The 64,837-nt window shown below is 44.5% G+C and overlaps 1 protein-coding gene across 1 annotated transcript; it reads right to left on the bottom strand.

The window, feature by feature from the left end:
• Positions 1-31,360: 31,360 nt before the first annotated feature.
• Cdk1 (cyclin dependent kinase 1) lies at positions 31,361-46,096 on the bottom strand. Its single transcript, XM_004657861.2, has 8 exons — positions 45,987-46,096; positions 44,123-44,187; positions 38,923-39,079; positions 37,548-37,671; positions 35,069-35,239; positions 34,193-34,356; positions 33,958-34,099; positions 31,361-31,705 (listed from the first exon to the last, which is right to left on the bottom strand). Exons 2-8 carry the CDS (start codon positions 44,157-44,159, stop codon positions 31,607-31,609), a joined length of 894 nt encoding a protein of 297 aa, XP_004657918.1. The 5' UTR covers positions 44,160-44,187; positions 45,987-46,096; the 3' UTR covers positions 31,361-31,606.
• Positions 46,097-64,837: the final 18,741 nt, after the last annotated feature.

The raw sequence follows: 64,837 nt of genomic DNA, 5'->3' as shown, positions 1-64,837 counted from the left end.
TACTAGGGCATCGAACCTGGAACTGAAGCCTTCGCAGGCAAGTGCCTCAACTGTTGAGCCCTATTTCTAACCCTTATTTGTTTGTGTGAGACAGGATGCCAAGCTATAACTCAGACTGGCTGGGGAGCTCACGGTCATCTTACTGCCTCAGCCTCCTTAGTGCTACAGTGACAGATGTAAGCCACCATGCCAAGCTAACTTTATTTATTTATTTATTTATCTTAGGGTCTTGAAATAGGTTCTCCCTCTAGCCCAGGCTTACCTGGATCTCACTATGGAGTCTCAGGGTGGCCTCAAAGTCATGGCGCTCCTCCTATGCTTCTGCCTCGCACAGGCTGAGATTAAAGGTGTATGCCGCCACACCTAGCTGCCAGCTTTTTTTGCTACATTGGGAAACTCACATCTATTGCTTTTGCCTCATTGCTTCGACAGTCAGCCCATCTCCACATTTCCTGAGAGGACTTTGTGACATGCTTGAAAACTAGACAGCAGATGGACAACAGATGTCTTAACACGTAGCCCAGGCTGGCTCACAATGGACTATGTAGCTCAGCTAGGACAGCCTCCAACTCAGTATGTACTATAGGCTGGCTTCAAACTCACAAGACCCAGAAAAGACAAGACCACAGTTAGCCAAAGCCATTCAGTGGGAGTCACCAGCTCAAGCTCTAACTATTGCCCCACTGTGCCCCGGGGCCTCCTGGTCCTCGCTCTGACTGGGTATCCACCACGTAGCCTTGCAGGAGTCCAGAGCTGCATGAGAGCACCCCAGGGGGAGTGGGGCGGGTGGCTCTGTCACTAGGAGGAACTAAGAAGTAAGTGGAAAATAAGCAAGCGTTAGCTCCCAAATCCTGGTTCCAGAACCCATATTTCTGAGCCCAATTCCAAGGATTTGGAATCAGAATGTCCATGGGTGGGCCTGGGGTCAGCATGAGTGCACACACACACACACACACACACACACACACACACACACACACTTCCCCAGTGATTCTGTCTCAACTCATGCAATAGCATTTAGGAACCCTGTTATCCAATTCTGTACAATTCCAGACATCTGTTGTCCATCTGCTCTTCTTGTTTTCAAGCATGTCACGAAGTCCTCTCAGGAAATGTGGAGATGTCCTGACTGTCAAAGCAACGAGGCAGAAGCAACAAATGTGAGTTTCCCAGGGCAGCAAAACCTGAAGAACTTTTTGCTAGAAACCTAGTGGTGGCTTGGGCATCGGTCAGAAATATGCTGCTTCCTGAGGACCAGACCCCATCTCCAGGAATGTCTCCCACAAGAACAGGGCACCATGGCCAGGCGGTGCTCGGTCATTTGGTATAATGTGGGCATCACCAAACAGATATGGTTCCACACTAATGCATAGTGCCACCTGACAAACCGCACTCTTCATCTATCGAGATTGAAAGAAAGGAGAGAAAGAGAAGAAAAGGGAAAGAGAAGGGAAAGGGGAGGAAAGGAAGAAAGAGGGAGAGGAAGAAGGAGAGGTGGAAGAGGAGAGAGAAGGAGAAAGAAAGGACAGAGAAAGGGAAGGGAAAGGTGAAAGAGGGGAAGGAAGAGAGGAACAAAGGGGAGAAGGAGACGGGGAGGGAAAGGTGAAAGAGGAGGAAGAGAGGGAAAGGGAGGAAGAAAGGAAGGAGAAAGAGAGAAAGAAGAGGAAGGAGAGGGAGGGGAAGAGAAAGAGAAGGAGGGAGAGGTGAGAGAAAGGAGGAGAGGGAGAGAGAGGAGCTCAATTCTGCTCTGATACACTATAACATTTTATTTCATTAAAACAAAACTTTTGTAATGAAATTTAAAAACATATATCCAGAGCCAAAGAACTGTCTTTTTAACCCATTACTTAGACTGCTTAGGAATAATTCAAAACCTGGAGCCAGGAGAAGGCGTGCTTTCCACTAGAATGCATTTTTTTTTTATTTTTAATGGCAAAAAAATGGAAAACAATCTAAATATTTTATCCTAGAAATTTCCAGTAAGTAAACTTTGGCATGTTTCCTTAAAAGGAAGGAACACCATGCAACCATTACAATTTTAAATTCAAATGTGGAGACATGTAACAACATAGAAAAATATGTATTTCATAATGGGGGAAAAAGAAGCATAATACAAAATTGCATAACAATATGAAAACCATATGTCCACAGAGGATTATAAGAAGAACTCTTATTTATAGTTGGCTGGTAAAATTATAAATGGTGTTTTTCTACTTTCTTAGACTTTGTGATGTTATATTACATTTAGCTCTTTAAAATACTTTGCTACTTTTTATCAACAATTTTATACATGTACATAATGTATTTTGATCATAATTCCTCTTGACCTCCTCTTGACTCCTTTTGCTTCCCAACTAGACCTTCAATCTATTGAGGTAGAGTCTGACTGTAGTCCGGGCTGACCTGGAACTCACTCTATAGTCGTAGGCTGGCCTCAAACTCATGACCATCCCCCAACCTCGGTCTCTCAAGTGCTAGGAATAAAGGCATATACCACCATGCCTGGTTTCTCTAAAGATATTTTTAAGATCATAAAAGCAGTTTTCTGGGGTGGAGAGATGACTCGGTAGTTAAAGGCGCTTTCTTGCACAGCCTGACACCCTGGGTTCAACTTTCCAGTACCGACGTAAAGCCGAGGGCGCCAAGTGGCCCACGCATCCGGAGCTCATTCACAGTAGCGGGAGGCCTCAGCACACTCACTCTCATTCCCTCTCCCTCTTGTTTTTTAAATATGTTATTTTATTTTTTTAATATTTTATTTTTATTTTTTATGAGAGAGAGTGGGCATGCCAAGGCCTCTAGCCACTGCAAATGAATTCCAGACTCATGCACCACAATGTGCATCTGGCTTACGTGGGTTCTGGGGAATCAAACCTGGGTCCTTAGGCTTCACAAGCAAGCACCTTAACTACTAAGCCATCTCTCCAACCCTCTCTCTTATTCTTTCTCTGTCTCTTTCTCTCCGTCTTTCTCTCTCTCAAATAAATAAAAATAGAAACAAAAACAAAAGAGCAGTTTGCTATCAATCTGCCAATACCATGAAAGAAATAGCCGTTGGCACTTTGAATTGCAGATGAATTCCTGATTGGTTACAGAACACATTTATGCAGCATTGCCTACACTCATCTACGGATTATTAAAATTCTACTGAAATTTCAAGGATACAAACTAACTCAACTTGAAAGGTGTGCTAAGGCCCCCTTAGATAAGTATAACCATTTCTGCTTCCCAGACACGATTATTTTAAGTAATTTTACAAAATCCATTCTGCTCTTTCTGCACCTGGTAATTAAGATCAAACACCCTGAATAAGACCACTCCCCGAGGTCCAGGGAGAGCTCCAATCGCCATTTAAAGCTCCCAATTAGTTCACAACCTAAAAATTACAATTTACTTTTGATAATTTTTTCCTCTGGGCCTAATTTTTTCAACCACTCTTCTAACCCATATTGTAATTATGCCTGCACAGTTGTATGCAAAACATTCTCTTTCTTATGCTAATCTCACTAAAATACAAACTGCCTAGTTTTAAGTCCTGGCATATTTAACAATGAATGTTTGGTCATGTAAGCAAGTGTCTTCAGGATTCTGGGGGGGTGGAATTTTCATGGTCTCATCTTCACATTCGTTTCCAATTCCCTAACCTGATTTGCAATGGCCCCACTGTATGTAATTCAGGGCCCCAAAGGCAACAGTTAAAACGCCTCTTTCCACCGCCCTTGCGAAGCCAGCCGCCATGCGCTGTGGCCAGAGGCTGTGCTCAGATTGTGTTTCCATGTCTCTTTCTTGAATTCTTTCCTGTTTTAAGCACAGAGCCGATCCTGGCAATGCCTCCATTCAAGGATTTCTTCCTTGTACCTGGAGTAGAAATCTGAAGCTAGTAGAAGTCAAGGACAGTAAATAAGTCACAAAACAGGTTAGATAATTAGTGAGAGAAATAAAAGAAATAGCCTAGCAAGCAGTGGGAGTGGAGGGAAAGATGACCTCCTCATCTTCCTCTCGCTGCCTGTCCCCGGAAGTCACCCAGAGAGTAACAGAACAGCGGTTCTGTAGGAATTCCTTCTCTCTGGGGCTATAGTTCTTTGCTTGTTCCAAGAAGTCTTCTGAACGCCCCCCTAGAATAAAACAAAGATGTCTTATATGTAAATATATGTGTATGTATGTATATGTATAAATACCCCATTAAAGGATAGCCTAAACATTCATTCATGAATAACGACCTTCAAGCACCAGAGAAATAGTTCTCCCCATCTCTTGTCCTACATCCTCAAATTAATTTCATTGCAAGCCCAAGGAAATTTTTTGGGTTGCCTCACTAACAATGTCAGACAGTGCTTGGAAATATGCGAAGAATTTGAGAGAGTGTGTGAGAAGAGACAAATTAATTCATATGTCAAATTCTTTCTCTCTCTCAATTAATATGTATGCAATAGAAGCTGGCAAGCAGAATATTAATTCCCAGTAGTAAGTTCCAGACATCGTGTGTGTGTGTGTGTGTGTGTGTGTGTGTGTATGTGTATCCATGTGTGTCCATATGTCTGTGTGTGTGTTTTATGTTCCCATGTATAGCTATAGGGCAAGCCAATAACGAAGGAAGTATGTGCAATGTTGCACATTTTAGCTAAGAAACCCTGTATAACAGTGCACTAGAGAATTCACACTACTCTTCAGCCTTTTATAAATGTCTGCGTTGTTATATGCACAAAATATGACCCTGACTTAAGACATTGACAAACTAGACATAGAACTGTCGGTTTAGTTACAATTTAATTAGATAAATTTTACTCAGTTACAGCCTAAATTACAAATAGGGAGTTTTTGTAATTTAATAAAAGTAAGGTTAAATTTTATTTTTATATTTTACAGTTCCAAGGACTGAATCTAGGGCCTCAGCTATATTTACAACCCTCTTTATTACTTTTTATTTGTTTATTTATTTATTTTTTGGTTTTTTGAGGTAGGGTCTCACTCTACCTCAGGCTGGCCAGGAATTTACTGTGTAGTCTCAGTGTGGCCTTGAACTCACAGCAATGCTCCTATCTCAGCCTCCCGTGTGCTGGGATGAAAGGCTGTGCCACCGTGCCCGGCCACCATGCGCACTTTGCTCTGAGCATGCTGTCACACCACGCGACGCGGTCCTAACTTACTATGCCCGTGAACACTGGCTGAAACACCCTGGCTCAGATTCAGGCCTTTGGCGTGTTATGAATGGGACATTTTTACCATGCATACACAGCATCATGGTGTTGTTATGGAAAACAAAGGCTTTTAATACCTTCCCCCATCATTCCTCAGCAAACATCAGAGTCATGTGTTGTCTTTGATTCCTATTGTGCTAGACAAATGAACTTATCCATCTCAGTATCCAAACTGACTTTCATCTTTAATAAATGATAAAAATCATCCAGGTGTGGTGGCACACACATTTTATCCCAGCACTCGGGAGGCAGAGGTAGGAGGATTGCCATGAATTCGAGGCCACCCTGAGACTACATAGTGAATTCTAGGTCAGCCTGGGCTAGAGTGAGATCCTACTTTGAAAATAAAAAAAAAGAAAGATAAAATCAGCCAAGCACAATGGAGCGTGACTTTAATCCCAGCACTTGGGAGGCAGAAGGATCGCCATGAGTTCAAGGCCAGCCAGAGACTACATAGTGAATTCCAGGTCAGCCTGGGTTAGAATGAGACCCTACCTTGAAAATAAAATAATACATGATAAGATCATGCGTATACCACTGAACTGGTTTAGTATACATTTCCTTGTGACTTAGTGGCAGTCGGAGTTCTCTGGGGAACGCCCATACACCTGGGCTGGCGGAGCCGTTCCTTCAGCACTCCGGCTGTGCCCGGCTGGACCCGCTCCTTCTCCCGGCTAACGCATCTCGCCCGTACAAATGATGGACAGCTGCGCTGAGGAGTGACAAGGCCACTCAAACCCCGCCTTGTGTAAGGAAAATAAAATACAAGACTTGAACCCAGACACCCTTAGCTGCTGAACCATACCATCCATTTAACTGTGTTTAAGTCAAGGTTTCTTCACATAGTCCATCGTAGACTGACTCACTGACATCCCTAATCAACTCGACCAGAGGTTCAGAAGGAGCCCGGTCACCCCTACGCCCCTGTGTGCAGTGGCCGTGACCGCCTGGGTCCTGTTCTGCTCGGTCTCACAGGCTGCAAGCCCGCTCTGGAGGCCTTCATCCTGCTCACGTATCCCCAAGGCTCCCATCACGTCAGGCCCACAGCAGACACACAGTCCTTACCCGGTGGCCACTTTAAACTTTCCTAACTATATTTTATTTCTGAAGGAAGGAGTCCAATCCAATCAATTAAATGCTGGAAAATGAAAACTAGTACTTTCTAGAACTTTTCACACCTTTTCATAGTGTGCCCCTTCTGCTACTTACTGAGTAGGTGAGGATGTTCAAAAGCAGCAATAAGCTTAGGTTTTTGTTATTGTTGTTGTTGTTGTTTGCTTGCTTGCTTCTTTTTCTTTACTTTCCCTTTTTTCTTTTATTTTTTGAGGTAGATGTCGCTGTAGCCCGCGCTGACCTAGAATCACTGTATAGTCTCAGATTGGCATCAAATGCACAGCAATCCTCCTACCTCTGCCTCCCAAGTGTTGGGATTAAAGGCGTGCACCACCACGGTTTACAAGCTGGTTTAATAGATTTCAATTTCATTTGGAATCAGCACAGAAAAATGTTTCCAAAGGTGCATGATGGGAGAGATTCGAAGGGACAGTACACTCCAAGAACAGCAGCCGGGGGTTTGCAGGAGAGTGAGAGAGGGAGCACTGGTAACTGGTGCCACATAGAGACCCCAAACTGCTCTTGCTGGGCAGCAGTGTCTTGTGCCAGCTCCTGTTCTCAGCCTTGAAGAACAGGAGCACACTTGAGAAGCGCTGCAGACGTCGCCGGTGCCCACAGACTCCCAACCTCGGGACAAGCAAGTTCACACGTTACTCACCTTCATCTCAACTAACATACTGCTGTGCTTTTCACGCCTTAAAATGAGCATTTCTGCACTCAGGAGCCATAGATCGTTGTTAGAAAATTTTCAGTGCCAGGGATGGGATACCTCCAGTGAGTTGTTGGCCTGGGAGGTCCCTAATGTCCCAAAACATTATAGGCCATTGCTGAGGCCCTTGGTTTCCCATCAGGAATAGATGGTAAGACCCTATTGCTGAAGACTCCACATACGTGGGCTGCAAGGCCACTGAGAAATCCTGCTGGAACTGAGCTGATAACCTCCTCCATGTAGACCAGCTGACAGAAAGCTGGAAGAAGCCATTCTGCATGCAGTTCAATGGGAGAAAGAGATACCACCAGTGAAGATACTCAACAGTGGACACTGCAAGCCTTATAATTGGCCAGCCAGGCCATATGAGCCAACAGGTGCAATAGTGGCAGGTCTGTCATGGTGGAAACCAACCACCCTCCAATTGGACTGGAGGCCTGTTCCATGGGGGGGGAACATATCCCTGATACTGAAAACTTAAAACAGGGGTAGTCATGAGCCCTAGAGGTATAACATCTACTGATGTTGGGAAAAATGTATATACTATGCTTATCAAACTGCCCAGTAAGCACTTTTCTTAATATTTATACCCTTATATTAACGCTACTCTCACTTTGGGTAGAGAATCTTCTCTTTTCAGATGGCAGTGACCTTGGGATGACTCAGAAGGTATCATAGTGCTGGAAAGAAATGACTGGAGTACTGAGTAACATCTCGATCACACCTTCCAACGCTCAGGGTCTAATGCAGAAGAGGTGGCGGAAAGAATGTAAGAGCCAAAGGAAGGGTAGGACTCCTTACAATGTGCTCCCTCCAGACATAAATGGCCTGGATATCCATGACCTCAGAGTGCCTGACACTATCTACACAAGACCATCATAAGAGGAGGAAAAGATCGTGACATCAAAATAAAAGAGAGACTGATTGAGATGGGGAGGGGATATGGTGGAGAATGGAATTTCAAAGGGGAAAGTGGGGGGGGAAGGGGGGGTATTACCATGGAATATTTTGTTTAATCATGGAAAATGTTAATAAAAATTGAGAAAAAAATAAAAATAAAAGACATCCCACCAAAAAATAAAATAAAATGAGGATTTCTGAGCTGGAGACATGGCTCAGTGGTTAAGGCACTTGTCTGTGAAGCCTAAGGACCCTGGTTCAATTCCCCAGGTCCCATGTAAAGCCAGATGCACAAGGTGGTACATGTGTTGGGAGTTTGTTTGCAGTGGCTGGAGGCCCTGGCACGCCTATTCTCTAAACAAATTAGCATATTCACCTTCTAAATTTTATCTTTTAAACGTTTGTACTTATTTGCATAAGAGATAGAGAATATGGGTGTACAAGGGCCTCTTACCAAAAGTTTCAGACACATGTGCAATTTTTTGCATCTAGCTTTATGCAGCTACTAAAGGAATTAAGCCCAGGCCATCAGGCTTTGCAAACCAAGTGCCTTTAAATGCTGAGCCATCTCTCCAGCTCCAAAATTTTAACCTGAATATATTTTCATACAAACATAAATGATATAAACAAGCCCTTGCTCACTCTTGCAGTGTTTTTAATGGGAAAAAAGGTTTATCTTAAAACCCTCTTTACTATGGGATCATAAATTCATATCGTTTTGATTTCAAGAAGCCCATCTGAATATTTCACATGGAGAGTACTGAAGAGGAAATCTCTACAGGGCCTGAGATGTTCCCCAGACTTGCAGGCCAGGTCCGATGTGAGCACTCTCACCGTCGCAAAGAGCCGCACCCGCCGGGAAGCCATTCACGTCCTTCTCGTGCTTACAGAGCGACGATGGGCCAACTCTGCTCCGTGGCCTCAACTTTTCTTCCTTAGCTCTATTTCTTACCACGTTCCCCAGACAGAACAACTTAGGGCTTCCCACATCTGACTTACTGTACATGTCCTTGGTTTTGCTCAAAATGTGAAATGAACTGCACTTAGGCACTTGCCTACAAATAATGACCCGGCTTCAATTCCCCCGGCTTCAATTCCCCAAAAGCCAGATACACAAAGCGGGACATGCACGTGGACTGTGTGTGCAGCAGCTGGAGGCCCAGGCGTGCTCTCTTTTTCCTCTCTCCGCTCTCTCTCTTTCCTTTTGCTTGCAAATAAATAAAAATAATGTGAAATGTCCCAATTCTCACCCGTCTGTTGTCTCTCTGATTGTGTCTGTCTGTGCTGCTTAGAAGCGTGTATTGATCACTCAAACCGAGGCTTATCCCACAGTTCCACTCCGAGCACCCGCACCGGAGGAGCGGAAGCATGTCCCGCAGAGGCTGCTGCACGTGCGAGAGGCTAGTCCCGCCCACCCGTGTGACAGGCTTCCAGAAGTCTCTACTGAACCAGCTCACCAGCAGCAGAAACGGCAAAGTTGTCGGGAAGGCTCACAGGGCTTTGGGCTGCCAGACTGGCAAGTGCCCCTCCTGCCTGGCAGCTTGGAGGTAACCTGCTTCCTGTCTGTGCTTGAAATCCACAGGCATTTCCTGGAATTCAACCACCTTCCTCTCTCTCCAGGGGAATAGGACAGTTTAGAAATGCGGCTTCCAGCGAAGCCCCGCGGTTGGCACTGACGCCGTGTCAACACTGACCCCTGAGCGTGATTACCAAGTTCCTCTTTGTGTTTTGGCATTGGACTTCCAGCCAGACATTTGACTCAGGGTCAAGTTTCTGACCTTTTCTTGCATAACATGGTTTCCTTGGCTTCCCCTTTAGCTGATCATGAAGAGATTGAATGAATGTCCAGAGGGTTAGTGAGGGAGCCCCAAAACAGGGCTCAAAGCTGCTGCAGCAGTGACATGGCCACAACAGGTAGTTGGTGCTGGTTGGTCACAGTTGAAGATTTTCTCGATGCTGGTTTTTAAAATATTGAGGACTTGACACTGGGGGCTTGGGGTGGTCATTTGATCATTTTTATTCAATGCTTGGGATCAAACTCAGGGCTTCAAGAATGCTAAGCATATATTCTACCACTGAGTCACACCCCGAGCCCAACACATGTTTTTATAACTCACAACTCAAGTTGGAAGGGAAGTGAGAGGTCCAGGTCTGACCTCCAGTTGAAGTCCCTTCTCCTCCCTCCACGATGGCCTGGATACTGCTGCAGTCAGCTCCACCCGCTGGGCTGTCTCCAAACCAGACACAGTTTATGGGAGGAGGGGACTTATTTGAAGCTGACAGATCCAGGGGAAGTTCTACTGATGGCTGAATAAGAAGCCGGCCCCTTTCATAGATCCAAGCACAGAAAGAGAGACAACCACACAGCCAGCTCCATAAGCAACAGCAAAACCAGCAGCCAAAGAGCTCAAGCATGCTGCAAACCATAAGGCCGGGTCCACCTGCAGTGACACCTCCTCCAGCCAGGCAGCCGGAGACAAGCTTAATAAAAGCACCTGAGTCTAATGGGGGACATTCAGACTACGGAAGATGCTGTTCTCTCCATAGAAGAGAAAGCCATGGGGCCAGAAGCCCACAGCCCGACGCGGCCCTCAATGTTCTGACTTCTGCTCAAGTGGGTCCTAGCTGTAAACTCGACATGTAGTCATCGCAGAATGATGCCCAGGGTCATTCCTATGTCTTCGTGGACATCCTCCTTGTATTGTCCCTCTTGCTGAGAGCCAAGTGCAGCTCCATGCATCATGAAATCAACTCTTGACTGCCTGCAAGGAAATGCTGGAACTTTTCTTCACGTGAACAGAAAGTCCCCATGCATGTCTGTAAAACCAAATGGGGATTGCCAAGTGTTGCGGTCAGGTCAGCATTGCTGGCAGAAATCACCCAACCAAGAGCAGCTTGTGGGAAAAAAAGAGGTTCATTTTGGCTTACAGGCTCGTAGGGGAACCTCCATGATGGCAGGAAAAATGATGACATGAGCAGAGGGTGGACATCACCCCTGGCCAACATAAGGTGGACAATAGCAACAGGAGAGTGTGCCAAACACTGGCAAGGGGACACTGGCTATAACACCCATAAGCCCGCCCCCAACAATACACTCCCTCCGAGAGGAATTAATTCCCAAATATCCATCAGCTGGGAACTAGCATTTAGAACACCTGTTTATGGGAGACACCTGAATCAAACCACCGCACCAAGTATAAAATTATGAACCTGAGATGAATCCCAGGGTTTTAAATATCTAGCTTTAAATTCAAGGTCCTTTTGAGAAATTTGGGGAAGTAAAGGAAACCTTCCCTTCCATATGTGAGCTCCTTAGGGAGAACAGAACTCAATGCAAGTGGCAGAGTTAAAATGGGCTCTCTGCATCCTGAGTCCTTCGAGCCAGCATGGAGCAAGTCCCAGGCTCTTAAAATCCTGTTCCTTTCCCGGGTGCTTCTCCCCTGCCTGCTTGCACCTCCTTCACTGGAAGAAGTTCTCATTTCAAGGGCTGGGGAGGAGCTCAGCCCTTAGAAGCACTTGCTCGCAAAGCCTGCCAGCCTGGGTTCCATTTCCCAAAGCCCACGTAGATGCAAGTGGCCCATGCATCTGGAGCTTGTGGGCAGCAGCCCTCTCTTAGGTGCAAAAGAGACATCCTTTTCTCTGGGAAGTCTCCTACAATCTCCCTGAGACTGGGTGGGCCACTTGACCCTTCTCAGCTCCCTTAAGAACCTGAGTCATTATCAGATGGTCTGAGTCACTTTTGTTGCACAATGTGGATAAAGTCCTTTGCTCCTGGCCTCAGGTGCACCAATATTAAGACCACCACATCACGTGGGTGCTGCTATCCCCAACACATAAATACTTTTATAGTAATATTAAGTCCTTGTTTTTTTTCACTAGGTTGAGAATTTAACAAATTATAAGATGTGTAAGATGGCTATGATCTCGATACAGATCAAGGTGGTGTTACCAAGCCAAATTAGTTGTTTATTTTGCAAGATTCGGTGTTTCCATTGTCATCTACCCCAGTGCTGCAGTCTTTCCCAGACGCTGGAACCCAGCTTCGGCGGCCTTCTAATGGGACTGCTGAGATAGCCAGCCTCGTGGGCCGAGCGGCTGCTGGGCCCTCCTACCCTCCAGCCTGCAGACAGCCACGGTTGAAGTGCCCGTCCTGCATAAGCCAGCACATGCAGGCTGGTGAAGCCCCTTTGTTTTCCAGATTCATTCTTTCAGTTCTGTCCCTCTAGCAAACCCTCCATATGGATTCTGTGCATCTTAGGTTTAAAAAAATGAAGCGTCACTATTAAAAATCTTTCATGAGACAGGGAAATGTATCGATTCTATTAAATGTTGACCCTTGATAGTTGGCTTTTTAACAATTTCTGTGACAAATGGAGAGATCTGTGGGATAAATTATTAAGTAGAGTGTTGGGACCCAAAGTGAAATGCTTCGGTTTGCACACCTGTTTGAGCTGCGAGCTAAACTGACCCTCTTCATGAAACACCATCTTCCTTGAGAAACAACTAGAAAGCTACCGCTCTGGGGCGAACACGTCCTCCAAAGAAGATGACGCTGCTGGGAAGAAAGCAGCTGCTGACAGTGCTGGAAATTTAGCACGCAAGTAAGCGCGTGCTACCTTTCTCATCACTGGACAAGATACCTGACAAAAACCAGTCCATAGGAGGGTTTATTTCAGCTTAGTTTCAGGTCCCAGTCAGTCAGGGTAGGGAAGGGCACGCCAGAAGCTAGGCGCATTCAACACAGTGAGGAAGAAGAGGGACGAGTACTGCCATCCAGAGAGCTCTTTTCTATATATAGATATAGACATAGATATATAATTTATTTATTTGGGAGAAAGAATTGGTGATTCAGGGCCTCCAGCCACAGGAATAAGCTCCAGACATGGGTACCACCATGTGCATCTGGCTTTGCATGGGCACTGAGGAATTGAACTTGGATCTTTTGGCTTTGCAGGCAAGCACCATAACCACTAAGCCATCTCTCCAGCCCTCTCTCCTTTTTTTTTTTTTTTTTTTTTTTTTTAATTTACTAGGGGAGGGGAGTGAGGCAAGGAGAGAGAATGGGCATGCCAGGGCCTCTAGCCACTGAAAACAAACTCCAGACACATGAGGCACAATGTGCATCTGGCTTACATGGGTTCTGAGGAGTCAAACCTGGGTCCTTAGATTTCGCAGGCAAGTGCCCTAACTGCTAAGGCGTCTCTCCTTTATATATAGTCCAGGACCCTAGCCCAAGGAATGGTGCAGCCCACAGTTAAAGTGGGTCTTCCCTCCTCAATTAACCTAATCAAGATAATTCTGCAAGCATGCCCAGATGTTCGCTGAATCTAGGTGATCCCTCATGGGTAATTCTAGTCAAAGTCCTGAGGATTGGGCACACAGAATACTGATCACACCAAGCAGAGCTGATGCACCCTGGATGTTCATACCCAGCCGGGAAGCCAGGCCCGCCACCAATCAGGCTGTGCTCAAGCTCAGAGATTTCCCACATGCACGGCATCGCTTTTAAAATATTTATTTGCTTTAAAAAATCTTTTATTTATTTAGTTGGTTAGTTGAGAGAGAATGAGAGTGCTAAGTAAAGCCTCTTGCCACTGCAAATAAACTTCAGACACATGAACTGCTCTATGCATCTGGCTTTACATGGGTAGTGGGGAGTCAAACCCTGGTCATCAAGCTTTGCAAGCAAGCACATTTAACTGCTGAGCCATCTCCCCCGTCCCCATTTCTCTGCTTTCTATGTAAACAGAGGCATGACTTTTGGCGCTCCTCGGGTGGTGATCTGGGGCAGGGCTCTCCTGTCCTGTGGACGCTGTAGAGCGCAGGAATGGCTGTGTGCGTGCGCCTCTGCAAGCCATCTCTCCCAAGGATCAAGAGACGCCGCTACTGGGGGGCAGGGAATCTTCCTTTCCCCTCAAAACTGAGTCACTGAGGGGAAATTTGGCTAACATGTTTATTTTGGGAAGCTGGTCCGTGAAGCTACACCGTCCTAGAGTGAGACTCTATCTCAAAAAAGAAAAAGAAAATGGACTGGGACTAGAGGGATGGCTTAGCGGTTAAGGCACTTGCCTGCAAAGCCAAAGGACCCAGGTTCGATTCCCCATGACCCACGTGAGCCAGATGTACAAAGGGACACACGTGTCTAGAGTTCATTTGCAGAGGCTAAAGTTCCTGAGGCACCCATTCTTTCTCCCTCCGCTTCTCTCTTTCATTCTTTCTCTCAAATAAATAAATAAAAATAAAAAAGATGGGCTGGGCGTGGTGGTTCACGCCTTTAATCCCAACACTCAGGAGGCAGAGGTAGGAGGACTGCTGCAAGTTCAAGGCCACCCTGAGCGTACATAGTTAATTCCAGGTCAGCCTGGGCCACAGTGAGACCCTACCTCAAAAAAAAAAAAAAAATAAGTAAATAAATATTTTTAAAAAAGAAAACGAGGGGCTGGAGAGATGGCTTAGCAGTTAAGGTGCTTGCCTGCAAAGCCAAAGGACCCAAGTTCAATTGCCCGGGGCCGGATACACAAGGTGGCGCATATGTCTGGAGATTTTTTGCAGCGGCTGAAGGCCCTGGTGTGCCCATTGTCTCTCCCTCTATCTGCCTCTCTCTCTCTCTCTCTCTCGCTATAAAATAAAGTTCCTTAAAAACATTTAGAAAAAAAAAAAGAAAATGGACTGACTTTAGAAGTATTTTTCTCCTTCTTTGGAAATTTTACAGATTGGGTCCAAATGGGGTTTTATTTTCTATTTTAATTTACAAAGTATAAATACAAGGTTGGACTTCTTTGGAGTTAACAGTTTCCCTGTGCAGATTTTTCTTGAAAGCCTTTTCAATTCATACTGTTGGTTTAAAAAAATTTTATTAGCCTGGCTGCCTGCCCAAAAAAAAAAATACTATTCAGTTTGCATACAACTATGAAGATTTTCTTGCCCTGCCCCCAGCCGGCGCCAGGACTGTTAGGATTAAAGGTGCCATAGTGCCATCTTGTGGTCACCAACTAGAGACAGGAAAAGGAAAACCATCTCCCTGGTGACCCAGCGCCTTCTCCCACAGGTGTTTCTTGAGTTACTTCATTTACTGGTTATTCACCATTAACTCAAATCACCTGAGCTCTCCAGGTTGTTTTGCTTTACGGAAAATATTCCACTTTGTTCCCATCGGAAAAGATAAACACGCTGTGTTCTGGGAAGGGAAGGAAAGGAGGTCAGGCTCTCGCTTTTGGCCTTGAACTCCTTCTAAAAAGTGTTGTACTGAGCCGGGCGCACGCCTTAAATCCCAGCACTCGGGAGACAGAGGTAGGAGGATCGCAGGGAGTTTGAGGCCACCCTGAGACTACATAGTGAATTCCAGGTCAGCCTGAACTAGAGCAAGACCCTACCTCGAAAAACCAAAAAAAAAAAAAAAAAGTGTTGTGCTAAACCGGACGGGGTGGGGCACACGTTTAATCCCAGCACTCGGGAGGCAGAGGTAGTAGGATCACTCTGAGTTCAAGGCCAGCCTGAGACAACATAGTGAACTCCAGGCCAGCCTGGGCTAGAGCGAGACCCTACCTGGAAAAAAAAAAGTGGGGAGGGTTGTGCAAGTAAATAAATAAGACCCTGAAAAATATTCAAAATCCTCTTCCTAAAAAAGTGACGGAAGGGCTATAGAGATGGCTTAGTGGTTAAGGAGCTTGCTGACAAAGCCAAAGGACCCAGGTTCAGTTCCCTAGGACCCACATAAGCCAGATGCACAAGGTGGCACATGCGTCTGAAGTTCATTTGCAGTGGCTGGAGGCCCTGGTGCACCCATTTTCTCCTCTCTCTGTCTCTCTACCTATATTTATCTCACTCTCTTGTAAATAAATAAAATATTTTTTAAAAGACTTAAAGTGACAGGAAGTATGGATGCCAAGTGAGCCCTCCTTCATTAGTCTACGCTCTCAGTATTTAGTTGCTGGTCTGCTGACTTGATCAGTTATTATTGATCAGTTATTATAATATTATTATATAATATTATATATATATATAATATATTATATAATAATATTATTATAATATTTCAGTGAAGATAAAAAGCTGCCATGTCATTCTTGACTTTGCAAAACACTACGCCGCACTCAAGGATCATGCTTCCCGTAAATGTCACATGACGTAGACGAACGCTGCGATGTGGAGGTAACAGAATATACAGGCCAGCGATGGCCAGCCTAGCCAAAGGCAGTGCTGAGGAGGCCATCGGCCCTGAATGGGCATTTTGTGCCAGTCAACCTGCCTCCCAAGGATTCCCGTTTATGCCGCAGGTCGCCGCTGCTGTCAGCTTGGCTCCGAGAAGCTCCTGCGTGCAGTGGGCGGTGGTCGGCGCCGCGCCGCGCGACGGTGGGCGCAGTGGGCGACTGCGGAGCGCTCCCCACTCAGCGGGCACCTGTCGGCTCCGCGGGCCTCGGCGCGAAGAGGGAGCAGGTGTGAGCGGCGGAGGCGGCGTGCAGCTGTCGTGACCTGCGCAAGGCTGGGCCCGCGGTGACTCCCGACGCCTCTGCAGAGTTGCCCTGGGTGAGAGGAAAGGCTGGGGGTTCCTGCCGACTTCTCTGTGGGGCTGAGGAGCTCTCGGGGGTTGGGGGGCACGGCAGCCTCTGCCACCCAGGTTGGCCAAAGCCTTTGTCTCTAGTGGGGAAATTTGCATGGGGTTAGAAACACCAATCCACCAGCTGCTGCGTGCCTGCCGGGAGCTGGGCTGCATTCTCCGCAGCTTCATTCTAAGTCTGACAGTTCTACAAGAAAATTAGCAAGGAGGCGCTAGGGAAATGGCTCAGTGGGTAGAATTGCTTGCCAAGCAAGCATGAAGGCCTGAGAGGGCCTGAGTTTAATCCTCAGCATTCGCATAAGGAAAAAAGTTGAGGCTGGAGAGATGGCTTAATGATTAAGGCACTTGCCTGTGATGCATAAGGACCTGAGTTCGAGTCCCCAGTACCCATGGAAAATAGATGCACAAGGTTGCACATGGATCTGGAGTTTCTTTGCAATGGCTGGAGGCCCTGGCACACCCATTCTTTCTTTCTATCTGCCTCTTTCTTTTCCTCCCTCCCCTCTCTCTTTCAAATAAATAAATAATGCATTCTTTTTTTTTTTTTTTTTTTTTTTTTGGTTTTTCGAGGTAGGGTCTCCCTCTATCCCAGGCTGACCTAGAATTCACTATGGAGTCTCAGAGTGGCCTAGAACTCACGGCAATCCTCCTACCTCTGCCTCCCGAGTGCTGGGATTAAAGGCGTGCGCCACCACGCCCGGCTTAAATAATATATTCTTGAAAGTGTGGGGCATGGCCATGCTCACCTATGACCCTAGTCCAGAGTGGGGCTAGGGCGGAGACCGGAGAATCACTGGGGCTTCTGGTTCAGAGAAACTCCATCTCAAGGAGAAAACACCGAAGAGTGACAGAGGAGGAACCCCGATAGGACCCTCTGGCCTCCGCACGGGTACAAGAGGCCTGCACATCTGCACACACAGATGCATAAGCTATCCCCACACACACGTGTCAAAAGAAAGACAAAGAAAATGAGCAAAGAAGAAGCTGAAGTGAAGTGCCCCAGCCACACAGCTGGTAGAGCAGGCCAGGGCCACACTCCTTCACTGCAGACCCATCAGACTTTAAGGTTCCCTTAAAGCTGGCACACAGGTACTCAGGGGACCTCTCTGTGCACATGTTCTATTTATTTGTTGTTTTTTGTTTACTTATTTTGCAGTACTGGGGATTGAACCCAGAGCCTCATATATACTAAGCAAATACTCTTACCACTGAGCTACACCCACAACTTCTTTAAATCACTTAAAATATTTTACTTATGGCCAGGCGTGGTGACAAACACCTTGAATCCCAGCACTCAGGAGGCAGAAGGAGGAGGATTGCTATGAGTTTGAGGCCAGCCTGAGACTACAGAGTAAGTTCCAAGTCGCCTTGACTAGATTGAGGCCCTACTCAAATCACAAACACACAAAAGAAACAAAATACTTTTATTTGAGAGAGATACAGAACGAAGCAGAGAGAGAGAGAGAGAGAGAGAGAGACCATGGGCACACCAGGGCCTCTTGCCACTACAAATAAATTCCAGATATGTGGGTACTGGGGAATCAAACACAAGCCATCAGGCTTTACAAGCAAGTGCCATTAACTGCTGAGCCATCTCTTCAGCACTCTTTAGTTGTTGTTTTTGGTTTTTCGAGGTAGGGTCTCACTCTAGCCCAGGCTGACCTGGAATTCACTATGGAGTCTCAGGGTGAGTTATTATTTTTATTGAGACAGTCTTGCTAAGCTGCTGTGACTGGTCTTGATCATGATACTATGGCCTACACTGACACCAAACTTGAAGTCCACCTGCCTTTGCCCCGTCCTGAAACCACCTGTGAGAGATTATGTAGATCAAGATGCCCTCTGGGCATGCCTGTGAGGGATTATCTTGATTGGTTTCACTGAGGTGGGAAAACCCACCGTAACTGTGAGCGGCGCCATTGCGTGGGCTGTGGTCTTGGACTGGATGAAAACCAGAGGGCTCCTTACGATGGTGGTGTGATTCAGGTGTCACCCATAAACCCAGGTGTTCTGAATGCTAGGTTCCCAGCTGATGGAGATTTGGGAATTAACGTCTCCTGGAGGCAGTGTATTGTTGGGGGTGGGCCTACAGGTGTTACAGCCAGTGTTCATTTGCCAGTGTTTGGCACACTCTCCTGTTGCTATTATCCACCTGATGTTGGCCAGGAGGTGACATCCACCCTCTGCTCATATCATTTTCCTCTGCCATCGTGGAGCTTCCTTTTTTCCCACAAGCTGCACGTGAACCCCGCCTCAAGCTCCTGCCGCAGGACGGGCTGTAACCTGGTGCAGCAGACACTTCCTCCCGACACTGGTTTTTCTCATTTATTTTGTCTCAGCAATGGGAAAGTAGCTAATGCACAGGCTATGGCTAGAACGCATCCCCTTCCTCAGATGCCCTCTACTACCTGATGTGGGGTGGGGTCAGGGATACATATTTTCCATCCCCCCACTTTCACTCCAGGTGTGCTGGACTCAACGTTGTTTCCTCAGTGTCCAGCGAGCATTCCTGATCACTTGTTAAGTGGTGGGTGTCATGGCCAGTGAATGAATAGATGATGCAGAGGCAGGTGGGAGCGAGAGTGAAAAGCTGAATGAACAAATAAACTGTAGAGTAAGGTAGAGGCCAAAACTTAGTTTGGACAATAAATGCAATTTGGAAGACCTGAACTAGTATGTTGTAGATTGGCAGCCTGCTGAAAAGGCAGAATTACTTTGATCTCCTCCTAGGACGAAGAAAAGGAAGTTGCATCTGTGACCCAGGCCGAGGCCCCAAGATGGAAAGCTAAAAAGAACAGCCCAGTCACGCGAGGGCTGGGTAACACGGGCTTCTCCCGACACAGCTGTCCTTATCTCTGAGGTTTAAGTTGCACCAAAATGGAAGTTCAACCGATGCCCTATATGTTCCGCTTCCCAAGAGATGGATGTCTCCTTGAATGGGTGGGACGTGGACCATCTTTTGGCCCCTGTTTGAAGCAGGGTTACCAGGGCTCTTTCTGCTAAGGAATCCCTGCTGTCTTCCCAACCAGCAAATAGTCAATTTCAACAACAACAACAAAAACAAAAAACTCGAGGGTTTTTTTTTTTTTTTTTTTTGAGGTAGGGTTTCACTCTAGTCGAGGCTGACCTGGAATTCACTATGTAGTCTCAGGCTGGCCTCAAACTCACGGTGATTCTCCTACCTCTGCCTCCTGAGTGCTGGGATTAAAGGCGTACGCCACCATGCCCGGCTCAACAAAATTTTTTTTAATATTTTTGTTCATTTTTATTTATTTGAGAGTGACAGAGAGAGAGAGAGGGAGAGAGAGACAGAGAATGGGCACACCAGGGCCTCCAGTCACTGCAAACGAACTCTAGACGCGTGCGCCCCCTTGTGCATCTGGCTAACGTGGGTCCTGGGGAATCAAGCCTCAAACCGGGGTCCTTCGGCTTCACAGGCAAGCGCTTAACCACTAAGCCATCTCTCCAGCCCAACAAAATTATTTTTATTTTTAGCGATAACCCCAGGATTTCCTCCAGTCAATTTGTTAAGGTCTGTCTTTGTCACCTTCATGTTGTTGGACTAAATCACCTGGCCAAAAGCACCTGGTGGGACAGAAAGGGTTTATTTTGGCATTTTGGCTTACACTCTCAAGAGGAAGCTCCATGATGGCAGGGTACAGTGTGGCATGAGCAGGTGGACTTTACGTTTGCCACAGCAGGTGGAGAAAAGCCACAGGAGAGTGAGCCGCACTGACGCTAGCGAGCTGGGGCTAAGAAACCTCAAGATCCACCCCCCGTCTCCCCCACACACCACCATGGGCTGTACTCTGAAACCAAACTGTCCTTAAGTTGCCTCTCCTCAGGTATTTGGTCAACACTATAAGAAAAGTAACTAATACATCCAGAATGCTGGCCGGCTGCTCTCAGGAACTGATCCACGCGCACTCCGCTAGGCCTCTACTGAATCCCAGCACACAGACTCAGGTATCTCCAACAGCAGCTAGAAGATGGTCAGGGAAGGGTGAGAGGAAGCACGAAACTCACATGGGAAAGAGCAGAGAGGAAGGTAGGGAGGTTTGCATCAACAAAATCAATACAAGGAGATTACCCAAACGTACAAATGGGGGGCTGTGGAGATGGTTCAGAAGTTGCTTGCAAAACCTTATGGCCCAGATTCAATTCCCCAGCCACCCATGTAAAGCCAGATGGGCATTTGTTTGCAGTGGTGCCCCCCCCCCCCACATATATAAATAAATAAAACTTTTTCAGATGTGTGAGACATAATAAAAGCCAGTTCATAGGCCTCTGGATTCTGATGGCAGGGGCATATTCAGACAAGATTTCATCTCTTCTGTCAACACGAGACAAATCTGGCAGTCGACACACCATACTAAAACCTCATAAAATTCTCTTCCCAGCCATCAGGCCAAATCTGACGTCAGTAACTTTGGAAAGCTACCCCACCAAGCCTGTCTGCAGGTTTACACATTGCGCAGAAGTCACGTGGTACAAGTGTGCTTGAAAAACAAGCCTCTGGCTCTCAATGCATCCGTAAAGCAACGGGCACGCAGCCTAATATGCAGTTGTATTCGTAACATAGATATGTTTACACTATTCTGCTAACATTTTCTATGACTTAAATATATTTACAATAGGAAAAAAGATTTAGGGTCTCAGGAGATGGCTTTGTGGTTAAAGGTGCTTGCTTGCAAAGCCTACCAGCCTAGAGTTGATTCCCCAGTACCCACGTAAAGCTAGATGCATGAAGTGGTGGGGACATGTGTCTGGAGTTCATTTGCAGTGGCAAGGGCAACTGTGTACTCTCTCCCTGTCTCACACACACACACACACACACACACATATGCGCACGCACAAAGCCAGATACACAAAGTGGCACATGCATCTGAGACTTATTTGCAGTGGCAAGAGGCCTTGTTATGTCCATTCTCTCTCTTCTCTAACATACAAACACACATTTTAAAAGGTTAAAAGCTTATATAAAATTAAAATACTACCTAAAAGTACATTATTCTCTTCCTGCGCCTGCTTGGATTGTCTTTGGCACCCTGAAAGTGTGTCATGTGTGTTATCTAATAATGCTGTACTTGAAGTCTGCTGCCTAGGTAACCAGAATAAAAATGTAGAATGGAACTCCCTAAAAGAATGAAATACAGACAGGCGTGGTGGTGCACACTTTTAATTTCAGCACTCAGGAGGCTGAGGCAGGAGGAGCACTGTGAGTTTGAGACCAGCCTGAGACTACATAGTGAATTCCAGGTCAGCCTGGACTAGAGTGAGACCCTAACTCGAAAAACACAACAAAATGAAAAAGACTGAAACATGTTTCCATCATCGTGATTGTCTTGTCTTCTGTTACAAACAGCAGGGTACCACACAGGGCATGCTGGTTCCTCAGGGATGACGATTTAACTTAAACATGAATGAATGATTGAAAATGTGAAAAAAGGACTTCCGGTTAAGATGGCGGCATAGGTACCACGCCAAAGCAGCCTAGGGGGGGAAAAAGACCAAAAAAACTCAGCAAAATACACACTTTTACTAAAAAGTGAGGTGTATAGGAAATTAAAGCAGCAGCGGAGAAGTAGAAGAGTTATAGAGCATCCAGAGCCCGCACAGGCGGGAAAAGCGGCTCCGGCAGCTCGGCCAACCGCCGCAGCCACGGCGCAGCAGAAAACCGCCAGACTCGGCTCGAGCCGCAGGAAAAGCCAGGTGCGGGATTTTCCCCTCGCACCGTGCTCTCCGCAACTCGGGAAACGTGAGGGGAGAGCGGCAGCGAGCAGCGGAGGAGCAGACCGCGAGGTAGAACACGTGGAGCAGCGAGACAACCAGAGCAGCCGCGGCTCCCTCCCCTCCCCCACCGCCTGAGCCCAGCTCCAGCGAACACAGCAGCGGCCCGGGACCCGGCCACGCCAACTTGGGCTGACAGCGGGACCCAAGCAGGAGCAGAGTTCGGCAGCAACTTCAGCGGCTCCAGCACCGGTACCAGCGGCCCCAGCAGCAGCGGACCCAGGAGCGGCAGCGACGGCAGATCCCGCAGCAGCGGCTTCGGGGGGAGCAGCGGCGGTGGACACGGCAGTGGCAGCTTCAGCAGCGGTGGTGGCTCCAGCAGTGGCAGCTACAGCAGCAGCAGAGGCAGCAGCAGCGGCTCAGTTTGCCCCATAGGAAAAGCCAGTGCCCAGCTCCAGAAATCAGAACAGCAGCCCGACGACCCAGGCAGCAACTTGACTGAGACCAAAATCACCCAAGGTAACTGGGATTGCACCAGGGACGGGTTTCACTTGGTCACAAGCTGACTTGGATCCCTCAACAGACCAGAAATCTAAACCTCTTTGTTGATAGAGGATCTGGTCATTATAATAACTACTCTTGCATACATACTCGGGGCTGTTTTTGATTGAATGTGTACAGAGTTTAGTTAAATTTTAGAATCTACCTGTATTTTATTCCACTCAGCCTGCTTGAATACTCCTATAGCAGGGAAACTCAACCCCTAAGAACATATTTGTAGATACTCTGAGAGTCTTAAGAGCCACACCTAATACCTTAAGGTCCTACCCTGAAAATATATTACATCAAATCTATTGATACAGCTAAGAATACACAGCTAGCTAGAAAATCCAAGCATTAACTTAATCCAAGATGCAAAAATATATACATTATAACACAAGAAACACTAAAAAGCAAGACGATATAAATCCACCTAAAAGTATTAATGCATCAGAAATGTCCTCCAGTGAGAAAGAGTTAGAGGAAATGCCTGAGAAAGAGTTCAAAAGAATAATTATAAATATGTTCAAAGAGGTCAAAGAACACATGAAAACAATCAAAGAAGAAATCAAAGAGGAAATCAAAGGAATCAAAGAAGAGGCAGGACACCAATTTAATGAAATAAAGAAGGCAATACAAGACATAAATAGGGAAATAGAAATAATAAAGAAAAACCAGTCAGAATTACTAGCAATGAAGAACACAGTTAATGAAATAAAAAACTCTGTAGAAAATCTCACCAGTAGGATGGATGAGGGAGAGGACAGAATATCTACGCTAGAAGACCAGGTGGCAGACCTAATGCAATCCAACAAAGAGAAAGACAAACTTATAGAAAAGTATGAGTGGGAATTTCAAGATATTTGGGACACTATGAAAAGATCCAATATAAGAATTCAGGGCATAGTAGAAGGAGAACTCCACTCCAGAGGCATAGTAGGCATCTTCAACAAAATCATAGAGGAAAATTTCCCCCAAATTGGGAAAGAGGTGCCAATACAGATACAGGAAGCCTTTAGAACCCCAGCCAGACAAAACCCAGAAAATGTGAAAAAAATTAACCCACAGGTGAAACACAATTAAGATGCAATTCTTGCTGGGTCTCATAGTGCATGCCTTTAATCCCAGTACTAGGAAGGCCGAAGTACGAGGATCACTATGAAGTCAAGGTCAGCCTGGGCCCGAGCAAGACCCTACTTCAAAAAAATAAATAAGTGGTCAGTTTACGGATTTTTCACTTGTTAAGGTATGAATATGATTTAAATACTTTTGTCAGTATTCATACACTCTGACTGTATAAAGCATTCTCTTATAAAAGTTCTTGTTCCGTAGGCATATGTTTGTTAGAAAACAGAAAAGCCAGGCATGGTGGCACACACTTTTAATCCCAGCACTCAGGAGGCTGAGGTAGGAGGATCACTGAGTTTGAGGCCAGCCTGAGACTACATAGTGAATTACACATCAGCCTGGTCTACACCAAGAACCTACCAAAAAAAAAAAAAATTGTATATATATATATATATATATGTATATATATATATATATATGCATGTATATATATATATATGCATGTATATATATATATATATATATGTATGTATGTATGTATATTTTAATCATGGGGCTGGTGAGGTGGCTCATGGGTTAAAGGTACTTGCTTGTAAAGCCTAACAGCCAGGATTCGGTTGCCCAGCACCCATATAAAGCCAGAAGCACAAAGTGGTGGATGTGTCTAAAATTCGTTTGCAGTGCCAGGAGGCCCTGGCATGCCCATACACTCTCTTTCTCTTCTATCTCAAATAAATAAAAATATTTAAAAAGAAAATAAGGTGGAAGGGCTATAGAGGACACTCACCCAAGGAAACTCCACGTACATGTGCCTACACATATGCATATATCATATATACACAGGCATACACACACACCATATAAACTATGTACACAGAGAGAGATGGGGAAGATGGCTCAGTGGTTAAGAACTTGCTTACATATATAGTTTCATATGTATGTATATAATTTTAAAACTCTATATTAAGGGCTGGAAAGATGACTTAGCAGTTTAGGTACTTGTCTGCAAAGCCAAAGGACTCAGGTTCGATTCCCCAGGGCCCATGTAAGCCAGATGCACAAGATGGTACATGCATCTGGAGTTTGTTTGCAGTGGCTGGAGGCTCTGGTACACCCATTTTCTCTATCAAATAAATATTAATATGTATAGATTAAAAATAAGAGAGAAGTTAACATCTATCAACATATATTGTCACCAATGACCTTAAAATTTCAAGCATTTGTGACATTCTAGTAAATTAAGTGCTTTTCCAATTGAATCTAAAAATATTACTTTTCTGTTGTATTGAGACAGTCAACATGTTAATCACAAGGTACTGGAGTCCTAAGCATTGTCAATTAACAGGGAATGTGTTTGGTAGAATTACTTTTAACTTTTATTTTCTTGTTTATGCTTTTCTCTATTCTCCAATTTAAAAATATATATTTTTTATTTATTATTTGAGAGAAAGGGACTGAGCATGCCAGGGCCTCCAGCCGCTGTAAACAAACTCCAGACGCATGTGCCATACTGCGCATCTGGCTTATGTGGGCATTGGGGAATCTTAGTCCTGGGTCCTTAGGCTTCACAGGCAAGCCCCTTAACCACTAAGCCATCTCTCCAGCCCTCCAGATTTTCTTTAACGAACCCACTTAAGGACCTGGAGGGATCCTTTGGTTGGTAGAGTGCTTGCCTAGCATGCACAATGTAACAGCACACTTACAATCCTAAAGGCATGAGGATCATGAATTCAAGGTCATCTTGACTATATATTGAGGGCACATGGAGATATATGACATTGTATCTCAAATATATATTTACAGTATGTATATATAGTAGATGTTTCTTGAGTATATATAGATAAATTAGACAATCAGAGAAAGGCTCATATTAGAAATCTGGCTGCTTATAGACAGGGTTGCTTACATCACACATTTGCCCTGGTGTCTGCTGCGGAACTGGCATGGCTCAGGTGAGCAAGTCCAGCCCCTTCCCAAGGTGTGCTGGCTTCCTCCAGATTCATTCCTGGGCCCAAAATAAATCACCTGTCTGTTCACAAGGCTTTAGGTCGGGGGCTTTTTCCTCTTTTCCAGCCCAGGTTGTTCATCACCCAGTACCTAAGGTTTTGTTCTCCCTACCCCGACAGCTAGCTGCTACCAGGGTAGGAAAGGATATTTTCTTTTTCGCTAGGCCATGGAAACACAGGCTCCTCTGGAAGCTGAGGTAGAAGGATCACGAGCTACATAGCAAGTTCAAGACCAGCCTGCGGAACTTAGTGAGACCCTGTCTCTTAAGTAAAAGTCCTAAGAAGGCTGGAGCTCAGGCGAGTGGAGGGGCACCTCCTTAGCAGGACTATTTACCCCTGGAGCTACAAAGCAAATGAGCAAAAGGCATGCGCAGAGCCGGGCGTGGTGGCACATGCCTTCAGTCTCAGCACACGGGAGAAAGGAGGATTGCCCTGAGTTCAAGGCCAGCCTGAGACTACAAAGTGAGTTCCAGGTTAGCATGGGCTAGGGCGAGACCCTACCTCAAAACAACAAAAAAGGCATGTTTAACATTGGGAAATGCTTGGTTAAAATCTAAAGCAATTAAGCCGGGCGTGGTGGCGCACGCCTTTAATCCCAGCACTCGGGAGGCAGAGGTAGGAGGATTGCCAAGAGTTCGAGGCCACCCTGAGACTACATAGTGAATTCCAGGTCAGCCTGAGCTAGAGTGAGAGGAAAACCAAAAAAAAAAAAAAAATCTATAGCAATTGTCTTGTGCTTAACTCTAAGATCACCATTAGTGCTCTACGGGGTAGTTACTCTAAAATTTGTTCTCCCATGGAACAGGAAAGTACATCTCAGATTCATTCAAAGTCCCTAATTTTCAGCAAGTTCCCCTTTGTGCAGTACAAGTCATCCCCACAGTTCTCGGACAGCTGCCTCGCTGACAGGTGACAGGACACTTTGCCCACAGGGCACCGTGATTTGCACAAACCCAGCCTGGCACACTCCACCTGAAGGGAGGCTGGCAGGCGCCTCCCACCAGCCAGAGCACCAAGTGGCCACATGGCTTGCTAAATTTCCAAATATCATTTCAGCTTCTATGTATTGGGAAGCCACGCACACGCTTTATAGACATAGGTGCCATGACATGCACAAACGTAAACATACTGAGCCACGAGCTCAGCTGGACTTGAATGCTTTGTTAAACACACCATTTGCCATGAACATCATAGCAGAGGGCGAGAAAGCTAGCTCAGGCAGTCTTTTACTGGCAGCAGGAGAAAAAAAAAGGTGGGGGCGGGGGAATGCTCCTTTAAACCCATTTGGTCCACATGGCACATGGAGGGAATGAAATACCTGGTATCCAGTGTGAAAATCTTAGACAAAACATTTCAGAGCAATGGGGAAGTGCCTTATTTACTCTGATCGGAGCCAAAGGTAGACAGATAATTAGTTTTCTTTCAACGCCATCCAGCTCTACCGACATCTAATTTTTCACAAGCAGCTGCTAGCCAAATATAGCATTGTTTATTCACTCCCTGGAAGGCTGTCTTTTAAAAGCGTTTCTTCTGGTAAAAATGTTGCATCATGTAACTGGAGATAACAGGAAAAGTAGGAGTTGATGTAAGTGTTAAATAAACATCTGCTTAAGACCAGTATTTCTGCTTGTGAATAATCCTTTTATTTCATGCCATTAGGCACACTAAATTATTGTGTTTATTTCTTGCTTTGGGGTCATACTGGTTTCCAAGCATGATCACATGGGGCATTTCTCTTGAAAAAGTTTAAGCTGAACTCCTTGTCTTTTAAAAATGACATGTCAGACATTTCTAGAAGCCAGACCTCCTGAATAGCATACTATATTAACTATCTCTTACTAGTTCTTATTGTCTATACTTACAAATCGCAACTGAATAGGTTGGTTTTTGTCGCTCAAAAGATGACGATTCAAAAACAGTAGCCTTGGGAAGATGGCCCAGCAGTCATAGGTACTTGGCTTGTGAAGCCTGCCAGCGTGGGTTCAATTCCCCAGAACCCACATAATGCTACATGGACAAAGTGGTACATTCATCTGGAGTTTGTTGATAGCAACAAGAGGCCCTGGCACACCCATGTTCATTCATTCTCTTTCTCTTACAAATAAGTAAAAGTACCTATAGCCAGGTGTGGTGTAATCCCAGTACTCAGGGCAAAGTTCAAAGCCAGCCTAGGCTAATGTGAGATTGTCTCGAGCAACAAAAGCAAAATACAACAAAAACCTACACAGCATCCTAGCTCTGAGCGAAGGACCTCAATCACAAACTTGCTCGGAGGATGCACACGTAACACCCATCACCATAGTACTTGGTTCCAGCTACTTACATCGCTCGCCTTTTACAAGCACTCAAAACATACTTGTGCAGGGCTGGAGAGATGGCTTAGCAGTTAAGGCATTTGCCCGCAAAGCCAAAGGATACAGGTTTGATTCCCCAGGACCCACACATAAGCCAGATGCACAAGGGGCACATACGTCTGGAGTTCGTTTGCAGTGGCTACAGGCCCTTGCATGCCTGTTCTGTCTCTTCTCTCTAGCTCTCTGCTTGCAAATAAATAAAAGTTAATTAAAAAACTTATTTATGCAACATTTTCAGATCAGACATGTTTCCTTCTTATTCACTAGTTGAGCCTTGAAAAAGAAAAAAACAAAAATACAGGGTTTTACCCTATAAACAGGGTTCACCTAGAAGTTGGGATAATCCTCCCATGCATTAGGACTACATGCCATGAGCTACATAAACCTGGCCAAGTTCTTTGAATACTTTATACTCACCTTTTCTGACACCATTCTGCAACCTTATCTGAGTAAACCTAAAACATTTAAATCTCATTTCAAATCTAAGCCCAGATTCTAGTTCTTAAAAAATAAAATATACATATATACAAATATTGAGAGACAGAGAAAAACAGGCAAAGTATAGGCGTTCCCGGGTCTCCTGCCACTGCACACATGTGCCACTTGGTGCATCTGGCTTTATGTGGACACAAGAAAACTGAGCCCAGGCCATCAGACATTACAAGCAAGCACCTTTACCTGCTGAGCTCTCACCAGCCCCCAGGTTCTATTTCTGTCCAAGGCCTGCAGTCTTGTCTTTAGCTAAAGACTGGGTGTTTATCATCTAATGGGGAAGAAATTTGTTGCCCCACGCAAGTTGTTTACGCGGTGAATGCAGGTGCTGGCATGTCCAGGTGTGTGGGGTCTTACCGTCCACCCTGGATGGGGCAGGCTCTTTTGTTCTACGAGGCTAGCTGGGCAGCTTTTTGCCTGTCTCCCTGGCATCTTGGCATCAAGAGGGCTGGGATTACAGTGCTGGTTTTCATGTGGGTTCTAGGGATCTCCACTCACAGCAAGTGCTTACTCACTGAGCCATCTTCCCAGCCCCATCCCAGAACACTTCAGTATAGCAGAGTCTTAAGGAATAACTATAAAGCTCTTTACTGTTATAATTACCAACACTAGCAAGTAAATTGTCCAAATATAGTCTGCTTGTTATAGAGAAGTATGACATGCCTTTGAAATATTTCTCAAAGAATGATTATATAGAAACAAAGTACTTCACTGATCTATTCCAGACTGGTAAAGCAGGTTATTATAGTTTTAATGTAAATGTCTCACAGATCCATGTTTGAAAGCAACCTTCAGAAGGTGGCATCTTGCTGGACAAGTGTCACAGGAAGGGTCCCGAGTTGTTCCAAGTCAGCCTCACCTGCTGTGAGCAGGTGGTCTGCTCCTGCCATGCCTTCCCCACCATTAGACTCGAAGTGCTAACCCAGGCTAGAGATGGCTCAAGGGTTAAGGCACTTGCCTGAAAAGCCTAATGACCCAGGTTTGATTCCCCAGTGCCCACATAAAGCCAGATGCACAAAGTGGTGCATACATCTGGAGTTCCTGTGCAGCATAAGTAAAAACCTATCTTAAAAAAAAAAGTAACATGAAATAAGCCCTTCCCTAAGTTGCTTCCAACCAGGTATTTTGCCCCAGCAGTAAGAAGGTATTGATTTATCAGTTCTACCTAAACACGGTCCTCCCAAAGCTTACATGTCCTTTGAGAGGCCAGTAAGTACAACCAATACTTGAAACTACAGTAGAAACTGGCAATATGCGATTCTATATGGAAAATAAGGCAGAATTATGAAAGGACTTAAAACTACACCAGTGTTTAAAACTGGGTTTTTAAAAAGTACTTATTGTAGTGACAATGGTTGGGCCTCTTGAGGTGTAAACGACAGAAACCCAATTCAAACAAGGCTCAACATCAGACAGACAAAAACGTCCTGAGCAACTCAGGCACCCGGGAAGGACAGGGGGTGGGTCATGTTTTAATAAAGTGCTTCAAGCAGGGACAGCATCCCAGGGGCATCTCAGCTTGGCTCATGCTCGCAAGCTCCAGTGTAGGAAGGTCAGCGCCAGGAGAACTTGACCAAGATTTTTATAGCCGTTTGCCCACTTTGGACCAATTCTCCCTGCTGTTCTACCTTTATTGTGACAGTGGTAGCCTTGCAAACAAGGAGTGAGCCAGCCAGAATTAAGACACCTTGGGACTCTATCTAGAGTCCATGTAGTTCCTTACATAAACACTGCTACCTAAGTGGGGCAAGAAAACTGAATGGACTGGTAACTATTCTTGGAGGTCTCATCCCCTCCAGCCTTGAGGCAAAGTCCTGATGATGCTAACAGAGCAAAAGGACCCCACACCCAAGACTTCACTGACTGCGCAGAGCCATGAATGGGACTGGAAGTGACCCACACAGTATAAGCTCTCGCTTGCTAAATGACCCATGCATCCCCACCTGTTCCATCCAGAGCTTTCAGTCTGAGTACCCAAAAGTGTAAAGTTAACTTATTTGAGCTTTTTACACTAAAAAGATCCGTAAGATTATTTTCAACCATTGGCTACAGCAAATAAACTGGCTGCTTAAGGATAAGAATTACAAGAGCATAATTAAACCATTTCCAAAGCCAGTGATTTTATCTACTTGGTTCCTAGAACATTTTTTAGAAGTCTGCTAATAAGCACTCAAGATAATAAGCAGTTTTCCAGCCAGACTTGGAAGCCAAGCTAACTCAACTTCAGTCTTTACACCTCTGACCAAGGCATCAAAATCCACTTAGACAAGCAGCTTTCATAACACATCTAAAAATAGGGCAGTTGATAAATTTTCAAAACTGTTCTTCCTGCTGTGGACAGCCGTTTGATCTCTGGCTGTAAAAACTAGGCAAATCCTGGCATGCTGTAAGGTTTTATAAGTCACTGAAAACCCCTGTAAATTTAGCATCATTCCTCAGATCTGTCTAGTGTTCTCATCTTGAATGCTTAAATCATTTAGGTCACAAATCGAAATGCCAGTAGAAAAAGACTCATCTATTGACAGGTTGTACCGTTTCCACATGGCAAGAAACTGACAAGAAAATTTAAGCTTTTGGAATATAAAAATATTCTCATAGCATGATGGAACCAAGCTTACCACAGGTTCAGGGAAATGCAGCTGCTGTGAGGCTCGGGATAGTTCAAGCTAACCTGGATTTTCCCCAGCCTGACATGGGTGGTTTTGTACTTTTATTACAGTAACAAATGTCCATAGCAGTGAGATCTACACGCATGTACAGGATCATTACATTCAAATTCATATGGGACAATATTTACATCTTAAGTTATACGTCCAAGTTAGAAGAGGAAGGACAGCTTCAGTTTTACAAAGAGAAGAAAAATATACAAGACAGAAAGAGGAAGACAATGAAGACACCATCTGTCTGTGGGCCAGCTGGAGGGAGCTTCTGACAGGAAGCTACATCTTTCTAATCTGATCGTCCAGATCATCAAAGTACGGGTGCCTCAGCGCCATCTTGCCAGAAATCCGCTTGGCAGGGTCGTAAACCAGCATTTTCTGAAGAAAAACACAACCAAAACCACATTGATGTAGATCAGCCACTTTTTTATAGACTAACTACTCCTTAAATCATAAATATCTAAATATCTTGGTAAATTCCTGGCTATCAATTATAAGGGAAGCATTCAGAGATCTCTTTAAAGACAAGACATGAATTTAGGAGACCATTCCATTTACTTTGAGGTCAATGTCTTGGGTGACCCACAACCTTTCCGGAAACATGGCTGTCAACTGCAGTGGCTTTTTTTTTTTTTGGTTTTGAGGTAGGGTCACACTTTAACCTCGAAATCAATAATTCTCCTACCTGCACCTCCCTGGGATTAAAGGTGTGCACCACCATGTCCAGCATAGAGAGAGAAAATGGGCACACCAAGCCACCCAACCACTGCAAAGGAACTCCAGATGCATGCGCCACTTTGTGCATCTGGCTTTTAAGTGGGTACTGGGGAATCAAACTCAGGTCGTTAGGCTCTTTGGGCAAGCCATCTCTCTAGCCCCTGTAGTGTTTTTGTTTTTAATGTACCTCCCAAAAGTTCTCCCAAAAGCAAAATAAAAATGTGTGTTTATAAACATAGAAAAAATTAATCAGTAAATGAATTGATGGAGTAGGCAAACGTGTTTATTTATGTATTTTCCTAGAAAGTAAAATACCATTTGGAACTTAAGTCTAATGGTAATTATTATCTTTAAAAGCCATTTAAGGGCTGGAAAGATGGCTTAGCAGCTGGACACTTGCCTGCAAAGCTGAAAGACCTAGGTTTGATTGCCCAGGACCCACGTAAGCCAGATGCACAAGGCAGCACATGCATCTGGAGTTTGTTTACAGTGGCTGGAGGCCTTGGTGTGCCCATTCTCTCTCTATCTTCCTCTCTCAAATAAATAAATAAAATGAAAACCATTCAAGCTGACTAAAGACTTTTCTTCTTAGTGCAGGATCTTATGTAGGCCAGGCTGGCCTTGAACTTGCTAAGACGCAGAGGCTAACACGCACGCCTGCACACCCAGGTTATCCAGCTCTGGGACCAAACCCAGGGCTTCGGGTGTGCCCGACAAGAATCCTACCAACCAAACCCTCCAGCCCCAAAAGCTACCTCTGCAAACTACTACCTAAACTCACATATCCAGGCTATAAGAAGGGTTTTTGGAAACAGCTTCCAGTTAAGCCTGTTAACAAAAGGGAGATGTCCGCTCTTTCACAGATTAGGTCAAAGTCTCAGGTTAAAAAACTTGCCCAAGTTCATAAGCTACAGAGTGACAAAGGTGAAACTTGAAACCAAGTCTAATTTATCATCAGTAGTGGCTGCAGCTGGAGGAAATTTTACACCTCAGAGGACCTTTGCAAATCTGGAGGCAGGAGTATTTGCTGGTATCCAGGGGACCAAGAACAAGGAGGCTGCTGGACTCGACAGGCCAGTCACAGGCACTGTCTAGTCCAAGGTGCCAATCCAGAGTGACTGGACTAAAGAACTGGACTTACAGTAAGCTTGGCACCCCAGCATTGCAAAACCAAGTAACTAACTTTAGACCTCGTGGATGGATTGGGCCCAGAACACAGAAAGATCTTTAAATTAATCAAAGATACTAATAAACAAGATCAGCAACTCTGGGCCAGGCATGGTGGCACACGCTTCTAATCCCAGCACTCTGGAGGCAGAGGTAGGAGGATCATCACAAGTTCGAGGCCACCCTGAGATGCATAGTGAATTTCTGGTCAGCCTGGACCAGAATGAGACCCTACCGCAAGACACAAAATAAATAAATAAGATAGGCAACTCTGGACTTCCAACTGAAAGACATATCTGATGGCACAACAGTGAGTTCCTTAGTTAAACCTGCCAAAACTTCCTTTTTAACACCTTCTTACCTGGGACTTCTAAGAAATGGTTCTTTCTAAAAATTCAAAAATTTAAGTAGTGCTCCAAAGCCAGCTTCTAAAGCCCTTTTATCCTGACATTAACAAAGGACAGCCACCTAGCAGAGAAGAAAATCAGAATGGTATTTGTCTTCCTCACCTGATGGAGAACTAGGCACCACTGAGAACCAGCATAATTCAAACAACTAATTCTAGTGTGTGGCACCTTCCTCACAAAACCACGGGTGTTTCTTGAAATCCAAAACAGAGCTAGCAACACAACATGCAGGACACCTAGCCCCATAAATGCGGGTTCCTTTCTATTCCGCAGGTAAAGGACTGGGTATGTTCAGTTGTGGGTGGCGGTCACCACGAAGGGTGCACTCATCCTGCTTACCGAGAGCAAATCCAAGCCATTTTCATCCAGGTTCTTGACATGGGACGCAAGGCTTCCTGGCTTCCACTTGGGAAACGTGTTCTTGTAGTCCTGTAGCGACTCCACTTCTGGCCACACTTCATTGTTGGGAGTGCCCAAAGCTCTAAATGCCAAGAGCAGAGACATCATTTCAGTGCATATATCTTGCCTTTACTTAACCTTAAAGGGTTTTGAAGTTAGGTATGAAACAAAATACCTGAAAATCCTGAAAAGTTGATCAATTTCTGAATCCCCGTGGAAAAGGGGCTTCTTGGTCGCCAGTTCTGCAAATATAGTGCCTATACTCCAAATGTCAACAGGGGTAGAGTACCGGGCCGACCCCAGCAGCACTTCCGGAGATCTATACCAGAGCGTCACCACCTATCACAAAGCACATCGTACTGCACATGGGATAAACGTGCCACCAAGTCCCTCAGCTCAGACTCGGCTGCTTCGTTGGGACTTCTTTTAGAAAGTTGCATGACTGCACCAATAATATTAAGTCAGTTATATACAAAATACTAACTGGAGTGAAATATTTCATTTCTGAGTTCTGTTGAAGGGACCAATAAACATCCCACATTTCTTGCTTCTCATATACTAAATAGGATCAAAACTTTTAAGTCCTGGGCTGGACAGCACTTAAAGGCATTGCCTGCAAACCCTGGTGGCCCAGGTGCCATTCTTTAAAACTCATCAGAAATAGTGTACCTCAGGCAACAAGATATGCCTTTTAATTAATCTCAAGGTACTGCACCCAGTCTTCAACCAGGACACAAAAACAGCAATGATTTGCACAGGGGAAAGGCTGACATAATGAACTGAACTGTAACTGGCGACTGGGATGAAACACGTAAGGAGACCGCCAAAAAGCTATAGCCAAAATCCCTTGTGCTGAGCACTCCCACCCACGTCTGAGAAATGGGAAAGGCTCCTGTTCCACGTTCCGCAGTACGTAATGAAGGGTCAATGCAGAGCCACGAAGCAGTAAGCTGGTACTGTAAGAGTAGAGACGGTCTGCTACAGATCACTCTCTTGCCTTGACACACACACCAGAATCCAGCACTGACATCACGAACATGGCTGTACTCACCTCGTGCGTGTACACGCGAATAGGGATCCCGAAAGCTCTGGCGAGGCCAAAGTCTGCCAGTTTGATTGTCCCTTTGTCGTCAATCAGTAGATTCTGAGGCTTTAGGTCTCTGTGCAGAACTCGTCTGGAGTGACAGAACACGATCCCTTGGAGGATTTGGTACAAATAACTCTGGAAAGAGCCGAGAAAGTTAGAAATGCATCCCACCACACCACCTACCAGTTTCTAAGTAATGAGCCTGTCTCAAAGATATAAGGAATTTTGATGTATTATTGAAAATAATTTAAGTACCAAAAGAGCTTTCTGCTAACTTTAGACTAATACACATTTGTGGATAAGAAGTCTACTTACATACAGTATGTCCCGATGTACCCAAGACAAGCTATTTACATTAGCAACATACCCATAGTCAAGTTAACTTATTTAGTCCTCTTTTACTGATTTTTGGTTCTCCGTCTTTAAGTTATGTTACAAGGTAGGATCTCACTTCAGTCCAAGCTGACCTGGAATTCACTATGGAGTCTCAGGCTGGCCTCAAACTCAGGGCTATCCGCCTATCTCTGCCTCTCAAGTTCTGGGATCAAAGGCATGCACCACCATGTCTGGCCTGAACATTCTTCAATAGACTTATACCAACTGTTTGTATCTTGAATAAAGTTGCTCACTTTCTTGTCTTTCATCTCTATGCATTCATTTCCCCTCAAGAAACATCAATCACAAACCTCAAGAGATAGCAATGAGGATGCTATGATCATATACTTAAATGGCTACAATCAATCATAAAGTGCTATTCAGCAATCAAGAAAGAAGTGTATCACAAGACATTTGTCAAAGATGTAATTAACATGAAAACAAGGATCCTACAGAAATGGAGAGAATGCATACTAAGTGGCTGACTTGGAAAATAAGGAGAACCAGTTAAAAGAACTGGCTATGTGGTTTAGCTTCAGAGTATATAGCTACTGACAAAATCATACCTTAACAAGTGAAGAATCCATAAACTGACCAGAAGGAATAGAATCCAAGCATTACTTGCCTGCAAAGCCTAGAAACCCAGGTTCTATTCCCCATTACCAAAGGTTCTATTCCCCATTACCAATGTAAAGCCAGATACACAAGGAGGTACATGTGTCTGGAGTTTGTTTGCAGTGGCTGCAGGACCTGACAAGCCCATTCTCTGTCTCTATCTGCCTCTCTCAAATAAATAAATAAATAAAAATATTAAAAAAAAAACAAAAACAGACAAAGCTGGGAGTGGTTGTGCATGCCTTTAATTCCAGCACTTTGGAGGCAGTGGTAGAAGGATCACTATGAGTTCAAGGCTACCCTGAGACTACATAGTGAATTCCAGGTCAGCCTTGGCTAGAGCAAGAGTCTACCTCAAAAAAAAAAAAAAAAAAAAAAAAAGAAAGATTAAAGAATATCTTACCTAATAGAAAAATATGTATGTATAGGCTAAGTCAGCTTGAAAACTGTTGATTGCTAAATGTAATAACAAAACCCTTACTATGCCCTTTCACATTAATACACTGATAGGAACTCAATTATAAAATTAAAAAACACCTAAATTTCTTCACTATGGCATTAGTCATAAAAAAAAGCCAAACTAGAAACAAGTTAAATGAAAATATATAGAAGTGACTTAAATCATAGGTACATATGCATGTATACATAGATCTTTAAGATTATGATTAAAAAGAAACAATGGCTGTTTGAGGAATGTTTTGCTAAGATTGGTTTATAAATGACGTTTTTACTTTAGCGTTTCACTTTGTTTGAATAAGTTATAAACATTCACAAGTGAAATACAATGTCTACATTAACCAAAACACATTTTAGACCATAATAAATTAAGACCACTGCTCTGCTCCAGGCTTGCTTCTGTTCTGACACTATTTTTCACCCATCTGCTAACAAAATGGTTAATAATTTTATCTGTGTGGAAGAAAAATGAAAAGCCTTTTCTTTCTCCATTCTCTTTTATGTTTTTCGAGTTAGGTTCTTGTTCTAGCCCAGGCTGACCTGGAACTAACTATGTAGTCTCAGGCTGGCCCTGAATTCATGGTAATCCTTGTCCCTCTGCCTTCTGAGAGCTGGGATAAAAGGCATGCAGCCATCACTCCTGGCTCTCCTATTTTCCCAACATATACCTACTAAAATAAGGACTTTTATATAGAGCAGGCTTCACACAGAGTACATAATTACTGACAAAATTCTTTCAATCATGGGCTGGAGAGATGGCTTAGCGGTTAAGCGCTTGCCTGTGAAGCCTAAGGACCCCGGTCCGAGGCTTGGTTCCCCAGGTCCCACGTTAGCCAGATGCACAAGGGGGTGCACACGTCTGGAGTTCGTTTGGAAGCCCTGGTGTGCCCATTTTCTCTCTCTCCCTCTGTCTCTCTGTGTCTGTCGCTCTCAAATAAATAAAAATTTAAAAAATTTAAAAAAATTAAAAAAAAAATTCTTTCAATCATATTCATACCTTAACAAGTGAAGAATCCATAAACTGACCAGATGGAATAGAATCCAAGTATTTCTTGAGATCCATGGAAAGGAATTCAAAGATGAGATACAACCTGGAATCTTGCATAAGCACATCTTGAAGACTGGAGAATAAACACAAGAACCAGCAAGTATTTCTGATCTTTTTTTTTTTTTTTTTTTTTTGGTTTTACAAGGTAAAGTATCGCTCTAGCCCAGGCTGACCTGGAATTCATTCTGTATTCTCAGGGTGACATCAAACTCACGGTGATCCTCCTACCTCTGCCTCCCAAGGGCTGGAATTAAAGGCCTGTACCACCATACCCAGTGATCTTTTTTTCCCCCAGAAAACAGAACAACTTCTCTAAGTTTCATAGTGATCATCATAAAACGTGAGGAAAGAAGTGGGAGTTTCTATAATAGCAATTATCTCACCATAACATAAAAGTGTAATTTGAGGTAGGAATGTTGGGACATTAAAGTCTTATTATGTGAGGCATTGTCATTAAATAATATGTCTCCCACAAGAATGTGTCTAGGCTGACTGCTTATAGCTCTCAGTTTGTCTTTCCATGTAAGCAAATTAAGTATAGAAATAAAACTTAAAGTTGGCTGTAACTACAACAGTGGCTGTCTCCAGTCCTAACGAAAGGCTGGCCTGGTGATGAGGGTCTGGAGAGGATGAGGCAGGATATCCATGTTCAAAGCCTGCTTGGGCTGCAGAGAAAACCCAAGGTCAGCCTGGATAACTTAGACTGTCTTAAAGTAGATGTAAAAGGAGAGGTGGAGGAGCTGGACGTAGTGGCTCAGCCTATAACCTCAGCTCTCTGGAAGCTAAGGCAGCAAGACTGAGTTCCAGGCCAACTTTGGTGAGCTGGAGCACAATCTGATCTCAAGAGCCAACAATAATTAATAACAACAACAAAAGCAATAATAGGCAGCCCATGATATGGTTCAGCGACAGAGCATTTTATTAGCATACACAGGCCCTGGGTTCAATCCCAGTACCACAAAAAAAGCACACACAGACACGCATAACTAATAAAAATTCCTTCCTACTCGGCTACCTGACCCAAGAGAAGAGGCCAGTGGGGACTGGCGCCCTAGAACTGGGAGTTAACAAAGCTCTACGGAAAAGGGCTTCTTTGTCCCGTCGGTAGGTACCCCCGCCTTGCTCGTCCAGCCCCCAGTGCAACGCTCCTTCGCCGAGCTCGTCCCCTAGCTGGGTGCTCTCTGACCTGCACCCTGCATTCACAACCAACTCAGTGCAATTCTGTCCCACTCACACCCAAAACTACACAAATGTGAAAAGTGCCACATTAAAAATTCATTTGAAATAGTGTGAGGAAAATGGTTTCAATTCAGATATACCATACCTGACTATATTTGGATGGCGAAGTTCTTTTAATAGAGATATTTCCCGAATGGCGGTACTAGGAACCCCTTCCTCTTCACTTTCTAGTCTTATTTTCTTCATGGCCACCACCTGACCGGTAGTTTTGTGTCTACCCTTATACACAACTCCATAAGTACCTGAAACAAAGTCATTATTTGCTATGGGATACACCCCACAAACTAGACACTTATTTTTTAAAATATGTTTCAAGAAACAGAATGTTTTATTTTAAAAAATTTTTATTTATTCATTTTCAAGAAGAAAGGGGGAGAATGAGCATGTCACAGCCTCCTGTCACCAAGAACTAACTCCAGATGCACACACCACTTTACATGGGTACTGGGTAGTGGGGAATGGAACCCAGGCCAGCCAGCTTTCCAAGAAAGCACTTTTAACCACCGAGCCAGCTCAACCCTAGCCCTAGAGACCTATTTGTAATGGTTGAACTACTTACGGTGACACACGACAGGCGTGCCTGCTATAACCAGACGGGCTATCTATGACCCATAATTACACCTTCATTGGTTCAAAAGAAATTTGGCAGAACCAAAACCTAACACCAATGTGGTCTAGAGACAAAACTCATGCAGCCATCACAAGTTCCCCATACAGTTTAACTGCCATTCATATTCTGCACAAGAAAATGTAAAGAATCTGAGCCTAGAAACAGTGCAGACAGGAGTCACCAAGACTTTCAGAAAACTATATATAGTGTCTTTTAAATTTTATTTGTGAGAGAGAGGGAAGAGAAGATAGGTGTGCCAGGGTTGGTTATTAAAGCAAACGAACTCTAAAGCACATGCCACATGCTGCAACTGGCTTAACATGGGTACTACGGTATCAAACCTGGGCTGTCAGGTTTGCAAACAAATGCTTTTCCTTAGTGCCTTAGCCAATCTCTCTCCAGTCCCATGATTTTTATGTATCTTAAAATAGTCCCTGTACTCATCCAGAAAAAAAAAAAAGCAGACCATAAGACCAGGTGTTTGTATTAAGCCAAACAGAGTCAACACCATGTCCTACACAGCTGTCATTCAGAGATTAAGCTGTCAATCACTGTGACATTTTCAAATACAGTTTGTTTTTCTTGACTCTGGTCGCACTTCTCCCTATCCCTCCACATCCTCTCTGCTTCTGTTATGTCACATGTGTCCTTTACCCTAACCTCACTCTTCTCCCAGCTCCTCTCTTGTTACTTGCTTTTGGTTATGATTCTATTTTTATAGGGTTTACCCACGTTTGCCCCCTATAAATAAATACTTGTAGATATTACAAGCAAATTCTAATATATGGGCATCCCATGGACAACAATGCTGTTGTCTGAATGTAAAATGTCCCCCATAGGGTTCTGTGTTCTGAACACATGGTCCTCAGCTGGTGGCAATTTGGAGAAGCTTCAGGCCTTTGATAGGGGAGCCTTGCAAGGGAGGTGCGTCTCTGAGGGGGTGGGTTGGGTAATACAGCCCAGCACTCGTTTAATCCCAGCACTCGGGAGGCAGAGGTAGGAGGATCGCCTTGAGTTGGAAGCCACCCTGAGATTACATAGTTGATTCCAGGTTAGCCTGGACCAGAGTAAGACCCTACCTCGAAAATCAAAAAAAAAATAAATAAATAAAGATCTGGCCAGGAGTGGTAGCACACACCTTTACTACTAGCACTCAGGAGGCAGAGGTAAGAGGATTGCCGTGAGTTCCAGGCCACCCTGAGACTGCATAGTTGTTCCAGGTTAGCCTGGGCCAGAAGTGAAACCGTACCTACTGAAGGATGAGGCAGGGGAATTAGCAAGTGTATGCAGAAAGGATGAGAACACTTTCCTCCAGATGGCTATAGTTCACCAAAGGGTAAAGTCCATCCCAAATGACCACCTAGAAGCGGATTCCACAGGTTTGCTCCAGTATTTTCTAAGTTCCATGGTCACTTTAATAAGTCTAAATAAAATCCATACTGTTAAATATTTTTATTTATTTGCAAGCAGAGAGATCGAAGAGACAGAGAATAGGGGAGCCAGGGCCTCCAGCCACTCCAACTCCAGATGCATGTGCCCCTTTGTGCATCTGACCTTATGTGGGTACTGGGGAACTGAACTCAGGTCATTAGGCTTCACAGGCAAGCACCTTAACCAAAATTAAGCATTCTAGACGTTGCAAAAGAAAATATTATCAGAGAAGCAGTAAAGGGAAGAAAAGGCAAGGCTGTCATGGACGAGAAGAGATTAGATGCAGCATTAACTACCACATGAAAATGTGACCTTGGGCTGGAGACGGCTTGGCGGTTAAGGGGCTTGCCTGCAAAGCCTAAGGACCCAGGTTCGACTCTTCAGATCCACGTAAGCCAGACACACAAGGAGACACAAGCATGCACAAAATGGCACACACGTCTAGAGTTCAAATGCAGTGGCTGAAGACCCTGGCATACCAATTCTCTTTTCTCTCTTTTATAAAAAAAATTTTTTAAGTGATACCTTGGATGGATCTTCTGATACCTACTTAAATGTTTAGGGGGCCATCTCTGCCACTTACTTCAAATGCAGCAAAAGGAAGCAAAAGGGGTAAGATGGCTCATGCCTTGTAAACACAAGGACCCAAGTTTGAACCCATAAAACTGGGTAAAGCTGTATGGAGGAGACACAGAGGAATTCCAAGACTCACTGGCTACTAGAATCTGGTGAGCTCCAGGCTCAGTGACAGACTGCCTAAAAGCACTAAAGCGGAGTAGAGAGCGGCAGGCAGACGACAGCAGATGCACCTCCAACCATACGTGCAGGCTGCACATGCAAATATTTTAGCAAAGCAAAAAAGGCTCATGCAGGTAATGAGGAATGAAGCATGTGAAACAACACTAACATGGTAAAGACATTACAGGTTCATACGAAACAAATCTTTCAACTCTACTAGGGAATAACAGAAGAAAATTCTACAATAGCATACATAGTTGCCAAATTACTTCCGAAAGTTAATTTTTCAAAATCAACATGTGGCACACGGTCCAAAACAGCCAGGCACTGCAGACAGGACCACACAAAGAAGGAAGCAGATTCCAGAGAAACAGACCAATGTGGTGACGGGACCCAGGAGCGAGGATCTCCTGGGAGCCAAGCACTATGGCCAGCGGCCAGCTAGTAAATGAACAAGAGGCGCACATCCTTCAGAGCTCCTGACTAGCAAGCACAGGCACAGCAGGTATCATGCACAGCCAGCAGCCAGATCCTCTTAGAGCACAGCAAGGAGATGAAGAGTAAAGCCAGTTCAGGGTGACTTCAGAGAGAACAGCTGGGAGGTGGGGGAGGCGCTGGCCGATGACCAGGATGAGACAGCAAGGCATATCAGCACAGCAAAGAACTCCAAATGACAGAGGAGAGCGGCAGCAAGTGAGGCAAGAAAGGGGCTCTACTCTTTCCCTTTTTCTCAAATAATAAAATAAAATACAAATTTGTAATATTTTCATTTATTTACTTGACAGAGGGAAAAAGGGATGGAGAGATAATGGGCATACCAGGGCTCCAGCCTCTGCAAATGAACTACAGATGCATGACCCCTTCTGCATCTGGCTTACGTGGGTCCTGGGGAATCGAACTTGGCTTCTTTGGCTTTGCAGACAAACGCTTTAACAGCTATCCCTCCAGCCCCATAGAAGTTATTTTTTAAATAAAATAAACATTAAGAAAGTACGTAAATGCTGGGCGTGGTGGCGTATGCCCTTAATCCCAGCACTCAGGAGGTAGAGGTAGGAGGACCATCATGAGTTCAAGGTCACCCCGAGAATACACAGTGAATTCCTGGTCAGCCTGGGCTAGAGTGAGACCCTACTTCAAAAAAACAAACAAACAACAACAACAAATCAACAACTCAACTCTACCCCTTCTATCCCAGGTCACTCCTATCTAACCAAATTCCTCTAAGTTTCCTCCCCTACATATAAACTGCTGTTAGGAAATCACCTTGCACAAGTTTTACTGTTCGCTCTCCTGGAGAATGAACAAAACTCCAACATAAAAACTCAGATGCAGTGGTGGGCAAGAAAGCAGGTCAAAGACTAGTTTTTGTTTGTTTGTTTGTTTTGGTTTTTCGAGGAAGGGTTTCACTCTAGCCCAGGCTGACCTGGAATTCACTATGTAGTCTCAGGCTGGCCTCGAATTCTTGGCAATTCTCCTACCTCTGCCTCCCAAGTGCTGGGATTAAAGGCATGCGCCACCACACCTGGCAAAGGAGAATTTTATTCCTTATTTTTGCTATGTAGGCTCAAACATTTTTTTTAAGTATTACAGAATGAATGAACATACAAAAATCTTCAGTTTTATATCATTTTTACCTACGGTTAAGAACATAGGAAATCACCTTAATTAGTCTAATAGTCAATTATTGCACCCAGTTAAGAAAGGCCAAGTAAAACCTAAGTCTATTACTTAAAAACACTTGAAGGGCTGGAAAGATGGATGGCTCAGTGGCTAAGGTGCTTGCTTATAAAGCCTGATGGCCCAGGTTCAATTCCCTAGTCCCCACTTAAAGCCAGATATAAAGCCAGATAAGAGAAGTGATGCATGCATCTGGAGTGCATTGGCAAGTGGCTAGAGCCCTTGGCAAGTCCACACTTGCTCTGTCTCAAACAAAAATATACTATGAAATTAGTATGGTTTTAGTACCCTAACTGCTTGCCTATCCATACATGTATAAGTTATTAATAGTCTTCAAAATGCAAGCATTTGAAGTGTCTAGTATCAGAAGTATGTGAGATCAGGCTGAGGTCATAGCTCAGCAGCAGAACATGAGACCCCAGGTTCAAATTCCAATACCATTAAAAAAAATGCGTGTAGCCGGGCATGGTGGCACACACCTTTAATCCCAGCACTGGGGAGGTAGGAGGATGGCTGTGAGTTCAAGGCCACCCTGAGAATACAGAGTGAATTCCAGGTCAGCATGGACTAGAATGAAACCCTACCTCAGGGAAAAAAAAAAAAATGTAAGTATGTATTTGTGTGTGTGTGTGTGTGTGTGTGTGTGTGTCTGTCAAGGAGCCATATTAGAATAACTTAAATTCTCTTGAAAGGCAAGCATCTTTGTGTTTTAAGTTATATAATAAATATGTTGATGCACACCAGAACCAAAGATACGTTAATGTCTTCATGTTACACAAACAGCATCATTGAAATCATTTCTAAAAGCTATTATGTTAAAAGCACTCACCTTCACCAATTTTTTCTATTTTGATATAGTCTTCCATCGTTACTCAGCAGGTTCTATGACAGATCCTAAGATGAGAGGCAACACCAATTGGATTACATGCCCCACAGTGTTAGTGAGATACCATATGAACTGCATTTCCCACAGTGCTTCTGACACAGATTATATTAAAATCAATAGTTTACCAGGGTAAGGACTCCTGCCTACACTTCCTGACTCCTCTCAGTTCCTAAGCTGTTGCTAGTACATAAGCTATACAACACAATAGTTGGCTCCTACACATCAAATTATCTTTCCAACTCACAAATCAAGCCGGGTCTGGTGGCACAGGCTTGTAACCTCAACTAGTTAGGAGACTGAATCACAGGGCTTCAAGGCCTGCTTGGACTACAGGGTGACCAGCCAGAGTAATGTAGTGAGACCACGTCTCAAAAATAGAAACTAAATTCATAGTTAGATGAAACTGCCCTGAGCAGTAGTAGGGCAATCACTTTTCCAAATTTACCACAATTAAAGGTTCCTTTGAACAAATAGCTAAAAATTAACTTAAATTTCAAAACTGGGCCCACTACCTTCCCAGCTTTCAGTTGTAACAGTTTTAAATAAACAACACTGCTTAGGAATTTTAATCTTCCTTTTGAACTGTGCTTAGTGGCCCATGCCTTTAATCAGTAAGTACTCAGGAGACTGAAGTAGGAGAACTGCTGAGTTCCAGGCCAGACTGGGGCTACAGAGTGAGTTTCAAGTCAGACTGGGCTAGATTGGGACTCCATCTCAAAAAAAAAAAAAAATGATAATAATAAAACTTCCTTTTGAACGTTCCCTGGGCTCTTTGCTCACTGCAGTATATGAAAAGGCCATGTTTGCACTTCTCTGTCTCTAGACACAGGCAGGGTTCTGGGAGGCACCAAGACACGCACACTGGAACGTTTCCTATTAGATCTTTTTTTTTTTTTTTTTTTTTTTTTGGTTCTTCGAGGTAGGTCTCACTCTGGCTCAGGATGACCTGGAATTCACTATGTCTCAGGGTGTCCTTGAACTCATGGTGGTCCTCCTACCTCTGCCTCCCAAGAGCTGGGATTAAAGGTGTGCGCCACCACGCCCGGCTTCTATTAGATCTTTTAAAAAACATATTTCCTAGCCTGGTGACTTTCTACCCATCTCAGTCTCCAAACACGTGTAAGTATAAAATACTTTGAGCTCTGGGCCTTGGAGCTAAGGGACTCAGGGGAGCCCAGACAAGCGTGACAAGCCCCGAAGCTCACGGTCGGTTTCTCAGGCAACTTTCCTTAACGGAGGGTCTCCTGTGGGCACCTGGTCGTGGGTGCAGCCTGGCACCTCCCCTGCCAGGTATCCGGAAATAAAAGGCCTTGGCTCCAGACTATCATGCTGGCCGGCGCTTCCAGAACCGCCTTCAGTGGGCACACACTGGTGTTCAGATGAGGCCCTGCCTGCTCACCATATCCAGACCCGGGCTCAGGAGAGACCCTCCCTGCCCATCCTCCACAACCAGACCCGGGCTCAGGAGAGACCCTCCCTGCCCATTCTCCACAACCAGACCCGGGCTCAGGTGAGGCCCTGCCCATCCTCCACAACCAGACCCGGGCTCAGGTGAGGCCCTGCCCGTCCTCCATATCCAGACCCGGGCTCAGGTGAGGCCCTGCCCGTCCTCCATATCCAGACCCGGGCTCAGGTGAGGCCCTGCCCATCCTCCATATCCAGACCCGGGCTCAGGTGAGACCCTGCCCGTCATTCACAGCCCCATGGACCGGCTCGGGCCTTCCCAGCGTGCCGCTCCCTAGGATCGCCCTCCTCCGAGGCCCCGCGGGCAGGACCCCGGCCCCGGCCCCGGCCCTGGCCACTTTACCCGGCCTATCGTCCCGCGGCGGCCGGCGGCAGCTTCCAGTCTGCGCGGCCCCTCGCCCAACCCAAAGCGCCAGCTCGGAGGCCAAGTGCGAGCAGTTTCAAACTCACCGCGCTAAGGCGCCTCGGATCCACCAATCGGGGCAGCCGTAGACGTTCAAAGGAGCCAATCAGAGCGCGGCGACTCCAAGGCTGGGCCACCCGAGAGGCGAGAGCGCGAAAGAGAGCGGAAACGGCGGCTTCAGGAAAAGGAGCAGGGCGGGCGCCAACTGAATCTGAGTCCTGCTTTCCTGCCAGTGGCGTCCTACTGTTTCTCGTCATTGTAAACACTATGTTTCTGCTTTCCTCTTTCTTCTACCTCTTTTTAAAAAAATTTCCTCCAAGTTTCAAAGGGGAAAGTGGGGGGGTAGGGGGAGGGCATTACCATGGGATATTGTTTATAATCATGGAAGTTGTTAATAAATAAATAAATAAATAAATAAATACATTTCCTATTTAAATAGCTCGTCAACAAATGTGATATTCCTATTACATCAAGATTACATTGCTTTAATTAAATTATCTATACTTAATGTAACAAAAAGATTACATTACTTTCACATCTAATAAGTAAATTTAGTATTTAACTATTTTTTAAATAGGAAATTAAAGGGCCAGGCCAAAGGAGCACACAAAATAAAGGAAAAGAAGGTAATAAAGACCTAAAAAGAAAAAATTCGGATTCTGTATATGCTATTTATTTATTTATTTTGGTTTTTTTGAGGCAGGGTCTCACTCTAACCCAGGCTGACCTGAAACTCATTCTGTAATCCCAGGATGACCTCCAACTCACAGCAATTTTCATACACTGCCTCTCAAATGCTGGTATTAGAGGCATATGCAACCATGCTCAGTTTATATTGTATTTTAATTTTAAATTTATTCATTTATTTATTTATTTATTTATTTTGGTTTTTCAAGGTAAGGTCTCGCTACAGCTCAGGCTGACCTGGAAATCACAATGTAGTCTCATGATGGCCTCAAACTCATGGCATTCCTCCTGCCTCTGCCTCCCGAATGATGGGATTAAAGGTGTGAAAAATTAATGAAAGTTTGAATTCCATGAAGAGAATAAAAGATATCCAAATCCTACTTTAAATAAACCAGTGTCAAAAATTCTCTCACCCAAGCTGGATGTGGCGGGGCATGCCTTTAATCCCAGCACTAAGGAGGCAGAGGTAGGAGCATCGCTGTGAGTTTAAGGCCACCCTGAGAATTCAGAGTGAAATCCAGCTTAGCCTGAGCTAGAGTGAGACCCTACCTCAGGGAAAAAAAAAAAAAAATTCTCTCACCCAACTGGGTGCTCCTTTAATCCCAGCACTTGGGAGGCAGAGGTAGGAAGATCACCATGAGTTCAAGGCAGTCTGAGACAATAGTAAGATCCAGGTCAACCTGGGGTAGAATGAGACTCTACCTCAAAAAGACTAAAAAGTAAAAAAATAAAAAATCCATAACCCCATGGAAAATACCAGCAACCCCACTGAGGAGGGTCCCCAGCAGAACGTGGGCATAGAGGAGGGAAAAGATGCTACCAACACATGCTGTATCTGTATATATATACATTCTCTTACCCACTACCCTTCAACCATGTTCTTAAGAGAGCGGACACTTCACTTTGACAATAAGCTGAAGTCTTTAAGAAAATAAAACAGTATTCATAGAGGAGAGTCCACTTGAAGCAGTTTAGAGTGATTGGGCCCCAAAAAGAGAAAGCAGGAAGGTCCTTGAGCCTGCCCATGTAGTTTCCACTTAGCTAGATATCAGAGATCTCTTGCCTGAAGGGTTCCCTAGATCTGTTTTTCCTTCAACAACCTGAGTCCCTCCCTGGGAAGGAGTTCCCCTTTCCTAGACTTACGATTCCTGAAAGGCTTAAATGCTATCCTGGTGCTATGGTTGGTTAAATTCAGCCCCCAAGTTTGGCATCATGGCTGGTTAGCTCAGACCCCATTCAGGATCTATAAACAACCCCAGTTTGGGTCACCCCATCCCCTGCTTTATAATGGGCAGCAGATCTTTGCACTCTCTTCCCTTTCTTTCTTTTAATCTAGTAAAATCTCTAAACCTTAGCCTCTGGTCTGTGGATTTCAGTTCTTTTAATTCATAAGACAAAAATCTGGGTACACCCTAAATTCACTGATGCATGGACGTATACTGAAGTATTGACGAGAAACCCAAAACTTCCTGAATCCGTTTCAGTGGATGAGAGTGTCTTTGTAAAAGACTTGAGCAAGGAATTCAATGTATAGCATCTAAAAGCAACAAGCCCTTCACACAATACTGTGATGCTGGGTAGTAGAAGTATGCAAAATGTGTATTTGTCTTAAAATGCTTTAGATTTATGGTGGGTTTATTGGGATATAATCCTGACATAAGTTAAGGTACATCTGTATATCACATGGAGGCGGCATGGCTTTAAGGGTATGCGTTTCTCTATTGCCTGGAACTTCACTCAGACTTTGCCGCAGCTCCCTGGTCCTGTCGAAGACATAATTTCTTATGAATGAAATAGAATACCTTCAAGGGATGAGGGCAATGGCCAGAGGGACCACTGTGGAGAAAACACTCTTACAGGCTGAGAGTAAACAAATGTCTGCGAGACTGTTGGGCCAACTCACACTTTGAGGTAGGCCTGAACTATTTCTTTATTCTTTAACTTGTTTGACGGTAAAGCATAGTTTTTGTTTGTTTGTTTGTTTGTTTTGTATTTTTTGTTTTTCAAGGTAGGGTCTCACTCTGGTTCAGGCTGACCTGGAATTAACTCTGTCATCTCAGGGTGGCCTTGAACTCATGGTGATACTCCTACCTCTGTCCCCTGAGTGCTGGGATTAAAGGTGTGCGCCACCACGCCCGGCTAAAGCATAGTTTTATAGAAAGCAAAAGTAGGGAAAGCTCTCCATGATGGAGAGGGACCCTAAGAAAATGGGTGGCCCATCATATACTATTTCTTTCTGTTTTTATTTTATTATTGTATTATTTTTATTTTTGTTTTCTTTTATTCGTTTTTCAAGGTAGGGTCTCAGTGTAGCCCAGGCTGACCTGGAATTCACTGTGTAGTCTCAGGGTGGCCTCGAACCCATGGTGATCCTCCTATCTGCCTCCCAAGTGCTGGGATTAAAGGCTTATACAATTTCTTAAAGTTCAGAGAACAAATGGCTTTTTTTTTTCAATATTTTTATTGCGTCATTTGCAAGCAGAGAGAGGAGAGAGAAAAAGAGAGAAAAATGGGCATGTTAGGGCCTCCTGCCACTGCGAATGAACTCTAGACACATACACCACATTGTGCATCTGGCTTTATGTTGGTACTAGGGATTCAAACCTGGGCCTTCAGGCTTTGCAAGCAAATGACTTCATTGCTGAGCCATTGTTCCAGCCCCAAATGGCTTTGTTTAGAGATGATTTTCTGTCCAGGTGATAGGCTCATTTCAGTTAACTCTTCTGAGAAGGGCAATTGTATATGTTTTTTTGTGACCGAAAGGGGCTCTGTCTAGATGGTAATTTATGGTCTTTGGGGCAGTTCAGAATGCCATGTTTCCACCCAGGGCCAGAGATACAACTCAGATCCCATTCCTCTGACCAGAAAACAGAGTCCTGAGGTTTCAGTTCCTGATTTTACAAGTTGCTGATTATGTACAAGGGTCCATCCCCAGTGACCTCCAAGCCAACAGTGACTAACCACCACCACCACCCCCCCAAACCCTGCCACAGTTGCTGGACTGGAACCTAAACGCTAAGGTGATACATAAGGGGTTTTAGAAGGTGACTGGAGATGAAGGCCCCAAGCTCATTCAGAGAAGCGCCTGGTCGCTTTCCTGTTGTCATGGACACCGTTTCTCCTTTTCACTCTTCCACGGGTCAGGAGCAGCAAGAAGCCACCATCTTGGGAGCAAAGAGCATCTCATCCCACAGCCACTCAGCTTCGCCTTCCACCCCAGAACTGTAGGAAATGAATTTGTGTTCAATGTACCCAGTCTACGGTGTTGTGTTATAACAGCAAGAACAGATGAAGACATTGTAAGAAAATAATGAAAATTAAGTGTGATGGGGAACGTTAATTGTGAATATGACATCGCAGGATTATGATCATGGTATAATGGGTTTTTTTTGTTTTTTTTTGTTGTTGTTTGTTTTGTTTTGTTTTGTTTTTCGAGGTACGGTCTCACTCTGGTCCAGGCTGACCTGGACTTAACTCTGTAATCTCAGGGTGGCCTTGAACTCATGGCGATCCTCCTACCTCTGCCTCCTGAGTGCTGGGATTAAAGGCGTGCGCCACCACGCCCGGCTTTTTTATATGTTTCTTTTTTTTTGGGGGGGGTATAATGTTGATATGTATGGAAGTTGTCAATAGAAAGTTAAAGTAACAATTAAAAAGCAATTGTAAGATGACAAAACTTTTAAAAGTTTGAAAATGATATATTAGCAAAAAGGTGTTATTGATTGTCTGACACATTTATATTTTGTCTTATTTTTGTAACTATATTTTCTTTTCCTTTTTTTTTTTTCAAGGTAGGCTCTCACTCTGGCCCAGGCTGACCTGGAATTCACTCTGTAGTCCCATGCTGGCCTGGAACTCACAGAGATCCCCCTGCCTCTGCCTCCTGAGTGCTGGGATTAAAGGTGTGTGCCATCACCCCTGGCTCATATTTTCTTTTTATCATATTTAAAATTCTTACTTATCACCCACCTGTTTGGGTGGATAACCCAATCTTTGCTTCTTCATGTAACCCAATATTTTCTATGTAGAGACAAAAGATAATTCAGTCTTCTTGCACAGTTGACTCATTTTATCTTATTTTATTTTTTGTTTATTTATTTGAGAGTGACAGAGAGAAGGAGGGAGAGAGAGAGAGAGAGAGAATGGGCGTGCCAGAGCTTCCAGCCTCTGTAAACGAACTCCAGATGTGTGCGCCCCCATATGCATCTGGCTAACTTGGGTCCTGGGGAATTGAGCCTCAAACCAGGGTCCTTAGGCTTCACAGGCAAGCGCTTAACCACTAAGCCATTTCTCCAGCCCTGACTCATTTTTTAAGGGCTGATCATTTCAGAAAAATTATTTTGACTTTCCCTGTCACTGTTTAGGTCATATAACCTTTCAGAATTTTTAAAAGTCAAGCTTGAGAAAACATTGACTAAGTTTTTTTTTAAAGGTCCCCAAAGCTTTTTTTTTTTTTTTTATTGACAACTTCCATGATTATAAACAATATCCTATGGTAATGCCCTCCTTCCCCCCACTTTCCCCTTTGAAACTCCACTTTCCATCATATCTCCTCCACCTCTCAATCAGTCTCTCTTTTATTTTGATGTCACCATCTTTTCCTCCTATTGTGATGGTCTTGGGTAGGTAGTTTCAGGCACTGCAAGGTCATGGATATCCAGGCCATTTTGTGTTTGGAGGAGCACATTGTAAGAAGTCCTACCCTTCCTTTGGCTCTTACATTCTTTCCACCACCTCTTCCACAATGGACCCTGAGCCTTGGGAGGTGTGATAGAGATATTTCAGTGCTGAGCACTCCTCTGTCACTTCTTCTCAGCATCATGGTGCCTTCTGAGTCATCCCAAGGTCACTGCCATCTGAAAAGAGAAGGTTCTTTAACCAAGAGAGATTAGCATTAATATATGGATATGAACATTGAGAGAAGTGCTTACTGGGCAGTTTGGTGAGCATAGTATATACATTTAGCCAGGCAGCAGTGGACATTACAGCCCTAGGGCTCATGACTTCCCCTGTTGCAGGTGTTCAGTATCAGGGTTGTGTTACCCCCATGGAGCAGGCCTCCAGTCCAATTTGAGGGCATTTGGTTTCCACATAACAGATGTGACACTGTGTGCACCGTTGCCTCGTTTGGCCTGGCTGGCCAAATATAAGGTTTGCAGTGTCCACTGTTGAGTAAGGTTTTTTTCACGTCAGCTGTTCCTGCTATGGTTTTCTTTGCTTGACAGAAACAAGAGTTTTGGTAAATTCTAATTTGTGTGGTTGTTATGGGAAATTACAGATTTCTCCCAAATTGCCATGCTTTTATAATTGCTGATTCTACTTTTTTTTTCTTTTCTTTTTTTTTTTTTTTTTTTTTGAGGTAGGATCTTGCTCTAACCTAGGCTGGCCTGGAATTAACTACATAGTCTCAGGCTGGCCTTGAACTCATGGTGATACTCCTACCTCAACCTCCCAAGTGCTGGGTTCAAGGGGTGTGCCACAATGCCTGGCTGTTTATTCTATCTTAATGGATTTTCTTTTCTTTCTTTCTTTCTTTTTTTTTTTTTTTTTTTTTTTGGTTTTTTGAGGTAGGGTCTCACTCTGGTCCAGGCTGACCTGGAATTAACTCTGCAGTCTCAGGGTGGCCTCGAACTCATGGCAATCCTCCTACCTCTGCCTCCCGAGTGCTGGGATTAAAGGCGTGCGCCACCACACCCGGCTTAATGGATTTTCTTTAACACCAGAAAAGTTCATTTGAGCTGAGCTAACTTGATTTGGATCTCATGTCTCCAGAAGTCCTGTATGTCAAAGGCTTGTTCCCCAAAGGGTGTTATTGGGAGGTGGTAGGCTCTTTAAGAGGTGGGTCTTGGGCTGGAGAGATGGCTTAGGCTCGATTCCCCAGGACCCACGTTAGCCAGATGCACGAGGGGGCGCACGTGTCTGGAGTTCGTTTGCAGTGGCTGGAAGCCCTGGTGTGTCCATTCTCTCTCTCTCTCTGTATCTGCCTCTTTCTGTCTCTGTCACTCTCAAATAAATAAAAATGAACAAAAAATATTTTTTTAAAAAAAGAGGTGGGTCTTAGTGAGAGGACTTCAGGTCATTGGGGGCATGCCCTAGGAGGGGATTGAGGGATGTAGTATCTTCCTCTCACTTTCCACATCATATATATGTATATGGAAAAACTAGCTCTTTCTCTGCTACCCACTTACTTCTGGTTCAGATGAAATCTGACTATTTACTTTAATAACCAGGTACAAGGAAATATCAGAACAGGAAGAAGGACTACTCCTTCCTTTAAGCGTGCCTAAGATAAGATCACTAGTGCTAAGGTTTTTATCTGAAACATTCTGTTTAGGCTCTTGTGTTTGAACAACTGGTCTCTAGCTAGTGGTTCTTTCAGAAGGCGGGGCCTAGCTGGAAGAAGCAATGTTACTGGATGTGGTAGTTTGAACTTGACCCCATAGACTCAGTCATTTAAAAATTTTTTATTTATTTATTTTTAAGCAGAGAGAGAGAGAGAGAGGGGGGGGGGAGGGTGAGAGTGGACACATCAGGGTGTCTAGCCACTGCAAACAAATTCTAGATGCATGCACCACTTTGTGCATCTGGCTCTACATGGATACTGGGGAGTGAAACCCAGTTTGTTAGGCTTTGCAGGCAATCACCTTAAGTGCTGGTAATTTTATACCGATACTGGCCAGGAGGTTAGCAGCTGTGTCCACCATGCACAGCCAGGCATGATCAAATAAAAAAGTTCTCATTAAAAAACAAAGAATTTTTATTTGTTTATTTTTAAGCAGAGAAAATTCCAACACAGGCTTTGCAAATAAGCACCCTTAAACACAGAGCCATCTTTCAGCGCCTAATTTTTTTTTTTTTTTTGAGATAGGGTTTCATGAATCCCAGACTAGATTCAAACTCATTATGTAGCTAAAAAATGACCTTAAATTTCTGAAGATCCTCCTGCTAGGATTACGAGTATGACCCACCATGCCCAGTTTATGTGATGCTGGAAATGGACCACAGGGCTCCCTGCGTGCTAAGCAAGTGTTTGACCAACAGGGCTCCTTCCGCAGCCCATGAAGTTCAGAGTTAATTCAATAAACTATCATCTGGAATATCACAGGCCTGGGATTTCAAAATGTATTCGGTCTTATTTTAAATGTTTACTATAAATGACAGCTTTCAAGGAGTGAAACTATAATGCTACCCTCTTGCTGCTAAAATAACAGGGAGTATAATTTATTCTTTCCTCAAAAAGATAGGCACTTCAGGGTTTTGGAGAACCTGGGGCCTCCCTGTGAGTATCAGTGATACCAGCTGCATGCTTCTGTGTGGTCACTTTACATCAACTCTGTAGCACTGCAGTATTGTAAACAGTACTGTGCAAAATCTCAAAGAGCACTTTAAAAGCTGAAAAATCGGGGCTGGAGAGATTGCATAATGGTTAAGGCACTTGCTGTAAAGCTCTGGTTCAATCTCCCAGTATCCACATAAGACAGATGCACAAAGTAGCATGTGTCTGGCTACAGGCCCTGGTGTACCCATTCTCTCTCTCTCTTCTCTCAAATAAATGAAACAGAGAAAAAAGTAATAAAAAAAAGCTGAAAAATTGATTCATTAAAAATTGGTGTAAAGTTTACATGCAATACAATCAACACTTGGTAAGATTCCATTAAATGAGATTGCTGAGACATAGGGGGAAGTTACACATGCTTTTCTATATCCTGTAATATTTTTGGTAAAAGTATACTTTTGAGGTTTGGAAGTATGTGCTCCTCCTGTGTATAACACAAAGCTAGATAAGGCTGCAGGAATTTTCCAAACACGCTGCTGCTCAGGCCCTAATTTACAATTCCGTGGGGTACGAGGGCGAGGAGGGGCCATCCATTAAACCATGTGAGCGAAGCTGTCGCTCCTTCCACAGCCCTCACTGAGGCAGTCAAAAGAGACAGTACTCTTGTCACAATGGTCACCACTGTCTTCCTCATACAGCCTGCTAGAAGATAGCCATGGGCTCCCTTGCATGAAAGTGTAGTCCTCTAGTTCCCTTTCCCACCATCCCCGCAAGTGCTCCAGAGAGTCGGTGAGAATTTGTGTTTCTTCCAAGAGACAGCAGCACAGGGAACTTCCAGGGTTTTCCTAGAAAACTGGTGACATTAGCAGTAAAATGAGAATAATTTTGTTCTGCATTAAATAAAAAGGTTTTGGTTCCAAATACTCCCATATGGAATCCTGTATGAGTCCGTGCATGATAGCCCCTTAACTGTGACCATAGTTTTAGGCATAGCTTATGTCCACCTCCAAAACATGTAGGCAAAGTGTCATATTCCAGGCAGAGGTATTGTTTTATTGGAGATTCTTTTTCCCTGTAATAGTCATCTACGTTGGTTTTTAAAATGTTTCCCACAACTGTCACACTTCATGGAGTTCTGTTTGCTGAACTGCATATGTTTCAGCTGCTGCGACTTGAGCTTTATGCACTGTACTTCCCACATTCCGACATGCTTTTAATATTCCAGCACATTTCCCTCTTCTTTTATGGGTCTTAATAGAGCTTGGTAATCTGAATTAGCATTCTCGTATGCTAATTGTCACAATAACATTGTTTGTAATTCACCCTCTCTAATTTCTATCACATCCCTCAAGGGACTTAGGAAAGCATAAGGTTCTGTAGGTCCCTGCACTATTTTTGTGAATGATCCTTGAAGCTCAGTTCCTGATTCAATCTCTTTCCATGAAGCGAGAGCCACATCTCTAACATGCTTTATTGCTGGGCAAGTCATATTAGCCACTTGAAAAGCAGCGTAACCCACTGCCCGGTAACCGTGAGTGGCTCATAAGATAGCCCAGCAGGATTTCCATTCTGAGTCTGTTGTCTCATCTTTTCTTGAGCCTCATCACCGAGCCATATCTGCCATTGTAGAAATTGTGATTTACTTAACACCATTCTAGCAATAGCAAAGTAGTTATAAGGAATCCAGTCTGATTCTTGGCACCAGGCTCGTAAAAATTCCATGCAATAAATTGAGGCAGGTCCACACATAGTACAAGCCTTTTGAAATGATGTGGCTGTGTCGAAGCTAGGACCAGTCCAGTTATTCAATCCATTTTGATTTTGATAACTGAAAGTAATTGGGAAAGCTAATTGTCACGGAGCCAGATCAGTGACATTGAATTGTGGCCACCACAACTCCCTAATTCTCACTGTTGCTCTTTGGTATTTTTTTTGGCGGGGCGGGGGAGTTTCCATTTCATTATGTGAAATATATAAATGAGACAGCTTCCGTATTTCTTCCTCAGAGTCAGACTCCTCCACAAGCCTGAGGCTCAGGGTTGATTTAACCCTTTCGTCAGGCGGAGCAACACCTTTTCAGTGGGTAAGATAAAAGGTTTATCTTTCTCTCCCTTTGCTCAGGTTTCTTCATCTAACTCATACTTGTGAAGTGAACTCTGTTTCCTTTCCAAGATCCACATTGTCATCAATGATACTAAGAATCACGAATAAGTGCCCATGTCATCCAAAAATGGATGGGAATATTCTCTCCTTGTCTATGAGCCTTAATATTTTGTTTCACTCTTTCCCATACATACAAGTCTAACATACCTTCATCAGGAAACCAAGGATTAAATTCAATTATTACTTTCCAGCATTCTCTAAGCTGTGCTTTTTGATAATGCAGCTCCTTGCTTGAACAATTTCTAGAAATGGATTTTTACTTACCTTGTGTCCCACGATTGTCTACTCACCTCTTTCTGTAGAGATCTCTCCCCTGCTCAATCAACCTCTTTCAGGGTCCCTGTTCAGGTGCTGGCTGTGAATTCTCGATTCACGGGATCCTGGAGGAGAGATTCGAAGTGAAGAGACAGGGGCCAGAAGTCTTATGCATCCTATACTTTACTGCAGAGAGCCTAGCATTATTACACCCAAGGCAAGTTTAGGGAACACATCCTGAAAAACAAAGTTGTTTTTACAGACTCAAGCTCCAAGGCAAGTAGTCATGCTACTGAAGGACAGACACTAAACTGAGAACCGATGGTATCTCAGAGGAAGCGAGAAACAGGGCAGCAGTGCAGGCCCACCGCGGCCCGAGTCTGATGGGAGTGTTCCGAACGCTGCGTTCTAGAACGCAGATGTCAGGAGAGCCTCCTCATCCTACGGTCATTGACTCCTTCCATCTGGTGTGCATGTGGACGGGAAAGTGGGGGAGGGGAGAGAATTATATGGTTTATTTTCTGTGAGTATGGAAGTTGTCAATAAAAAGGAAAAAAAAAATAGCATACCGTTTACAAGGCAATCCCTTCAGCCTGGCTCACAAGGTCTGCAATCACATACTGGGAAGCCTGAGGCAAAATGATCACTGTGAATTTTGGGCCAGCCTGTCCTATAGAATGAGACCTTTTCTCAAAAAGACAAATGAGGCCTGGAGTGATGGCTTAGCGGTTAAGCGCTTGCCTGTGAAGCCTAAGGACCCCAGTTCGAGGCTCGATTCCCCAGGACCCATGTTAGCCAGATGCACAAGGGGGCGCACACGTCTAGAGTTAGTTTGCAGTGGCTGGAGACCCTGGGGCACCCATTCTCTCCTCTCTCTCTGCCTCTTTCTCTCTCTGTCGCTCTTAAATAAATAAAAATAAACAAATAAAAATATTTAAAAAGACAAATGACAAGTGTGGTCCCCTTTTTGAGTTCATAGTTGAGAATATGTGAGGCTGGACCAATCCTATCAAACTGAAATTGGTAAAATCTTTGTGCACAGGCATACTGTACACACACACACACACACACACACACACACACACACACGTGCGCGCGCAGGAACCTGGAGACAATGCTTTAAGGCTGGTATGACAGTGAAACCACTAGAGGGTAGTAGAGACAAAAATTAGTAAAACATGTCATCTTTTCTACTTATAATAAACCAAGTGTTTTCTTGTCTATTTCTTTTTTTGTTGTTTTTGTTTTTCGAGGTAGGGTCTCACTCTAGCCCAGGCTGACCTGGAATTCACTATGTAGTCTCAGGGTGGCCTCGAACTCACAGCCATCCTCCTACCTCAGCCTCCCGAGTGCTGGGATTAAAGGCATGCGCCACCATGCCCAGTTTATTTCTTATAACAATTGTCTAATTCAGTCATTCTATAGCTAAGAAAAATATGACAAGTATACTGAGCCAATTTATTTATAAATAATTTACTAAATGTCAGCTACTTTTAGACATTATAAAGCTAGATTGACAAGGTGTGAAAAGTTGAGAGAATCCTGCTTTCTTGCTATAGCCTATGTCTCATGACGGCTTTGAATCAAACTCTTCTTTTAAATTAAATGTAGCAGCCAGGTGTGGTGATGCACGTCTTTAACCCAGCACTCGGGAGACAGAGGTAGGAGGATCGCTGTGAGTTGGAGGCCACCCTGAGACTCCATAGTGAATTCCAGGTCAGCCTGGGCTAGAGTGAGACCCTACCTCGAAAACACAAAATAAATAAATAAATAAATGTAGAATTATTGCACTTAAGTCCCTTGCTAATTATAATGAAAAAAATAAAGAAAAAAGTTGGTAAAAGTTAATTCACTTATATAGTGTTGTCTTGGTAGTTTAAGCTGGAAAAGCCTTATTTGGAATGCTCACTTACAAAAATAATCCTAGGATTTTTTTTGTGTTTTTAATTTTAATTGTCATTTAATTTTTTTTTTTTTTTTTTTTTTTTTTTTTGGTTTTACAAGGTAGGGTCTCACTCTGGTCCAGGCTGACCTGGAATTCACTATGTAGCCTCAGGGTGGCCTCAAACTCACGGTGATCCTCCTACCTCTGCCTCCTGAGGGCTGGGATGAAAGGCATGTGCCACCACGCCCAGCTTGTCATTTAATTGTTAAGGGGCGGGGGTAGAGAATGGGTGTACCAGGGCTTCCACTCACTACAAACTAACTGCAGACACATATGCCACTTTGTGCATCTGGCTTTATGTGAGTACTGGGGAATCAAACATGGGATGTCAGACTTTGCAAACAAACACATAGGTCCTTGGGATTTTCAGGCAAGTGTCTTAACTGCTAAGCCATCTCTCCAGCCCTGGTTTTATTTTAAAATTTATTTATTTATGTTAAATACTTTATTTTTATTTATTTATTTGACAGAGAAAGAGGGACAGAGAGAGAGGGAAAGAGAGAGAGAATGGGTGAGTCAGGGCCTTCAGCCACTGCAAACGAACTCCAGATATATGTGTCCCTTGTGCATCTGGCTAACATGGGTTTTGCAGAATTGAACCTGGGTCCTTTGGCTTTGCAGGCAATCACCTTAACCACTAAGCAATCCTTCCAGCCCCTGCTTTTTTTTTTTTTCGAGGTAGGGTTTCGCTCTAGTCCAGGCTGACCTGGAATTCACTATGTAGTCTCAGGGTGGCCTCAAACTCATGGCGATCCTCCTCCCAAGTGCTGGAATTAAAGGTGTGCGCTACCATGCCAGTTTCCTATTTTTTGAAACCTAGTGTATCCTCTACTATTAATTGGTTTGAAGCAGTACTCCATCTTACTAAAAATTTTTTAAAAAATCCATTTCCTTATGTAAAAAGTAGAAGTTTTGTGAACTGATCTCACTGTCATGAAAACATCCAAGTTGAATATCCTGTACTACTTTTAAACACTGTATTAGTTACTTACTTTTCTCATTGCTGTGACAAAATACTGCCCAAAACAACTTAAAGAAGGAAGTGGGGGGTTGGGGAGAAGCAAGTGTGAGTTTGTTTTCACTCACTCAGTAAGTACGGCCCGCCGGGGCCGCAGAGGCCAGACGAAGAGCCGTCCTGGCTGTGCGCCTGGAGCGCGGCCGCGGGCCAGGCGGCAGCCAGGGCGCAGGCGGCGCGAGCTGGTGCCCAGCCTGCTGGCTGCGTTTCCCTTTGTTTCACTTCTGGAGCCCTGGCCCTGGGACGCTGCTGCCCACTGCAGGGTGGGTCTTCCGTTCTTACTTGACCCTCTCTGGAAATGGCCCCACCCCTCATACACATATACACGAAGGTGTCACCCACAAAATCCCAAATTCAATCCAAATGTCAAAGAGGATTAAACACCACAATGTAATTAAATCTTGTATCTAAACTCATCTTCATTGTAGTGGCTTTAAAACGCCTGCAAAATCAACAGCCATAGCATTATAGAATAATGAAATGTTAGCGCTAGTAAAGGCTTAGTGACCATCTTATTTAAAATGAGGAGGGTTGAAGAGATTATGTCTTCACGTTTCTCCCATTTTCAGACCTACATGTACTGTCGTTTTCTACGTCAAGCCCCTGATATTAATAATAGGAAAAAAATGTACGAATATCCTAATATGCATATGTATGTGGACAGGAAGACAGATAAATGACTTTAAATGCTTTAGGGTGCTAATGGCCACTTCTTATGACACCCAGAAGGGTGTCGCATGCTGTGTTAAGTGGTTTGAGTGGTTTATCTTTCCAGACACAGCAATTCTGTGGCTACACAGCCAGCTTCAAATGGGAAGCTGACACCTCGAGAGGCGAAATCACTCAGCCAGTGTCACATAGCTAATAAGGGGCAGGATGTGTGTGTGTGTGTAAGTTATTTGATAGAGAAAGAGTGAGAGAGAGAGAGAGGGGGGGGGGGGAGAGAGAGAATGGGCACATCAGGACCTCCAGCCATTGCAAATGAACTCCAGACACCTGCACCCCCTTGTGCATGTGGCTAACGTGGGTCCTGGGGAATCGAACCTGGGTCCTTTGACTTTGCAGGCAAACACCTTAACTGCTAAGCCATCCCTCCAGCCCCAAAGCCAGCACTTTCTGTCGGCATTTGACATTTATCTTATGTGACAGCAACACATGCATGCCACTCTAGTAAAATGATAACTTATTGACAATCTCATTAACAGTAATTTTGGTAAATAGGAATTATATATTTAGTCTTCTAATGCTTTGTGGGTTTTGTTTTGGTTTTGGGTTTTCTAGGTAGGCTCTTTCCCTAGCTCAGGCTGACTTGGAATTCACTATGTAGTCTCAGGGTGGCCTCAAACTCATGGCAATCCCCCTACCTCTGCCTCCCAAGTGCTGGGATTAAAGGCATGCACCACCATGCCCGGCACAAATATTTTTTTAAGAAAATAATTCAATAATATTCTCAGCTACACAGCAAGTTGGAAGCCAGCTTGAACTACACAGAGCACTATCTTAAAAATATACTTTTTTCTATACATACTCATAATTTTTTAAGGAAAACAAAGATTTATTAAGAAAAGAGTGAGGAACCTCAAACTGTCCAGGTAAGCATGCTTAGCAGTTAAGAGACAGAAAGGGAGAGAGAAGGTTGAATTTGAATTAGAACTCTTCAAACACAACCCTTGCCTTCTCTTTGTCCGGGATGCTCATCCACTTGATGCGTGCTTCATTACTTGACAAGGGCCAGAAAGGATCTGGCAAAGAGGAGGAGGAAGGCCTCAGCTTTTGCTGACAAAATGGGAACTTTAGTAACTTCAAGAGGAGCTGAGGATGAGGCAGCACATGAAACATGTCAGTCTTGTAGAATAGAACTGTGGGAGTTTGTGTGCATCCATCCTTGTGTGTATGTGTGTTTTGAGGTAGGGTCTCACTCTAGCCCCAGGCTGGCCTCGAACTCACACCCATCCTCCTACCTCTGTCTCCTGAGTGCTGGGATTACAGGCATGTACCACCATGCCCAGGTCCCATCATCCTGAAAAAAAAAATTATTTTGCAAGTAGAGAGAGAGAGAGAGAGAGAGAGAGAGAGAGAGAGAGAGAGAGACAGAGAGAGAATATGAACACACCAGGACCTCTTGCTACTATAAATGAGTTCCAAACAAATGCACTACTTTGTACATCTGGCCTTACATGGGGACTGGGGAATTGAACCCAGGTTGTCAGGGTTTGCAAGCAAGCACCTTTAAGCACTGAGCCATCTCTCCAGCTCCATCATCCTTAGTTATTGATCTGGCAACTGAATCATCACTGATGGTAACTATGTAGAGATAAAACCTACATGCACATGATGTGAATAGTAATTAGGGACTTTGCATTAGTGAGTTCTCGCATGGAAAAAAGTCAGGGCTGACCGCTAGGAGAGCTTCATGCTGTAAACACAGAATGAAGTCACAGGGACAGAAATGGTTTGTGCATACATACAGGATTAACTTGATCTTGGGCTTGGCAGAACTTTCCAAACCACACATCAGTGTTTCCTGCACTGGCTTTGGCCAGAATCAGTGAACACTAATAAAACATGGGTTTATAAGTGTCTCTATAGTATATTTATAAGCAAATGTTTTCTGGGAAAACAAAACGTTGGCATTAAGAATATAGACTTGAGGGCTGGAGAGATGGCTTAGCAGTTGAGCGCTTGCCTGTGAAGCCTAAGGACCGTGGTTGGAGGCTCGACTCCCCAGGACCCACGTTAGCCAGATGCACAAGGGGGTGCATGTGTCTGGAATTTGTTTGCAGTGGCTGGAGGCCCTGGCGTGCCCATTCTCTCCTTCTCTCTATCTGCCTCTTTCTCTGTCTGTCACTCTCAAATAAATAAATAAAAATATTTTTGAAAAATATAGACTTGAGCTGGGTGTGGTGGCATACACCTTTAATCCCAGCATTTGGGAGGCAGAGATAGGAGGATTGTCATGGGTTTGAGGCCACTCTGAGACTACATAGTGAATTCCAGGTCAGCCTGAGCTAGAGTGAGACTCTACCTAAAAAAAAAAAAAAAAAAAAAAGAATTTGCTGTTGACTATGGCTTTAGAATATTCTGGACTGGGATGGAGAGATGGCTTAGTGGTTAAGAAGATTGCCTGTAAAGCCTAAGGACATTGGTTTAACTCCCCAGGACCCACATAAGCCAGATGCACAATGGGGCACATGTGTCTGGAGTTCGTTTGCAGTGGCTGCAGGCCCTGGCATGCCCATTCTCTCTCTCTTTCTGCCTGTCTGCCTCTTTCTGTCTCTCGGCCTCTCAAATAAATAAATTAATTAAAAAAAAAAAACATTCTAGACTGTTTTTCCTGCCCTTCCCATTGTAAAATGAATGGGATAGAGGGTGCAGAGGCACATCTATCCAAACCTATTCTGTGAATTAGACCAGGTAGGGGACGTGTTAAATAAACTATATATCCTTAAAGTATAACCTAAGGCTAGTATTTGGAACCAGTTCGGGGCTGTGGAGATAGCTAAGTGTGGAAAAGTGTTTGTTGCGCAACTGTGACGATCGAAGTTCAAATCCCTAGAACACAGTGGAAAGTGCCTGTCACCTCAGCCTTTATATGGAGAGATATGCCTGTCCCCCCAGCCCTTAAATGGAGAGATGTGCCTGTCCCCCCAGCCCTTATATGGAGAGATGTGCCTGTCCCCCCGCCCTTATATGGAGAGATGTGCCTGTCCCCCCAGCCCTTAAATGGAGAGATGTGTCTGTCCCCCCAGCCCTTATGTGGAGAGATGTGCCTGTCCCCCCAGCCCTTATATGGAGAGATGTGCCTGTCCCCCCAGCCCTTAAATGGAGAGATGTGCCTGTCCCCCCGCCCTTATATGGAGAGATGTGCCTGTCCCCCCGCCCTTATATGGAGAGATGTGCCTGTCCCCCCAGCCCTTAAATGGAGAGATGGCCCTGTCCCCCCATCCCTTATATGGAGAGATGTGCCTGTTCCCCCAGCCCTTATATGGAGAGATGTGCCTGTCCCCCCAGCCCTTATATGGAGAGATGTGCCTGTCACCCCAGCCTTTATATGGAGAGATGTGCCTGTCCCCCCAGCCCTTATATGGAGAGATGGGCGGTAGAGACAGTTCGCAGAGCAGCAAACACAGTGGTGAACAAGATCCTCTGCCTCACACACACTGGCAGGCAAGGACTGACTTTCCAGGTTGTTGGTGTGAGAGAGCTGGCCATGTGGTTCTGAGGTTTTGGGGACTGGTTTGGGAGAGGAAGGTGGAAGTTTGGAAGTCTGGGTTAGGGAAACCCCAGAGTACACTGAGCAGAGTTTAGTGGGTTATTCTGGTCGGAACTTGCGTGACAAGAATGGAGATAGAAATGCCAACACTGAGGTCAGGCTTGTGAGGTTTGGGAGGGCAGTAGGATAGATATTACCAGGAAATGGACGAGAGGTGGTTAGGGTATTTTGGCCCAGAATCTGGCTCCACTCAGCCTGTGTCCCTGACTGTTTGAGGTGGAGTTCAGCAATAATGGACTAATTGATTTGGTGGAGGAAATTTCAAGACAGCAAAACATTCAAGCAGTGGCATGGTTATTGCTCACTCTATCACAATGAAGGAGAGTTTAAAGACATGAAAAATGTGTACTTTGACATACAAACAAACAAAAAACCCAAAGGAGCCTGAATCCAGCTAAAGTTGAGGAAAGGGCTGGTGCAGACAAAGTGGCTGTAATTGTTAAGACATTAGTGCCAGTAAGGAGAAGCCGGGGGGCAATAGGAAAGGTAACCTGGAGGCAAGGTCCTACCAGGGTATCTCAGTGCAGAAAACTCATTTGGAAAGCCTTTCATTTAAAGAGAGTCGCTGAGCAAGGAGAGCCTCCAGGCATGTTGTACAATCAGTGCTTCACTGGGCTCAGCCCCAGACATGCCTGAGGCAGCGGTAGCTGTGGCCCACAGGGGCCAGGTTCCATCTTGGGCTGCCAGCTGTCATGTCAACCATGCCCACAGCAAAGCAAAGTCACAGGGTTGTGGAGGCCGACACGAGGGTGTCATAGAGCAGCCTAGGCCAGGAGGTGTGTGGTGGGACTGAATTCCCAGTACGGAGCGAGCTTGCAGGGCCAAGCTCAGGTTGCAAGGGCACTAGAGGACAATGAAGGGTCAGAAGCCCGGAGCCTTGGCTGAGGAAAGCTGAGGGCACTAAGTGAAGCCAGCCCTGGAGAGGAGCCATAGTGGACCCAGGCCACAGAGCTGGAGTGGCAGCGGGGCTACCCAGGCCTATTGGAGCCCAGGTGAGCCCATCATGGGCCACGCACGATGATGTTTGCCCTGCTACAGTTTGGTCTTGTTTCTTGTTATTAAAAAATTTTAAATTGGGGCTGAAGAGATGGCTTAGCAGTTAAGGCATTTGCCTGCAAAGCTTAAGGACCCACGTTTGATTCTCCAGATCCCAAATAAGTCAGACACACAAAGGTGA

This window comes from Jaculus jaculus, chromosome 18 (genome assembly GCF_020740685.1).
Source record: "Jaculus jaculus isolate mJacJac1 chromosome 18, mJacJac1.mat.Y.cur, whole genome shotgun sequence".
NCBI classification, from domain to species: Eukaryota; Metazoa; Chordata; class Mammalia; order Rodentia; family Dipodidae; genus Jaculus; species Jaculus jaculus.
Note: the sequence above shows the minus strand (reverse complement) of the source record. Positions and strands in the feature narration are given on the sequence as shown.

What these genes read in the sequence shown, in the direction of transcription:
- Cdk1 (XM_004657861.2), bottom strand. Translation starts at nt 44,159, where the DNA reads ATGGAAGACTATATCAAAATAGAAAAAATTGGTGAAG. An exon ending in TGGATTCTTCACTTGTTAAG is followed by an intron (nt 35,240 to 37,547) that starts GTATGAATATGA and finishes GGCTCTTTCCAG; the next exon opens with AGTTATTTGTACCAAATCCT. An exon ending in TTCGCGTGTACACGCACGAG is followed by an intron (nt 34,357 to 35,068) that starts GTGAGTACAGCC and finishes GCTTTGTGATAG; the next exon opens with GTGGTGACGCTCTGGTATAG.